Source organism: Cannabis sativa, chromosome 6 (genome assembly GCF_029168945.1).
Source record: "Cannabis sativa cultivar Pink pepper isolate KNU-18-1 chromosome 6, ASM2916894v1, whole genome shotgun sequence".
Lineage (NCBI taxonomy): Eukaryota > Viridiplantae > Streptophyta > Magnoliopsida > Rosales > Cannabaceae > Cannabis > Cannabis sativa.
In genome coordinates, this window is record NC_083606.1 from 13,426,032 (window position 1) to 13,498,120 (window position 72,089).

At 34.8% G+C, this 72,089-nt stretch overlaps 2 protein-coding genes and 1 long non-coding RNA gene across 7 annotated transcripts; 2 read left to right on the forward strand and 1 right to left on the reverse strand.

Moving 5' to 3' along the window:
• Positions 1 to 1,754: 1,754 nt before the first annotated feature.
• On the reverse strand, positions 1,755 to 7,278 carry LOC115694709 (uncharacterized). Of its 5 annotated transcripts, none has more exons than XR_004007446.2 (7): positions 6,739 to 7,278; positions 6,528 to 6,655; positions 6,283 to 6,396; positions 5,273 to 5,389; positions 3,827 to 3,969; positions 3,262 to 3,336; positions 1,755 to 2,217 (listed from the first exon to the last, which is right to left on the reverse strand). It is a non-coding gene; the product is annotated as an uncharacterized LOC115694709 (long non-coding RNA). The 5 variants fall into 5 exon arrangements; XR_009688299.1 differs by adding an exon at positions 3,595 to 3,629 and having other exon boundaries at positions 6,528 to 7,278; XR_009688298.1 differs by adding an exon at positions 3,595 to 3,726 and having other exon boundaries at positions 6,528 to 7,278.
• A 593-nt stretch (positions 7,279 to 7,871) lies between these two features.
• Positions 7,872 to 9,152, forward strand: LOC133039167 (uncharacterized). Its single transcript, XM_061117996.1, has one exon. It carries the CDS (start codon positions 7,872 to 7,874, stop codon positions 9,150 to 9,152), a length of 1,281 nt encoding a protein of 426 aa, XP_060973979.1.
• A 13,504-nt stretch (positions 9,153 to 22,656) lies between these two features.
• LOC115725268 (probable sucrose-phosphate synthase 1) lies at positions 22,657 to 29,342 on the forward strand. Its single transcript, XM_030654724.2, has 13 exons — positions 22,657 to 23,162; positions 23,250 to 23,339; positions 24,005 to 24,246; positions 24,563 to 24,626; positions 24,762 to 25,460; positions 25,705 to 25,821; positions 25,984 to 26,115; positions 26,227 to 26,403; positions 26,998 to 27,051; positions 27,140 to 27,202; positions 27,313 to 28,254; positions 28,386 to 28,513; positions 28,742 to 29,342. Exons 1-13 carry the CDS (start codon positions 22,980 to 22,982, stop codon positions 29,016 to 29,018), a joined length of 3,168 nt encoding a protein of 1,055 aa, XP_030510584.1. The 5' UTR covers positions 22,657 to 22,979; the 3' UTR covers positions 29,019 to 29,342.
• Positions 29,343 to 72,089: the final 42,747 nt, after the last annotated feature.

Here is a 72,089-nt window from a genome sequence, read left to right on the forward strand (position 1 = left end):
ACTACGTCAAATGTTTCCTAGAGACAGCCGCTAAGACCAAACGTCTTAGCGAGGATGCAAGGGTAATTGCACTTGCAGTCGAACATAAGGAGATGAGTCCTATGTGGTCTGATCTTTGTCTTAAGGCCATTTATACCATGAATAACTTCCTCGATAGAGCAGGTGGCTATATCAAGTTAGAAGAAGTCGTCACCCAAGCCAAGGGCTCAAAGGGTGGCAAGAAGAAGTCATAAGACTCCCAAACCCCTGCTACTGAAGCCAGGGCCGGCCCTGGGCATAGGCGGGCTAGGCCTGTGCCTAGGGCCCACCTAGTCCAGGGGCCCAAAAAAAAAATTTTGCCCTTTTAAAATTACACAATTTTTTGGCTGATTTTGAAAAATACTATTTTTTTTCTAAATAAGGGCCCAAAAAATAATTTTTACTCTATAGCCCACTACATTTCAGGGCCGGCCCTGACTGAAGCGCAGGACAATGGGAAGAAAGGAAGAACAAATGGAGGAAAGAGAGCCAACAACAGTAATAAGCCTGGAAACTCTCTTGGTGGAAAGAAGCTCAAAACCGAGGGCAGGTCCTTGTTAGAGTATGAGCCTCACTTTACCACCTATTCTATTCTCTTGGCACCAAGAGAGGAGATCTATACGACCACATAATCAACAGTGTTGTACTGCAAACCCCTTCCCTTCAAAGAGTTAGGGAAGAGGGACATGAACAAATTTTGTCACTACCATAACAATTACAGTGATAACACTAATAAATATAAGTAGTTGCGGGACGAGATAGAGTTTCTCATTAGACAAAAACATGTTGCTATTCAGTGGTATGTATGATCTAAAGCTCTAGTTGGGGGCAATGGACCTCTCTAGCATGTGCTAGTTGTTGGCAGGCTAGAGATTATGATTGGAGGCCCTCGCCTAGCTAGAAATTCAAGGAAGGCCTTAAAAACATATGCAAGATCCTTGTGACATGAACCAAGATCTAAAGTACTGGAGGTTGCAGAAATTCCTCCAAAGTCTCAACGCTACGGGTGGGACCCTATCACATTTGGAGAATTAGACTCCTATATGTCAGCTACCCTCACAATGATCACTTGGTTGTTGAGGTGCAAATAGCAAATATGATGTTGGCAAGGGTGATGGTCGACAACAGAGCATCCTCGAACATCATATTCTAGCAAGCCTTAATCATAATAGGTTTGACCTTAGAAGACCTGGAACCATGCGAACAACTTATGTATGGTTTCATCGGAGCAGACATTGCTCCATGTGGCAAAATCAAACTGCCACTCACTGTCGTTACTGCATCGTGGCCAGGTTCATAGTGGTGGATGTGAAGTCATCGTGCAACGTGATGCTTAGAAGGCCAACCCTATATGACCTTCGAGCCATCTCGTCACACTACAAGAAATATAAGTTTTAGCTACTACAAAGTTGGTAGCAAATAATCTATATTTGGTAGCTAATACTTTTTTTGCTACCAAATTTTTTGGTAGCAAATTGGTAGTTGTATCTCGGTCGCTGAAAGTTTTTTGCTACCAAATGTTTGGTAGTTGATACTATTTTTTTAGCTTCTAATTTTTTGGTAGCAAATAATATTTATTCTAGTAGCAAAATTATTAGCTTTTAATATTCAATATAATTATTTTGCTACCAAAAATTGGTAGCAAAACTAATAAATTATAATGTCCAACTATTTATTACCAGTTTTTGGTAGTAAATTATATAAAATAATTATATAATTAATAATGATATAATTAATAATGGTAATAATTTCTTTTTTCTTTATATAATGAAATATATATTATAGTACAATCTTTAAGTACAACAAACTATTTTTTAAAAAAAACAACAAATGGTTAAAATTATTAAATTTGTACATGCATCTATTCATAAATATTGAGTCACATTTTTAAGTGCACACATGAGCAAATCTAGAAGTATAGCTGCATCTCTTTGGTTGAAGCTCCTGCATTACTGAATGCGCTACAACAGACTCAACATTGCGAGAAATTCTGCTGGTTCTTCATCTTCTTTAACAATCTTAATCTTTATGCCCTTCGGGAGGCCCATTTGAATAAGCACATCGGAACCAACATGATTCCAGTCAAGCTCTTCTAGATCATCTGATCCTTTATCCACTACCTAGCTTAAGTTGACATTTGCTGCGGTCATGATCTTCCTACCCAAACATATAAAACCCTCTCCTCATTTTTGCCTACTCCTGTATTTGGAGACAAAACAGTTAGCTCTGGAATCAGATCATTCACACCAAATGTTGTCATTTTCTCTAAAGTGGGCCAACGACATATTATATAGACACAGTCATGAGTAACATGATATTTTTTTTACTGATTGAAAGATTTACTGATTTTAATATGGGAAGGTTTTAGAAATTTTAATTGTTTTATTTACTAATTTTTATTGACAATAAATTATTATACTTAAACAAACTGATACGTTATTTTCTAACTAACTAACCTATTTTAAAGCTAGATATATGGATGAATTTGAATTTGAATAACAATAAAATTGGCAGATGAAAAAAAAATAAGAATAAAAAAGAGATTATATATCATTAAAATATTTAAGATATTTATATTTAAAAATAATAAAACCCTAAATAAAACCTAAATATCTCCCCATATATAGTTCTGTCGATCTATTTTTCCTTCTGTCAATATATTTCTGCCAAAAAAAATAGAACTCATCTGAAACCTCAATATCTATATCTATATATTATTATGAAAAGTAAAGATTTTTGGATTGAAGAGCTTTGAAAAACAAGGACTGAAAGACAAAAAGGTATAATGTATATTTATATGTTTAGATTAGATATAGTAATGTATGTATGATATGTGTGGATACTGATTGAAATTTATGATGAATAACATAAATTTCTTTATAATAGGTGTGTGAGGCCATTTTTGAAGGAAAATTTCCAAATCAAGGCAATTGGAGGACTTGATCACAATAAGGTATGTTGTTTGTTTATTTAAATGTTTTGATAAATGGATACTGTTTTTTTTTTTTTTTGATACTGTGTAGACTATATACAGATAATTTTTATCATTGACCTGTATCAGATTAGTATATCAGGATAATTTCTAATAAAAGAATAATAACTAATGGAGAGTGAAGTATGAGCCGTAATTTAGAAATCATTTAAAACAGAACAATGGTGAATTATCCTCTATCAGTTGGATGGCAATATAATGATTCAATGAACCAAGCAAAATATCAGGAAAGTTGAAAATAATGAACGTACCAAAGCTGTAACCCGCATATCAAGTCCAATTCTTTCAAGTGCTTTGGTCAGCTCACCCACCACATCTTGTCCAACCTAATTACCGTTAACACCACAAAAAAAAGAAGAAAACTTAAATACATATCTTAGTAACATAATATACAGATACTTGACACAGATTTGTTTTATCAAGTTTTCTTTGTTCTTTTCTAATGTGAAAATTCTTTTGAAGTCTCCCAGTTTGGCAAAATTATTGAACATAACTAGTCTAGGAACTATGATTGATGACCGCAACAAGAAAATGTTAATAACAAAAAAAGACAGTAAGAAAAGAGTCAGGGAAAGTTAGCTCACCGTGTCTTCAATGCTGAAGCCTTTAGTCCACTCTTCTAGAATAATGAGAAAACATTATATTCAACTTATGCAGACTCTCACTCCCCAACCCATCTCTCTTTCTCTCTCTCATCATATTCATTTTATTTTAAACTGAATCCATCCATGTCCATTGTTAAGCAAAGATTAAACATAAAATACTTGAATCATATATCACACCATAATTATTGTAACCACCTAATCAACAGCATACCTTGGTTTAAACGTAGCTTGTAAGAAATGGTTAATAGATTCATCTTCCAATTCTTCAGGTACAGATGGAATAGGTTTACTCACAACCTTCTTTGCCGAGGGCATTGGAACCCAAGGTTTGCTAGGTTTGAAATATTTCAATAACTGATTTAATAAGAAGTAATTGGTAAGAACAGCATGTAACCAATATAAGACCACAAGAAAAACTAGACTAACATTTTTCTTATAATTTAATTTCAGGACAAACACATAATTAAATATATTTATAATCAAACACATATAAACATTTTTTATGGCATTGTCACAGTAATAAAAAACAGATTTGCATTAATGCAGTCATATATATGTAATATCAAAAATAACTAAAAGAGAGGGATATGGTCTATAAATAATATTATAAATTTTAACATATTCTCACCTTGTTTAGGGAAAAGCCTACTTTTGGTGATTACTATCAAGAATCTTAGAAATAAAAAAAGAACTCTCTTGGTAAAATTGGTGTATCCCTAAAAAAAACTAGTCACCAAACCTAAAACATACATTGGCATACTATATATATATGTTTATATGAAATTTTAATATTGCAATATAACAGAAATATATTCCTTTCTAAATATTATTATGAACAAAACCACTGTTCACTCACTCTAGGTTCCATAAAACTCCACTCAATACAGATATTTCCATTAGAAATCCAGCATTGAGAACCAACAAGCAGTAACTAGCAGATACCACTTTCTAATTTTAAGATTCGAAAATGGATAACTCGTTCTCATAATAAATTCACCTCTAAACCAAAACAGTGAAACCAGAAAACCAAATTTCAATATCATTTGCAACAACAACAACGAATTTGGACCAGCATTTAGTGAGCCTACATTTGCAACCGTTCTAGGTTCTTGCACAACTTCATATCAACCAGCAGAACCATTGCTTCAACTCCCCAAATTTTAAATTAAAACCTTACATATCCATTCAGAAACCTCAAAATAAAAGTTCTAACCTTTTTCCTCATTACAATACTTTCTAGAAAACTACACATTACAGATTAACAAATAGAAATGAACGATTTTAGTTCCACATATAACATGGTCATATCTCACAAAGTAAAACCTCAATTTGTACTAAAAGCTGGCTCTGTTACTCTACTGAGAAATGACATAATTATTTACCATTATGCAATATGTTAACTATGTAACCTATACTAAGAATTTTCACCATCATTAACTTCTTAGCTAATCTCTGCAAATTCCAAATGCAACTCAAACTAGCTCACAGAAAACTCAAAGAGTTACCCCAAAAGCACACACTGATGAAAAAAAAAAGAGGAAGAAGCAGTACCTGTAAATAGTTTATAAGCATTAGGCAGTTCCCTCTTTTGTGAAGCATAAAACATTGAAAAAAGTTGAAATAAAATAATAATAATTATCTTTATTCAAAGACAAACCTCTCAGTAATGACATCCAACTGAGTCTGGGTACTGTAAAGCAATCACTTCCTCTACAAATAGCAGCCAGGAGCACAAACTCTCTAATTTCTTTGCAACCCCCTAATATCTAACAGACTGCAAAAAGAGAAAATAATGTCATAAGATAACACTGCTACAAGAGTCCAAACAATTCAATTATTCAAGGCCCAAGTGCAGCCATGAAATGCACTAGAGCAAAACTTCAAAGACAAATGAGTCAATTTATATTGGCAGACATTATCCTATTAATTCATATTGAGAGAAAGTTCCCAAGTAAACCACGTGTGTTTGAACTAGGTCCAAAAAATAATTCTACAGAATATCAAAAAAAAAAAAAAAAACCTTTTCGAATCCAATCATGGGATGCATGCCATAAGACCCATATACAAGCATAATCCAAATTACATAATAGAGAACTACAGATCTCATAACTTCCAGAAAAAATAATAATTATAATAAGTACAGAACAACTGTATAGATAAACTATGAACGATTTAAGTCAACAAAAATTCAGAAGAAAACAGAGTCAAGAAAAGCTTCAATTAACTCACATTCGGAGAAAGTACAGTTGCCACTATGAAAAACCCATATGGAAGATTACTTTAGAAACCAAAATAGATCAATGAAAGCCATTTCAATATACCAAACTATGTAAAACCCATGAAACCTAAACTCAACACTATAAATTTTAAAAATACAACGAAATTCAAATTTTTCTGAATTTCCCACTAAAATGCCTCGCTCAAACATCGAGAAAACAAAAATAGGAAAGTCGCAACACACTTTTAAAGAGACTTTATCTAAAAAGAAGCTCAAAAGCAAGTTATAGTGGACTGAAAAAACAATGCAGATCCATGGATCAAAAGGTGAAAAAGCAAAATTCACCTGAAACTTTATATGTATATACAAAGAAAAAAAAAGGAGTAAAGACAGTGTGGTGGAAGTGAATCAACAGTGAACCAGAAAACAATGGTGAGCTAAAGGCTAACCTCTTGAAACCGTTGATCTACTTATAAAGTCAACATCTCATTCTCCAACTTTCTTTCTTGAACAAAATTCAAACTTTGAGGATCAGAATTTGATTTGATGTGATTCAAAGCTAGCTGAGGAAATAAACTGTCAGGAAGTATATATACCAGCAGAGTTATCTAAGCTAAAAGAGCTAACGATCTTGTCGTTAAGCACTAATAAGTTAAGTGGTGAAATTCCAGAAGGAATCGGTGAGTTCCCAAACCTGGACACTTTGATTATATGGAATAATTCCTTAACTGGGAAAATCCCACAAAAGCTCGGTTTAAGCGCTAAGCTAACGAAGGTCGATTTATCCACCAACTCACTCGAGGGACCAATACCACCAAACATCTGCAATGGTAACAAGCTAGTCAAACTCATCCTCTTTGTCAGCAGCAACAGCAACAGCAGGTGCAAACTATAGTACAATACACCTTTGCAGGAAATTTCTTGTCTTCTCACACCTTTTTTTTTTTTGCTGAATTTACATTATTTTAATGTGTGTCTCGAACAAGAAGCCAACACAGCAAACAAATCAATGTATAGATAGGCTGAAGCAATAGATAAATTATTTAAAGACAAAACAAAAGACATCAAACCCATATATAGATGAGCGGATAGAACTTGAAGGCAGCGTCATTGTCGTTTGCAAGGAAGGAGCTATCGTCGTCGACTGTGAGTAGGGGAGAAGCTGCGCCATCATCGTCTGCGAGTGGGGGAGTTGGAGTCGTCTTCTGCGAGTCGTCTGTTGTCGTCGACTCTTCTCGGCTTGGTCAGAGATGAGCGGATAGATTTCTCACGTAGAGAACTCGATTGACCTCCGGTGGAAGCCTGGTGTTACCTTTGCGGAGACTGATTGTTGTCATTTTGGGGATTTAGGGTTTTGGTGTTTGGAGAACGAGAAAGTAAGAGAGAAAAAGTAAAGTTGCAGAGAAAGCTCTCGTTTGGGGATTTCCCCTGTTAAAATAAATAAATAATATAATTTCTTTTTTTTTTCTATTTGAATTAGAATTAATTTTTTTTTGTCCAAAAATAAATAAATAATGAAATTTTATTGCAAGCAATTAAAATAAGATAATGGATAATTATATAAATTACTATTTTTTTTTTGTAAAAAGTTTAGAGTTTTATATTTTAAAGATTTTTTTTTATAATTTTATGATTTTTTTATAGAAAAAATACGAAAATTACATAAAAGTAGAAAATAATATCCAAATAATATCAAAACAACAACAATATAATTTTTTCAATTTATATTTTTAAAAAGACTTAAGTTTTTTTAATTTTTTTTCCAATTTATATTTTTAAAATATTTATTTATATATTTTTGAAAAATAATTCTAGTGAAAATTCTTTTTTTTTATTAATTAAAAATTAAAAAGTGTTAGTAGTTAATATTTGAATAAAAAAAATATAATTTTTTTTATAATATAATTACTTTTAAAATAATATTCAGTAATATTATTTTTTTATTGTTTTTTTTTTAATTTGGTCATATTGTTTCTTTGGATTTTTTTTTCTAGTGTAACACATCATCCTCACACCTCTGAAAAGGAATAAACAAGCTATGGATAAGAGTTGGATTTCTAATAACAATAGATTGTCTGCCAAGTACAATAAGGGATTGCAAAAATTCATTAGATTATCAAGTAGTCATCTGAATGAGGAGAATAAGATTCGGTGCCCATGTGTTATGTGTATGAATTTATACTTTCATGACTTACAGACAATTGAGCGTCATATCTACATAAAAGGGTTTTATACTCGATATGTTAATTGGGTACATCACGGGGAAGATATTTTAGAAGAAAGTGATCATGATAATGATGATGCTACTGATGTCGAAGATTTCAGTGATATTGGCGATAATAATAATGACATTGACCATGATGACAATGATGATATGATCCCAGCAATTGAAGACTTGGCTCAAGAAGTTCCTACACATAATGCTTCTGAGAATTTTGAGGATTCAAGTCATAAGGAGAAATGGAAAAACTTCCATAACTTATTTGATGAAGTAGAAAAAGAATTGTATCCTGGATGTACAAAGTTTTCAAGTTTGACTTTCATGGTTAAGCTAATGCATATAAAAGTATTGACTAGCTTGAGTATTAAAGGCTTCGACATGATTCTTGAGCTTCTTAAGGATGCATTTCCTGATGATAACAAAATCCCAAATTCTTATTATGAGGTTAAGAAAATATTGAGTGGTCTTGGTTTAGAGTGCGAAACAATAGATGTATGTAAGGATGATTGTTGTTTGTACTGGAAAAACAATAAAGATGCTACAAATTGTCCTATATGTGGTCATGAAAGATATGAGTACCAAGGAACTAAAGGAAAAAAAATACCACATAAAAAGATGCATTATTTTCCAATAACTCCCCGTTTACAACGACTTTTTATGTCAAGACACACCGCAGCAGATATGAGGTGGCACAAAGAAAAACGTGTGGATACTGAAGGTGTACTTAGACATTCGGCAGATGCAGAGGCTTGGAAAGATTTCGATAAGCAATATCCTGATTTTGCCAAAGAGCCTCGAAACATTAGGTTGGGATTTGCAACAGATGGGTTTAATCCGTTTGGTGATTTATCAAACTCATACAGCATGTGGCCAGTAATACTAATGCCATATAATATGCCACCATGGATATGCATGAAACGAGAATCCTTAATGATGGCAAGACTTATTCCTGGACGTCGTGCTCCAGGTAAGGACATAGATGTCTATTTACAACCCTTAATTGAAGAACTAAAAGAATTATGGGAGAAAGGAGTAAGAACTTTTGATGTTGTTGATAAAACATATTTTACAATGCGTGCACGTGTTATGGACAATTAATGATTTCCCCGCATATGGTACCGTGTCCGCTATAGCACTCAAGGGTATAAGGCATGTCCAGTTTGTGAGGATGACACATCTTCATTTCGAGTTAGGGGTAAGATCTCTTACATGGGACATCGTCGATATTTGTGTGCTGAACATCAGTGGCGCAATGATAAGGAATACGATGGTACAATTGAAACACGAAATCCCCCTCAAGAGTTAACAAGTGATGAAATTTTAACTAAATTAGATGGTATGTGGAAATGTAGGCCGGTAAAAATGTTGATATTGTAAAAGATGATCGAATCGATGAAGAATGCGAGCTATCAAAATAAAACAAATTGGAGGCGTAAAAGTATTTTGTGGGAGTTAGCATACTGGCCCAAACTTAAACTAAGGCATAATTTGGATGTGATGCATATTGAGAAAAATATATGTGACAGTGTGGTTGGAACAATGTTTAGCATCGACGGCAAGTGTAAGGATACCGATAAGGCACGACTTGACTTACAAGATTTGAAAATTCGTAAGCAATTGCAAATGAAGAAACGGGGGAACAAGTGGGTGAAACCTACGGCTTGTTATACATTATCGATGAAGGAACGACAAACTATTTGTAAGTTCTTGGAGTCTGTTAAATTTCCAGATGGATATGCAGCAAACTTGTCTCGAAATATAATTATGAAAGATGGGAAGATTACTGGTTTAAAAAGTCACGATTGTCATATATTATTACAGATATTGCTACCTATTTGTGTAAAGCCATACTTGAAAAAAAAAGTGATGAGTGTAATTGCTGAATTATCCTTATTTTTTCAAAAACTATGTGCGAAGACATTGTATGTGAAAGACTTAAATGATTTGGAAGAAGGCATCGTGTTCACACTTTGTAAGATGGAAAGTATTTTCCCCCCTGCCTTTTTCGATGTGATGATTCATCTAGCGGTCCACTTGCCAAAGGAAGCCAAGTTAGGTGGTCCTGTCCAAATGCGATGGATGTATTTAATTGAAAGGTAACAAAATTTTTGTTACCTTAACAAATAATGAATTTTAAAAATATGCACTAATGTATATATTAATTATATAACCTTTTTATAGGGAAATGGGTCATTTGAAAAAATATGTAAAGAACAAAGCTCGGCCTGAAGGTTCCATTGCTAAAGGATATATAATTAGTGAGGCATTAAATTTTTGTTCTATGTATCTTCATGGGATAGAAACTCGTTTCAATCGTCCAGATCGAAATCCAGATGATGTCGGAGTAAGAAGAGAATCAACATTATCCATATTCAACTTACCAACTAGACCATTTGGGAAACAATCATCAATCAGAATAAGTGAAGATGAACGAAATATGGTTCATTGGTACATTCTGAATAATTGTCCTGAATTGGAGCCATATTTGGAGTAAGTTTTCTTTAATTCATCTTAAATATATCCTAAAAAATTTATGTTGTCGTAAATAAAATAATTCTTATCTGAGAGTTACTTACTTTGAATCAGAGAACACAGATTGTTTTTACAATCTAAAGGTGTTTTGGATATTGACGAATCACAGAAAAAAAAATTTCCATCTTGGTTTGAAAATAAAGTAAGTTCGTAAATTTGTATATCTTTCAAATGGAATATGCATATTTATTCTCATTTTAACTATACAAATTATTATCTCAGGTTAAAAGAATGAATGAATGCTCATATTCTACAGCCCAAGATGATTTATATGCCATTGCAATTCAGCCTAATTTTTTAATTTGCAAGTATACTGGTTGTATGGTTAATGGTGTTAGATATCACACAAAAACTCGAGATGAAAAACGAGTCACTCAAAATTATGGAATTCGAGTTGAGGCAGAATATAATGGGAACCTTTGTGATTTTTATGGTGTCATCGATGAAATATGGGAAGTACATTACATCTATTTCAATAAGGTGATATTGTTCAAATGTTCTTGGTATAACACCAGTGAGAGTCCACGTAGAATCTATACGGAATATCATATGACTAGTATAAATATTAGCTCATATTGGTTTGAAGACGACCCGTTTCTTCTTGCAAATCAAGTTAATCCAGTATTCTATTTAGATGACATTAAAAAAGGAGAAAATTGGAAAGTGGTGCAAAAGGTAAACCATCGTCATATTTGGGAAATACCATCAGAGCCTGAAGTTGATGATGGAGAACGAGTTGTCCAGAATCGTGAAGCATATCAAGAAGATTCCTCAAACAACATTAATCTCACATTGGATTCTTCAAACAACATGGATGACGTTCTTATTCGAAAAGATATTGATGAAGTTGAAACTGATGAGTTATTGATTGACTCCCCAAAAGATCAAAATAATCAAGTTCAACACGAATTAAACATTGATGATATTGATGAAGAAGCACTACTTAGTGGTTCGCATTCGAAACCGATCGTGATGAAAGTGATTAATATAAAGGGTGTGTAAATAACTTTATTTTGTTAATGGGATAATTTAATATTAGCTACTAATAATTTATCATTTCAGATTTTATTATGTCAAGTAGTACGAGAAAAGGTAGTTCAAAACGGGGACGCACTGATACTTCAGATCAACCCTTGAGTAGTACGAGAAGATTTAGCTCTAAACGGGCACACAATGATACTCAATCACCATCAGATTCACCGCAATCCTTGACACCTTCTACTGATGACCCTTCAACAGTTCCATTACATGATGAACAACGTCAATCTTCAAAAGGTACAAAATTTTATCATCACTCTTATTTTGGAAAAAAATACATTTATAAATACTTATTAATTATATATTTTTCTTACAAAAAATAGAAATACAAAAGAACGTACGTGGTCCTACTCGTGGGGATCGCTTAAGCCGTGAACTGAAGAATGACAAAATAACTAATTTAACTATTACCTATAATAAGGGCGAGCTTCGAGTTTATGGTGATAACGCTTCTGATTTCACAACTAATGTTGGCGTAAATGTACGCTATCATGCTCCATTGCAATATAGTGGTTGGAGCAAAGTTCCACCTGCAGAAAAAAAAAGCTGTATATGCTCGTATACAGGTACATTTATTAATATATTCATTTTTCAATATTTTTTTTAATTAGGTAATTTTATATTTATTTATTCAAAACTTATGCAGGATGTATTCAAATTGGACTTTGCAAAAGATCCATATCTTGAGGTAATTTGTGATGAATATTGCAAAAATGCATACAGCAATCATCGTCATAATTGTCACCGACATTATAAAAAAATGATCGAGGAAGGAAAAAATCCATTAGAGCATCGACCTACGGGTTTGGTGATAAAAGAAGCTGACTGGAAATGGATGTGCACTGCATGTTTCTCCAGCGAAGAGTGGAAGGTATCATAATGTCTATTTCATCATATAAATTTTTAATTTTCTTAAAAAATTATTAATGTCAATTACTTTTTTTTTGCAGAAAAAGTCTGTGGCTGGCTCAAAAAATAGATCAAAAGTAAAATTTATGCATAGGGGTGGAAGTAAATCATTTACTCAACACTTACATGAGACGGTAAAAATAATTTATTATTACTAATTAATTTTAAATTACTATGTATAAGTTTTAAAATTTTTTCACTTAATTATTTCAGAAGTCTACACCGGTAATGGATGTAGATGAAGGACAATCAAAGTCTATTAAAGCTGGAGAGATTGAAACATTCAAAAAAACTCACTACACAGAAAAAAATGGATGGATCAACCAAATTGCTGAGGAAAAATATGTATGCAACACATTCACTATAGGTTAATAACATTTTCTCCACTATTTACATTTTATATAAATATATTACACAATTTTTTTTATCTTTGTAGAAAGAGATGATTGAGTTACGTGAAGATCAACTTAATCAACTCGAAGCTGGTACATTAATAATGGTAGACGATGCTGCTATTTATAGACAAGTTTTAGGTGATGCTAAGTATGGGTGGCTAAGAGGGACTGGACCTGTAATAGGAAAAAAATTATCAATAGAGTTGTCATCTAAATCCAAGGAGCTTCAAGAACAACGCATTGAAAAATTAGAAAAAATCATCAAAGATTTTACCAGTGAAAAAGATGGTGTTTTTTAAAAATATATTCAAGAAAAAGTGGACAAGCGAGTTGAATCATTGGAAAGAAAATTCTTGGAAGGACATAAATTTCAATCATCATCAAATAAAGAGACAAATCCACCACAACAGTGGCCAACTCCACCAACAATGGTTTTTTCTTTTTTTTTTATTTAAAATAATATTGATTTTACTACTATTATAACTAATTCTTCTATGCTGTTTGTAGGATAAAACTTATAGATTAACTTTAGGAGACGGTGATGTAGTTGCTATTGGTGAAATTTTTCCGGGAAAACAAGTTCATGGGAAAGATTTGAAAAAAGGCAATGTACGAGTATGCATAATTGAATGTTTGAATGAAAATGCTCGTCTTCCTGTCCATGTTCGTGATGATTTAATCTTCGTAAAAGATGCGAGCCAAAGCTTTGTTGCATGGCCTAACACTTAATCATCTTTGGTGATTCTGAGGTAAAAGAAAATAGTTTGATTTGTATTTAGCCTTTCTATTATAATTATTTATTGTTTAATAATATTTTAGGCATTAAAAACTATGGAGAAAAATGAACATTTATCTCCACACATGCCAACTCAGAAAGCTTCAACAAGTTCGATGAATGTGAAAGACTCTCCTGTTCCATTTGTTATGCCCAAAATCATCCCAAGGAGCGTCAAAGCTATATTGTTAAGTGTTCAATATCGCAAAAGTAGAGAAGAGTATCGTATTGAAATGGATCCAAATATTTTTGGGTCTGATCAAGATTTGTATATTGAACCTAAAGATATAGTTCATCTTGGCACAAATGTTGAGATTGGAGCTGAGTGTATCGCATTTTATATAAGGTAAGAGATTTTTTTATCATATTTTTTAATCGCACACTTAATAACATTATTTAATTTGGTATTGTTATAATGTTTAGGATCTTACATGAAAGGTTAAAAAATTCAAAAAGAGAGAAGTATTTTCGTTTTATTCATCCAAGTTGGGCTTCTATAGTGGGATCCTATTTGCAGCAAAATGTAGAATCAATAGCAGATCGATTAGCAAGCGCAGGGGAGATGCAACTTTCATTGATCCCTATTAATTTAGGGTAAGATTAACTTAAATTATTATTTTAGCTATATAGTAATATATTTATATATTAAAATTTTTTCTTCCATCACTAGTTATCATTGGGTGCTAATAATAATTGATCCATCTCGTGAGATGTGTTTCTGGCTCAATCCAACTGGAGAACTACCAAGTGATACCATTAAGAATTTTATCGCAATGTAAGTGAATAATATTTATCATTAGTATAATAAGCATCAAATTAAAATTTATATGTAATAGTGTTGATGTTAATTTGTTTATTATTTAGGATTTTTGACTATTACAATGCTTCAAAAAAGAAAACTCCAAGAGCAGCTGGTATTATATGGAAAATTATAAAAGTGAGTAGTCTTTATCTCTCAAAGTATATAATAAATTTTTGTATTTCACAAATATTTAATGATTTTACAACAAAATATTACTTTTAATTATTTATTTTAAGAGATTCTTACACATCTATATAAATGTGCAGTGTCCTCGACAACCCAAACACTTTGAATGTGGATATTATGTTATGAAATACATGCGGGATTTATGCATGGATTCAAGACCTCTCAATTGGTTAAATACTAATGTATATGAAATATACATCTTTTTCAATATATATATATAAATAATATTTAAGTTCACTAATATTTATTAATATTTTTTTTTTCAGTGCAACAATAGAATGGAGAATTATTACACAAATGAAGAAATTGATGAAATTCGAATAGAGTGGGTCGATGCATTCATAGAATTGATTTAATATTTTATTATGTTTTTATTCATTTTTATTGAACAAATGAATCATACTATATTCATTAATTATTTAATTTATACATTATCATTTTATTTTATTTGTTTATATTAATATTTTAGTTTATCTTTTTTCTCTTCTAAATTATTTTTCAACACTCTTTAGAAGTTTCAATAAAGCAACGATATAAGTTTTTATTTTGTGAGAAAATTATAATTCTACTCTTTAAAATTTTTTATTTTTAAAATAATATTTAGTAATACTGTTTGTATTAGGTGCGAACCTAATTATAATTAATTTTAATTTTTTTAAAAAATACATGCAAATTGTATATATTTACCAAATTAATAATTTAGGTAATAAATGCAATAAAGAATAAAAAAAATAATAATTTCACTAAAATTAATAAAAAAATTACATAAATAATTTACGTTCATTGGAGAAACATTAAAAATAATATTTATATTTTAGTAAAAAAATCAATTATTTACTGTATTTTCTAATATTTAGTATAACAATTTTATAAATAATAATTATATTTTTACTCTAATAAATGAATTAGTAGGTAACAAAATATTATATTTTATTAAATATAAAATACAAAAGTGGTAAATAATATTTTTATACAAGAAAAAATAATTGCTGAGTATTGATTGCGAGAAGAAATATGTTTCTACTAAAAAATGCATATGGTAGCAAAAATTAGTAGCTGAAAATATTATTTTCCTACTAAACACAATTGGTAGTAAAATTGGTAGCAAAAAATACAAAGATCTTTTGCTATTAAGAAATATGGTAGTTAAATTGGTAGCTAAATACAAAAATTTTGCTACCAAAATTTATTGGTAGCTAAAAATCACAATTGCCTACTAAATAATTTGGCAGTAGAAATATTTGGTCTTATTTGTTTGGTATTTGCTACTAAAAAATTTTGCTACTAAAATTTGGTAGCAATAAGCTACATTTTGCTACCAATAAAATTTGGTAGCTAAAAGCATGGTAGCTAAAAGATATTTTTCTTGTAGTGTCAATCTACCAATTTTCCCTCAAGTTCCCAATGGGTGCTGGTAATAATTGTCTCCTTGCCTGTAACACCCTATTTTCTTAGGAACCACCCAAGCCCTAGACTCACATGTTCTCAGCCTTTGCATTTTCTTTACCTACACATGTAAATAATATCTGTGAGTCAACAGACTCAGTGAGAAAAGCATATAACATATAAAATATTATCGCCTTGTATTTAGGCACCCATACACCTATTTACAATGCTTAACAGATGTACAACCTCTGTACTACATGGACTAGATATTCATCCTGTAATAATGTGGGTAGGGGAGACCATTAGACCAAGTGAAGTGAGTTCCAATGCACGCCAAGTCAAACCCACCTGAGACGCTACAAAAGTCTTGCAAGTCTCTGCAATCTGTCAGATAACCACCATATTTATCATCTTGACTAAGCATCATGTTGAGATCACCTAAAAGGACCCATAGGAAATTCAACCCTGAGACCTCCAAAGACAATTATTTTTCCAAAATCAACCCTATCACTCATATCAGCTAGACCATACACAAAGAACCTAGACTAATGCAAACTATTTAGAGTATTATGAACCATCACACAAACAAAGAAGACGAGATTACCTGTACATTCACACCCACCTTCAAAGAAAGATAGATGCCACCTGTAAAGCCAACAACTCCAACCACTAAAGTGACCATAAACCCCAAACTACATTAAACTTCATTCATATGCCTAGAATCCAATTTTATTTTCCTAAGAAATAGGAGATCTAGATAAGTCCACATCAATTCCAAGAAAGAATAATCATGAGGATTTAGGGAGCAAAAGAAGGAAAATTTAAAAGACAGGAGCCACCCGCAAGCCCTAGAAAATTCGACAGTCAAGATGACCAAAGCTGAAAGGGAAATATAGTCGAGCAATAAATGCTTCACCAATGGAAGAAGGGGAAAACACCTAAGACACCAGAATAGGTCTAACGAGAACAAAGATAAAATCACTATAATAAAACTTTGACGGAACAGACAAAGATAACACCATACAAAATACCAGAACCAAGCGGCAACTAAAAACACAGCCACCATCCAAAGGGCTCGATTCCAAACCCTAAAACATCAGTGAAGGTCATTGGAGCGAAGAGGCCAGGAGGGAGAACCCCAAAACTAGATTTAAGAGAATGAAAGATAAAGCAGAGAAAAATTCTTAGGAGAAAAGGACCTGTTGAGGAAGCTCATTAGGAACCACCTTCAAATCGGACAAGGCGATTTTGAAATCGTCTGTACGAGGAGCATTTTATTTCTTTTTATAAAATTCCCAAACAATAATTGAAAATACTTTTTAAAAGTTTTGATATCATAAGAAGTTTATCCCTTTCTGATCTATTATTTTTTTGGATGATATTAACAATTAATGATTTTTGGCCCTAGACCTGTTCATAAAGCATTTTCCTCTGAAAATAGTTGAGATTTTTCCCTTGAATTTTTTTTTACAAAGAAATTGCAATTAGTTTGCTCATTTTTGCATAATTGTTGAGAAGGCTTCACCCCAAACAAGTTATTTGGTCCTTTTTCCTTCTAAGTGATTTGAAAAATACTACAACGTTTGTGCTTTGTTGGTCGGAAGAATTGTGGTTATCATCTCTGGTAGGATTTTGTTGGCGTCTCAATTATAATTCAGGGTTTTCTAATCCCATTTAATGGAGGCTCGAGCTATTCTTATGGCAGTTTAATAGTGTATTACAGTTTGTTGTCTATTAATATAATTGAATTTAATTGTATGATGGTGATTGATAAAGTCCTAAAAAATATCAAGATTTATTTCCTTTATGTGATGTTATTAATGGTATTTAAAGTTCCTTTTTTTCCTATTTTTGTCACTTGTCTGGTTCGTGAGACTAATGTTTTGGCATATTTATTGGTTCTAGATTTTAAGCTTGTGTGACTTATTTGTGGAATAGTCATATCCTAATTGTATTTCTCCTCCAAGTAACTAAATAATTAAATAGAAATTTGAATTTATAATATACATATAAATAGTAATTTGGAAAAGCCTTTAAGTACTAAAATAAATTTATATATTTATAACAAAAACAAATTGACAAATCTAGTAGTATTATACAAATTAATAAATTTTTAAAATTGAAAAATATTAATTAGGAGTCAAATACATGGTTTACTTTTTATTTTATTTTATATATATATATATAAACATTGCACTTATAATTAGAATATAAAAAATACTATAAGTATATATGCTCAAAATAATAATAATAATAATAATAATAATAATAATAATAATAATACAACTCCAATATGTATGAATAAATCTTTTTTTTACTTAAATATTTTTTAGTTTAATTATATTATTAATTAACTTTAACTAAATACTAATTAAGTAAATATACGTGACATGTTTTTTTTTTACTTAATTCTTTTTATTTAAATTAGAATTTATTATTTTAATAAACAGTACCAAATCATTTGGTGTAATATTTTAGTAAATATATTATTATTCATAGTTTATTATTTGGCACAAAACAAATTGTTGCTTATCATTCTAATTAGTAGTTATTTTACGTAATTTTTTCAATGATATTAAAAGTAATTATTTTACATGTATTTTTATCTGTATTTGTAAATGTTATTAATTAGATTCTTTGTTTTATTAAACTATTTTTTAAAATGGTAAAAAAAATGTCTTAATTTTTTTTTTAAAAAAATAAAACTTAATAATATGATCTAACTGTGTTAAAGCATCTCTTCATGCTAAAAATTGACTTCAAGTAAGTTATATGAAAGAAAATATAAAAAATTAAGTTCATGGTGCTATTTTATGTTATTTTGGAAAATATAAAATCCAATTTTTATTTAAATAAACTGAGCATCTGATCGGTAACTTTTTCTAAAATACAAGGTCAAAATGATATTAATTTGAATGATATCTCTATCTTATATTAAATGTGGCTAAATAATAGAAAGTGTTGTTTTATTTTTTTTTTAAAAAAAATTAAACTCACTACACATATTTGTAGAGGATTGGTCCGTATTTCTCTTTTCCTTTGATTGACTCATCTATTTGGACTCTTGTTTCATCTGAAGACTTGCTAGTTGCAACAACCAATCTAAGTCCAAGGCTCAAGAATCAGCTCAACGATTTGTAATAGAATCTGTGAATTCTGTTACAACTTACTTTAGCTCGTCTTCTCTCTTTCTCACCCTATATATATTAGACTTTAAACCTGATCAATTTAGAGTTGAGACATTGATTGTACAGTGAGATTTCTAGAGACAAGTTCAGAGAGGGAACTTGTATCAAAGAGAGAAATCTATAATGGGAGCTTGAGTGAGGAAGATTATTTCTAATATGAGTGTGTAACATATTTCCACATAATGAATTGGACTTAAGGCAGTGCCTTGGAGTAGGATCAGTCACACTGACTTGGATCTGAGCTAAGTAAAATTGGTTGTGTGCTTATCTGTTTTTACTTTTCTTGCATTTATACTTTTTGATCACCAAGTGTTTGAATTGTGCTGTATTTTTCTGGTTTGTATTTTTGGATTAGATTGCTACTTGTTTTGTGTGTATTGCAGGTCATGAATGCTAACAAATTTGTATAAGAGTTGGGATACCTGCTGCATCAAAGTTACTTCCATTGGATTCAAAGATCAAGATCTCCAAGAGTCAAGAAATTTTGAAGTTCTTTCATGATCAAGAACTTGTACTTACTGGCTAGGAACAAGTTCTTATCAAGATGTCGACATCAAAATTTGAGGTGGAGAGGTTTGATAGAAAGTATGATTTCTATTTATGAAAAGCAAAGATGATGACACACGTTGAAAATCTTGACCATGAAGAAGCCTTGAAAGAAGATAACAAGATTTCTAGAAAACTAGAAAAGAAGGAAGAAGTGTTGAAGAAAGCTAAGAACACCATTATTCTTAGTTTGAGTGATCAAGTCCTAAGGAAAGTGATGAATGAGAAGACTACTCATAAAATGTGTGTTAAGCTCGAACAATTGTACATGTCTAAGACCCTTCCTAATCAAATTTATCTGAAGCAAAGGTTCTATGGGTTCAATATGGATGAATCCAAATCCATAGATGAAAACATAGATGAGATTACAAAACTTGTTTCAAATTTGGAATCCATAAGGGTAAAGATTGAGGAAGATGATCAGACAATCTTCCTGTTGAATTCTCTTCCAAGAGCCTTGATGAGAATTTGAGAGAAACATTGTCTCTAGAAGAAGTTATTGGAGTTGCATACTCCAAGGAACTAGATCTGAAAGCCAATCATAAGTTGTTCAAGAAAACTGCAGAAGGACTAAATGTAAGAGGCATATCAAAGAAAATAGATAACTCCAAAGGTGGAAAGGGAAGAGGAAAGTCAAAATCCAACTCAAGGGGTAGAAAACCTTGTTGGACCTGTAATTAAGAAGGACACTTCAGAAGAGATTGTCCTCAGAGGAAAAATAATGGATAAAAACCAAATGCTAGTCCTGATTCAGCAAATGTTTTTGATTATTTTGATAATGTTGATGTTTTAAATGTTAGCTATGACTATGCATGCACTAACTGAATAATGTTAGATTTATTCCCGACCTTAAAACAAATTTGCTTTCTCTTGGTGTATTAGATTCAAAAGGAAATTGCTACAAGGTAGAAGGTGGAGTTCTAAGAATCACCAAGGGTTCTATGGTATTTTTGATGAGATTTTATAAACCAACTTTAATATAATCAGATTTAATAATTAATAAAAGATCATAAATCATTTAATGTTGTATGGTTCACATGATTTCTTTCATTATTATATGTTTAATTTAGGAATTCTATTAACTTCAGAATATATAGTTATTCATGATTATAGTGTTTTCTACATAGTGGAAAAATAATCATGGTTATATGTTTCAAAGTTTAAGTCCCATAATTTATCAGTATACTGGATTTATACTGACATGATAATCAGCGATAAAATTTACTTACACCTTAGATAAGTGATATGTCCTTTCCAGGATATTGGCGCAAAGTATGCTAGTATCGGATGTATGGAGTATACATCGAATTGAATCGATATTGACATTAGATAGGATATCATAAAATTACTGTTATATCTTTCTAAGTCAATACCACTTAGTTGATCTTAGGTCAATAAATCTTAATCTCGAGATAGTTAGGTTCTGGCTTAAATGTATTATTTGTGTTCTTTGACTTATTCGTTAAAGTTGACCAATGGAATTAGCCTAATGCTTATATCTTGGGAGCATGGTAGTATAATTGAGTGGGAGCGCAATATGGAATTTATAACTTCTATAACTATAAGAAGTAAAACGATGATTTCTTTCGAGCTTGGCTTAACACGATAAATGATTGAGGTCTCATTTCAGTAATTATATTAGTTTACTAAATATCATTTACAATTAGCTAAGTGTTTTAAGGATAAAATACATTGAAAGGTAAAATAATAAATTTGTCCCTAGTCGATGTAGATCATCTATAAAGGATCTTTGACTATTTGGATTAAAATAATGGGTAATCAAATCGCATGTATTTTTAGTAATAGAGCGTTCTATGTAATTAAGAGTTCAATTCGAACAATTTATAGAGTTAGAATTAAAATATGACGTTTGTGAAAGAAAAGATAAGTTGTTAAATAAAATAGCAAAATTAAAACTAGTAGGGCTCATAATATGTCCGACCACTTAAGGTTTATTAAAGCCATTTTTTTTTCTTTTTTTAATTATATTTAAATTCTAAACTTAACCATAGAAGGACTCCTATAAATAAAATAAGATATCTTTTATTTTCAAAACGTACATCAGTCTCTTTTGTCAGACAATTAGAAAATAGAAAAGAACCTCTTTCTATTCGAATTCCTTCTTCCTCTTCCTCAAATTTTCGAATCCCATAGTGAATTGAGAGTATGCCTACTCATGTCAAAGCAACACCTAACATAATAAGGAAGACTATGTCTAACCAAATTGAAGGAGAGAAGATTTATATTCAGATCTTCATAATGTTCTGCTACAGACAGGAATCAAGGGCTAGAGATCTGAATGGAATGAGCTATTATTTTCCGTTGCCATCAATGTAAGGATTTCTTAATCTCTTATGTGTTTATTTCATTGTTTTAAAAATTTATATTTAGAATGTTATATTATAAATTATAATCAAATATACATGTTAGTAAATTTAAATCCTAGTAAAATAAATTATAACAGTGTCCACGTGTCACCCTTTTATTATTGGACTAATAAAAGAGTGACACGTGGACACTTAGAAGAAACGAAGAGGTACCTACGAAAATTTTAGGAGTGTGACAGAAGGTATTTTTACCACCAAAAATACGACTTAGGTACTTCTCTGCTACCTGACATAAAATTTAAGTATTTATACCGTAAATTATTATTTTTTTCAATAAAATATTGACATAAAAAAATTGATTGATTTATAAATTCTTAAAGACTACTAACATAAAATAAAGAGCATTGTTATTGAGCCAAAAACTATTATATAAAACTATATGAAATTCAATAATTAATTGCACTGTATTAACAAATAAAAGAATAATAGCCCAATACTTAATTGCACTATATTAACACATAAAAGAATAATAGAGACAACTAGTAGGCAAAGCTGTAAAATATCAGTAGATACTATGACATTATATATATAATCTCTTTCTACTCTCTTCTGTCACAATCTCTTTGTTTCTCTCTCTTAAATCTTCTCAAAACTCGAGAATTCTCAGCGTATCAATATAAAATACCATACAAACCACCTCCACCTCTCTTTCTCTCTCCATCTCTATCTGAAGCTTGCTCTGAAAAGGGAGACTGAAGAGAAAGAAGGAGAGAGAAAGAGAGGTTGCTGATACACACGTAGAGTGTAGACCAGAGCTTGAAGTTTCAGAGGGGAACAAAATATGGCTGGAAATGATTGGATTAACAGCTACCTGGAGGCGATTCTTGACGTAGGTCCAGGATTAGACGACGTGAAATCATCGTTGCTTCTCAGAGAGAGAGGTCACTTCAGTCCTACTCGCTACTTTGTTGAGGAAGTCATCACTGGATTCGATGAGACCGATCTCCATCGTTCTTGGGTTAAAGTAATTAGTTTTCGTTTTTTTTTTTTTTGATCGATAATGTTTTCCGAATTCGGAGTCTCTTTTTTCAAATTTTGATTCTTTTGATAGGCTTCGGCTACAAGGAGTCCCCAGGAAAGGAATACTAGATTGGAGAATATGTGCTGGAGGATTTGGAATTTGGCTCGCCAGAAGAAGCAGGTTTGATAATTGTGTTTTTGATGTTTTTTAATTTGTGCATTGTTCATTGTTAATTATCTTTTAGTTGAGTTTTGCTAGATTTTGATCTGTGTATATTAATTTCATGTGTAGATAGTTGGTAATACTAGATCGGAATCCAGATCCTTCAAATGGATCTTTGCTGTTTTGGAGTTCAAAATTTTGCTGGATAAGTGATTATAGAATCTTCTATGTTTGCCGGGGTTAGAAGGATTGAAACCCAGTCTAGTCTCAAGTTTAGAGTCCACAGTAACAGAAAAGATTATGGACATTTTTATCAATAATTCTTATTGCAATTGAGTTAAATACGGATCGGAGTAATTACTCTAACAAAGTTGATATGCTTCTGATATTTGCAAAACATGCTTTCTAGCCAACACAATCTTCTCTTACGGTAAAATACATTTTAAGATGACTTGAACCTGTACCACTCACGCCACGCAGTCAATCTCTTACACTAGCTTCAAGTGGCAGTGTTAACTAGTCTTTTCATAGTATTACATGTATTTATTCGGTAAAGGAGGAAATTCTGAAATTTGGATTGCTTGAATTAGGCAGCAAAATAAGTGATGATAGCAGCATTCAATTTCTAGTTTATGCTATGCTCTAAATTGATTAATATTACCTTTATGTCACCTTTTATTTAGCTTGAGGGAGAAGAACTACAGAGAAAGGCTAAGCGTCGTATGGAACGAGAGAGAGGCCGCCGGGAAGCTACTGCTGATATGTCTGAAGACTTATCAGAAGGAGAAAAGGGTGATGCGGTCAGTGATGTGTCGGTTCATGGTGAAAGTTCCAGGGGGAGACTGCCAAGAATTAATTCCAGTGATGCTATGGAGATTTGGACAAGTCAGCAAAAGGGGAAAAAAACATATATTGTATTAGTAAGGTAAGAACTAAGCTTCTCTACTCCAGGATCCTAATAAATAGATATAGTCCCAATCTTGGAAAGTATATGAGGTGATTGACAAACTGATGATGCATTTTGCATTTTGATCTAATAACAGTGCTAAAATAGTCGTATTTGTGTATGGCTGAGCATTCTAACCATTCTCTAAACTTTTTTTAATTAAAGGCAGAAAAACTTCATAAGAAAATTAAACGCGTCTTGATGGTAACTAGTATGAATCTATCTCCAAATGTAGAAGTACCTTTGCTGTATGGGGTGTTTTCTAATTGTCTTCTAACAAGAACTATCCTTGCAGCATTCATGGTCTAATAAGGGGAGAAAATATGGAGCTTGGTCGTGACTCTGATACTGGTGGTCAGGTAAGATTTGGTTGTCATGGGTTTTGTTCTGATATTTTAATAATTACGAAACCTTTTTGGTGTTGTTCTTAAGCTCCACTTTTGCATGGTTTACTGATATGGGCATCTCAATATTGTTTGGATGGATTTGTTTAGGTTAAGTATGTTGTGGAACTTGCAAGGGCTTTGGGCTCCATGCCAGGTGTATATCGTGTTGATCTGCTCACTAGGCAAGTTTCATCGCCAGATGTAGATTGGACTTATGCTGAACCCATAGAGATGCTTAGCCCAAGAAATGCAGATGATTTCTCAGATGAGATGGGTGAGAGCAGTGGTGCTTATATCATTCGTATCCCATTTGGTCCAAGAGATAAATATATTCCTAAAGAACTTCTTTGGCCTCATATCCCTGAATTTGTTGATGGTGCCCTGACTCACATTATACAAATGTCCAAAGCTTTGGGTGAACAAATTGGTGGCGGGAAACCTGTTTGGCCTGTTGCTATCCATGGGCATTATGCCGATGCAGGCGATTCTGTTGCTCTTTTATCTGGTGCATTGAATGTACCAATGCTCTTTACTGGGCATTCACTAGGTCGTGACAAGTTGGAACAGCTTTTAAAGCAAAGTCATTCTTCAAGAGATGAAATAAACTCGACATACAAAATAATGCGTCGTATAGAGGCTGAGGAGTTATCACTTGATGCCTCTGAAATAGTAATAACTAGCACTAGGCAGGAGATAGAGGAGCAATGGCGTTTATATGATGGTTTTGATCCTATACTGGAACGTAAAATACGTGCAAGGATCAAGCGTAATGTGAGCTGTTATGGAAGGTTTATGCCCCGCATGGTGGTAAGTCCTAGGATCTTTGTTTAAGTGTTTTTAGGAATGTTATTGGAATGCTTAATGAATTGACTGAGAGTGGGTTGTCAGAACCAAGAAATACCTACTGGAAAAGATTTTGTATTTATCTTTTTAACTTAAACAATTTTATGGTCTGTTTAAAAAGTCTTTTACTTTCTTGGTTTACTGCTCATATTCCTTATGCTGGCTTCTTTGGTATGGTAATTTCACAATTCTAATAGTTTCTTTGCAGATAATTCCTCCTGGAATGGAGTTCCACCATATTGTTCCTCTAGATGGCGATATGGATGGCGAGACAGAATCTAATGAGGATCATCCTACTTCTCCCGATCCACCTATCTGGACTGAGGTTAACTTCTAGTTATTCCTTATGAATTTGTGTTACTACGAGAAAATTAGTTGATAATTGATAACTTATGTTCTCTTTGAATTTCAGTCCAGAGCCAACAGTTTAAAATGTTATGTAATGTATTCACTGAACTGATGACAATTTAAATTTGGTTAAGTACAGATAATGCGCTTCTTTACCAACCCTCGCAAGCCAATGATTCTTGCCCTTGCTAGACCAGATCCCAAAAAGAACATTACCACTTTGGTCAAAGCATTTGGAGAATGTCGTCCATTAAGGGAACTTGCAAACCTTGTAGGTTCATCCACCTGAAGATACTTGTTTGAAGAAGATTTTTTCTTGATTTTATTACATAGTTGAATTAATGTTCTCGCTGTTATGTTTGATACTCTTTTTGCTCTCTAGACGTTGATTATGGGCAACCGCGAAGGCATTGATGAAATGTCAGGCACAAATTCCTCTGTTCTTCTCTCTGTACTGAAGCTTATTGACAAATATGATTTGTACGGACAAGTTGCATACCCTAAACACCACAAGCAGTCTGACGTTCCAGACATATATCGTCTTGCTGCTAAGACAAAGGTACCACTTATGGCTATAGTATACCATGTATAGGATTTAATGTAAAGGTATCTTTTACGGTTATATTACTTCAAGTACAGGATTAAGGTAAGACATATCGTTTGAGCTTCCTTCTTACACAAGTTGAGTGTCATACGCTGTTCTATACATGTAACATGTTTCAAACTCTACATTTTCAGTAGTTGTGATAGTAAAATATTAATTTTGTCTGGGAAAAGTTGCTTATTTAATAACATTATTTTGAGAAGGTTTATTATAAGTTTCTTTCTCTTTCTTTTGAGTGCTATATTAAGATATTAGATGTCTCTGTTTTGAAATAGTCCAAAATGGATCGACACTCTGTCAGATAATCAAACATTATCCTTTGTGGGACAAATTTCTGCAAAGGTGAAAAAATCCTTGCTGTGCATATATATTTGAACTGAGAAATGAAACTTACAATAATATTCATTGCAATCACAAAGGAACTGCTCTGCAGTTTTATCGTTTATGTTAAGCTTGATTTTTATAGAGTTACCTCTTTATCATTTTATGTGTTTGCTGCATAAGCCGTGCAATTTTATTGTTCTTATCTTTCTTGTTTTCTTTTGGCAGGGTGTTTTCATAAATCCAGCTTTCATTGAGCCATTTGGGCTGACATTGATTGAGGTGCTTTTTGTAAAATTAATTAAGCATTATGTGGTTTATGTTTACCATAATTTAGTAATATTTGAGCTTCTATTCTTATGTTGTACAGGCAACAGCTTATGGTCTTCCCATTGTTGCCACGAAAAATGGTGGTCCAGTTGACATACACCGGGTATGTCCGCTTGTTAATAGAATTGGTTGAATGGTTATACTACAAAACCAGATTCTAGTTGGAAGACATTCGAACATAATTTTAGTTACTTAGGAAAGCTGATTTTGCAGGTACTTGATAATGGTCTTCTTATAGATCCCCATGATCAGCAGTCTATTGCGGATGCTCTTCTAAAACTTGTTGCAGATAAGCATCTTTGGTCTAGGTGTCGACAGAATGGCTTAAAAAATATTCACCTATTTTCTTGGCCAGAGCACTGCAAGACATACCTTTCTAAAATAGGCAGTTTCAAACCAAGGCATCCACAATGGCAAAGAAATGACGATGATGGTGGCGAAACTTCAGAATCAGATTCACCTGGTGATTCCTTGAGAGATATTCAGGATATATCATTGAACTTGAGGTTTTCAATGGATGGGGAAAAGAGTGGAACTAGTGGGAACGATAACATTTCAGAATCAGAAGGAGGTTCTGCTGATAGTAGTAAAATAGAGAATGCAGTTTTGGCATGGTCAAAGGGTATTTCAAAGGAGACTCGAAGGTCAGGATCAATGGAGAAACCGGACCAAAACACTTCTGCTAAGTTTCCGGCCTTGAGGAGGAGGAAACATCTGTTTGTCATTGCTGTGGATTGTGATAGCAGTACAGATCTTCTTGAAACAACTAAAAAGATTCTTGAGGCTGCAGGAAAGGAAAGGAGTGACGGCTCTGTGGGGTTCATATTGTCAACATCCTTAACCATTTCCGAGATACGGTCATTCCTGATCGCAGGGGGGTTGAGTCCAAATGATTTTGATGCTTTTATTTGCAATAGTGGTAGTGATCTATACTATTCATCTCTTAATTCAGAGGATCGTCCATTTGTGGTTGACTTTTACTACCACTCACATATTGAATATCGATGGGGTGGAGAGGGATTGAGGAAGACTTTGGTTCGTTGGGCTACTTCACTATCTGATAAGAAGACTGAAAATGAGGAACAAATTGTTTCTGCTTCTGAACAACTTTCAACTGATTACTGTTATGCATTTAAAGTGCAGAAGCCAGGGAAGGTGATCAATCCTCATTTGCTATTGTCAAACTCTTTCTTAAATCTAGGATTTTCTCTATGGATTTTACTTGTATAACAGTTCTGGTTTTGTTCACCTTTAAGTTTCCTTTCAAATATTTCTTGTCTTTACAGGTTCCCCCTGTTAAGGAGCTCCGGAAATTGCTGAGAATCCAGGCTTTACGCTGCCATCCTATTTATTCTCAAAATGGGAGCAGACTCAATGTAATCCCTGTAATGGCTTCTCGCGCCCAAGCACTCAGGTAAAGTGTCTGAATTGACATCATGGGTTCATGATCCTTATCTAATTTATTGTTACAAAGTTTCTTATCTATGGTAATTAAAGTAGCATGGCATACATAAGGTAGTCAGAATCTTGATCATGATTGTCATTATTTGTATTCTTCATTGACTAGTACTTGTTCCCCACCTTTCTTGTATGGGGGGTTTTGGTCAATTCGTTTAAATAATTTCTAATGACCAAACATTAGGTACTTATACGTTCGATGGGGTGTGGACTTATCGAAAATGGTGGTTATTGTGGGAGAATGTGGTGACACGGACTATGAAGAATTGCTTGGTGGGGTGCACAAGAGCGTGATACTGAAAGGAGTTTGTAGTAGTGCAATTAATCAACATGCTAACAGAAGTTACCCTCTAGTCGATGTGATCCCACTTGACAGCCCCAACATTGTTCAGACAGCCGAAAATTGCAGCAGCAATGATATCCGATCTTCCATGGAGAAGTTGGGAGTTTTCAAAAACTAGCAAAATCGGACTTTCAGATAAAGCCTATGTATTAAAAAGAACAAACAAACCAACAAAAATAAACTCTGGACATCAGCCACATCTTGATGCTTTTGCTGATTTCTGAATCTAGTTCCTGGGAACTCCTAGTTGGAAAACGTCAATAAATTCTTTTTTTTCTTTCCTCTTCTCTTTGTTGGTTTTATTGGCCATAATTTAATAAATAAAAATGTTCCAAATATCATGGGAGTTGGTGTATGTCTGCCTGGTGTTAAATCAAGGTTGTACTTGTACATGGTTTCAACTAATTTGCACTATAATTGAAATTTATTTCGTTTTGCTTTCTGTTTCTGTTGATACAACTGTCACAAAAAATCAACTTAGGTGTGAAGTATATTGATTGATTAGCTCTTGTGAAGTAGACATGTGAAAGTATGGTTCTTGCTCTATCCACTAGTTGTTAAAGATTTGATTGAGACCCCAGTGAGTGTCTAAACCACCTTTGTATCTTTGGGCATTGATTCTCTCTCTAGAGACCACTTTCATATCAAAACCACTCACATTAACCTATTTACTCTATTCTTTAAAATACTTCATCAAAATTTAAAATTAATTTTGTTTATTTAAACTCACACTTTTACATTACACTGTATATATAACTTTTAAATAAAAAAGTAAAAAAGTGAAATATTAAACAAATAATTAGTATTGAGATTAAAATAAAAATTTAAATAAAATATTGAGAAAAGTATTTGAAGAAACTCAAAAGTCAAAGTCTAGAAAACTATTTCTAAATATAGTATGAATATTTGAGGTTAAAAAAAGAAGGATTTAGTTCAACTGATGAATTATTATTTTATCACATTTTATCAAAAATTTTCAAAGTTGGACTATATTAGCTACACTAGTGTGAGTGTTTATGGTTGGACTATTAATCTTTGTCAAATATTTAAGAAATCACTTATGGGAAAAAGAAAAGAAAAAATCATGCTTACTAGGCTATATGGCACCATTATAGATTATACTATTACTAGTCAAACTTAAATGTTATAAGTAATATTCGTTTATATCACAAAAGATTTCATTTGGTAATACTTACATATTACAAGATTAGTAAAATATTGTACAGTTTGTGATAGCATCACAAGTGGTAATAAATAACATAATTTATATATTGATAAATAGATATAGATATTAAAAGACTCAATCCTTTGATGGAAAATTAACGTGGTGGCAAAAATTTACTTTGTAAACAATTTATCAAATGTTGGCAAATTTTTCACAAAACTCCTTTAAAGACAAAGAAAAGGTGATGTGAAGAATTTCGGTACAAACTACCATCTTTGTCTACAAATAAATAATCACTTTTTAAAGAAAAGAAGGAAAACAAGTTTGAAAACAATATAAACAGAAAAAAAAATGACAGAAGAATGAAAAGCTCAGCACACTTCCAATGAGGCTGGCCTCTTTATATTTATATTCAATAAATAAGTATTATAAGAATCATCTAAAAAGTTATACTAAACATATACACGTTTATAAGAAAAGAATATACTAGTAAAAGAGTAAAAGTTGGCAGCCTAAAATTTTTCACAAAATCTGTTATGTCATCTCAGCAATAGTGGTAGTGGGTGGATTTTATTTCTTGACAACCCATCTCAAACTTGGTGGTGTTTCGACTACACCTAGTTTGTCCACCAAGAAATGAAATATGTAATTGGTGAGGCTCTTTGTTAAACTATCTGCAACTTGATCACACTTGATCATTGGATGGTACATATTTGACTTCCAAGGACTTGCTAAGGACTTTGTCTTGGACAAATTAAACATCTAGCTCTATTTGTTTTGTGCGTGCATGGTACACTGAATTGGCAGCCAATGCACTTGCTCCCATGTTATCACACCATGTTATTGGTGTGTAATGCAATGGAAAATCAAACTCTTTGAGTAAGGCTTGAATCCAAGCGATCTCTGCCGAAACTTGAGTGAGAGCACAATATTCTCTCTATACTAGACCTTGATACCACAACCTATTTCTTGGACGACCACGAAACCACAGTGTCCCCTAGATACACACAATAACCGGCTACACTTCTTCGATTTTCAGGACAACATGCCCAATCGGCTTTCGGATACCCTATAATGGCAAGTCTGTCAGAGGTTTTGATGTGTAAACTGTGGTATACATAACCCTTTAAATACCTAAGTATTCTCTTTGCAGCACTCCAACAGGTTGTAGTAGGAGCCTGTAGAATCTGACTTAGCTTATTGACTGCAAAAGAGAGATTAGGTCTGGTGTGTGTAAGATATTAGAGACCTCTAATAATTCTCCTATTCGATAGGATTGTGGAGTGGCTCCCCATCTGTTTTTGAGAACGATTTCCAACTGTCATTGTGGGTGGAACATGGTTTCAAATGCATCATCCTAGTTCTGATCAAGAGTTTCTTGACATACTTACCTTGGTTATAGGTAAAAACCAGTCTCATCTCCATGAACCTGTTGGAATTATTTTACCAGGATCTTAGATCTACTCACAAGTATGTTATTTAACACCCTAAATATGAACTTCTAAAACGATATGAAATAAACACATACAAAGTATAAGAAACCTTACAGTAGTTGCAATGGAATATAATGTCTCATTCCACTCAGATCTCTAACCCTTGTATCCTTTCTGTCGTAGAGTATTATCAAGATCTGAGCCCGAATGTCCTTCTTGTTGAATCTGGATTCTTCACGATCTTCCACACTATGATTGAAGTACCACTTGATGTGTGTGGGCACTACTCTATCACTCAAGGGTTTCGAATTTTGATTGTGAAGAAGAAGGCTTAAAGTGGCGGCTAGGTTTAGGGAGAGAAGGCACTCAGTTTTTCTGAAGAAAAGATGTGTTATATTTTCTGAAGCCATCACTACCTATTTATAGCAAACCACTAGGGTAGGGTTAGAATTATTTGGCATTAAAATAATGAAAAAATAAATGATAAAATCCTGTAATAGTGGCTGGCCATGTATGTGGATAATGGGCCCCACTTTTGCAATTTTGCTGTTTTATCATTTCTGCATCTGATTTTCTCAAAAATGCCAAATTTCTAATTTAACCATTTAAATGCCAATTCCAATTATTTAATAACTAAAAATTAATTATTAAATAATAATGTCATTTAATATATTTATTAATTAGACTAATCAAAGTCTCTTAATTAACAAATGTACCCTAGAAACTTTTTCTTCACAATTTTGCCCTTGCTTAGTGAAAATTCATAAACTAGACATAGTCTAATTTTAGAATTATAATTGATTAGGTTTAGGGAGAGAAGGCACTCAGTTTTTCTGAAGAAAAGATGTGTTATATTTTCTGAAGCCATCACTACCTATTTATAGCAAACCACTAGGGTAGGGTTAGAATTATTTGGCATTAAAATAATGAAAAAATAAATGATAAAATCCTGTAATAGTGGCTGGCCATGTATGTGGATAATGGGCCCCACTTTTGCAATTTTGCTGTTTTATCATTTCTGCATCTGATTTTCTCAAAAATGCCCAATTTCTAATTTAACCATTTAAATGCCAATTCCAATTATTTAATAACTAAAAATTAATTATTAAATAATAATGTCATTTAATATATTTATTAATTAGACTAATCAAAGTCTCTTAATTAACAAATGTACCCTAGAAACTTTTTCTTCACAATTTTGCCCTTGCTTAGTGAAAATTCATAAACTAGACATAGTCTAATTTTAGAATTATAATTGATTAATCGTAATCAATTAACTGAGTCTTACAAGCAGTATTGTCTCAACTAGTATGAGGACCATGGGCCTACATATTCGAGCTTCCAATAAGCTGATCAAGAATTTACCAAGTAAATTCACTAGCTTATTAATTCCTTGTTGCATCCACTCTTGGAACTCAGAATTGCACTCTCAGTTATATAGAACGCTCTATATATTCCACCATATAGATACGCTATTAATTATCCATTGTTATAATCCTAATTTGATCAATGACCCTCTATAGATGATTTACATTGAATAGGGATCCAAATTACCGTAACACCTTTCAATGTATTTTATCCTTAAAACACTTAGCTCCATATAAATGATATTTCAGCTAAGTGAAATGAGTACTCAACCATTTATCTCTGTTTAGCTAAGCTCGAAGGAAATCATCATTTCACTTTCTATTTGCCAGATAGAAGCTATAGACTCCATCTCTATGTTTAGCGCTCCCACTCAATTGCACTACCATGTTCCCAAAAAGTACGTATTACCCTGACCCGAAAGTAGGCTTAACTAACAAATTAAGGAACATGTGTAATACTTTTGAGATTGAACCTAAACATGTCAGGATTAAGATCATTTGATCTAGGATCAACTAGGTGATATTGAATTGAACAGATATTACGGTAAGTTTAATATATCTGAAACAAAGTTCAATATCGGTCCCTTCCGATGCATAGTTCATGCATCCAACCCAAGCTTTACTTTAACCAATGCTCTGGAAAGAACATAGCACTTATCCACGGTGCAAGTAAACTATGTTGTAGATTTTCATATCAGTTAAACCCTGTGTTCTGATAAATCTAGGAATATACATTCAATCACATAATCTTGATTACTTTCCACTATGCTGACGACACAATAAACAAGAATATAAATGTGAAAAGGGTTTGGATGAATTTATAAATCAATTAGACAAGTAAATGATAACATGAACCAAACGACACACAAATGAGTAATAAATACTTCTGTTTCTTTATTGATATTTAAAAGAATAGAGATTACATTGAAAAAGAGTTTTATTTAGGGCATAAAACCCAACAGAATCTCGATCCTAAGGAAGTAATGCAAGGGACCTAAGTCTTTCAAAGCAAACACAGCATGAAGCTTATTGATAAATTGATTCAGCTTAGCAGTGTTGTTGTCTATCACAATAATGTCATCCACATAGATTAATACCATAAAAACCAGACTAGGAACTTTGTAAAAGAATAAAGATGAAACTGCCTTGGAGCTCTTAAGCTTCCAAGTTATAAAGGTAGCTTTTAACATGCGATACCAACCCTTGGTGCCTGTTTCAAACCATAAAGAGACCTGGTAACTTTACACACATAATCTGGTTTTGAGGCATCTACAAACCCTTGAGGTTGTTCCATATAAACATCTTCTTGAAGCTCTCTATTTAGGAAAGTATTATTGATGTGAAGCTACCTTGTCTCCCAGAACTTAGCAACAACAATAGTTAGGATGATCCAAAACTATGGAAGTCTTCACAACAGGGCTATATGTCTCCCCAAAATCAATTCCTGGCCTCTGATTAATCCCCTTTGCAACCAATCTAGCTTTGTATTTTTGAAACATACTATCAGCATTCAACTTAATCTTGTATACCCACTTTATTGATCGTGGATTTAGTCAACCGACACAGATTTGACTAGGATTGGATTTTGCTTATGACTTTCACGTGTAGAATGATAATAAATATAAAAACATAAGGATTTATAGAGGTTTAGCTACTTTGTTCAAGTAATGACCTACTTTCCTTTTAGTTGTATTCACTCTTTGAGATAATACCAAGCAGAGGTTGAAACCTCATAATTTATAGCTATGGCTCTCTTCAATATTATAATGAGAATGTGTTTTGCAGATGAGAAGTATGAGAAAAGAGAGAGAGGACTCTAGGCTTTTGTGCTTCTGAGCGTACTTGAGACTTAGGATTCAAGTTGAGGCCCCTTTTCACGTAGGGTTAAGACCCTTTATATAGTGTTAGGGTTTACATGGTTGGTTATTTGAAAATACATAAAATATGGAGAATATTCCTAAAGAATAGGGTTATTATTTGTTGATGAAAAATCCCTATTTTTGTGGGCAGTTTGACTGTTCTGAAGTCATACGAATGCTGGAGACAATTTGGATGGCCTGTGAGAAAAATACAAGTGTTGAAGCATATCTGTACACTTGGGCGACCAACCATGTTGATGGGCTGCCCAGTATAGGGGGCTGTCTCCCTTGGCCGGCCAGCTATTGGTCTGGCTAGGACCTTGCAGGTTTGTGCACAGTTTTGTCTTTTCTTGTGTCTACCGTGCAACCATAAGATCTTGCAGGTTAGAAGGCTGCACGACACTAACCTGGCTAGTTAATGCTGACCTGTCTTCAATGTATTTTTTTTCTTTTTTTCCATGTGGAGGTGCCAGGTCAGGTGGACAAAACTTGGGATAATATTTTTTCCCTAAGTCCTATCCGAACGTCTAGTTACGTAGGGACTTTACACTCTGGCTGGTATTGTAATGACCTTTACTGTGTAGATATCCATGGCCAGATAGTAGACTCCTTAGCTGATGTGATTTTATGGTAGTTATTAATTTTACGTCGATCAATGTGGGAAGTTGTGTGACGGCTGCACATTTTTCCATGTTGAAACTCTTGGCCTTCTCTTTCCCATACATGCCTATTTTTGTGACATTAACTCCCCATAAGTTTTTTTTTTTGGGGAATATTTTTTTTTCCACAAACTATATAAACGCCTCATTCTTCTTTTTTCATTCTTTACTTCACTTTTACATTTCGTGAGTGAAAATTCTCTCCAAGACTCCATAGAGCCAAAGCCTTGTGAGCCTAAGTTCTTTCTGGATTCTTAAGTTTTTAACACCCACACTCGTTGTGTGGACTAGCTCGAGCCTCCTTGCATCTTCTCAGTGGGTAAGTTCAAATCTTTCTCTCTCTCTTTTTTGTCCTTTAAATTTCTACCATTGATGAGTTTTTGAGCTTTTATGAACTTCTTGATTCTCATGTCTTAGGATAGTTTTTATGCATAATAATCCGTTCAATAGCTTTAGGATGCATAATGTGTGACTCTTTGATGAAAAAGATTTAAATCTTGCACTTTGTTTTGAGATTTTGATCTTTGGGGTTCAAAGTACATGAAGAATATAGGTTTGAATTTAGAAATATAAGATTTTCAATCTGTATAAGACTCTATCAGATGCTTTGGGTCTATTAGAGACACTGCCTGGTGCTTCATCCTATCCAAAAAGCCCCTGCCTGGTACTTGAATCCTTTTGAAGAACTCCGTCTGGTTCTTTTCGGGCTAGATCCATCTTGGTCGGTTCTTAGTGAACCAGCTATAGGCTGGCCGACTCTTGGTGAGCCTTCCAGAAAATGGCCGGTTCGTGGCTTTACATTAAGGGCTATTTGGCTAGTATGTAAAAGTCTTGGCCGACTGACCCACGTTTTTATCTGTATCTTATTTATGATCTCTGGTTGTTGACCTCCCTTTGTCTTTCTACACAGATGAACCCATGCGACTATTGGGGAGGTGACAACCAGATTAATGAGAATTTACTCTGTCTTTTGTACGAAGACTATCACTCATCTAGTTCTTCCTTTGAGAGCTCCTCGGGCAGCTCTTTGAGTGACTTTGAAGTGAGAAGTGGTTCTCCAGAACTTGAGGGTCAACATCACCATTATTTTGAGCAAATAGGTGGTGAAATCTAAGGAAGATTCGTCTAGGAACGTAACCAGAGGTGGAGATAGTTCTTACCCAAGTCTTGGACTTACATTCTCCGTCAGGGTGTGCCTAAAACATTTCCTGTTGGACAAACGTCTTCTGTGTCTAGAGATCTTCCTGCAGCAGCGGCTGCTGTGACTGTTGCCTAGTACTCTGAGCAACATCTAAATTTGTAGAGAGCTAAGAAAACGTAACGAAGGGCACCTCCAACGAATCTCCATATTGCCGAGCTCATGGCAAGAGGAAGGGTTTACCAAGTTGAGCAGATTGGATAGCCTGAGGCTGGCTTGGCAGAGGAGCCTATGGCTGACCATGAGGAGAAGCCAGAAGTTAATCAGGCTGAGTCTCAAATTGAGCCTAGAGCTGCTTAGAGGCGCCCTAAGGAGTGTAGTGTGGTCCAAGGTAATCCCTTGGGCTCTTATAACGAGGATAAAGAGCCTCTGAACAAAAGGGATCAACCCTCAAAGGTCGGGATTAATCATCTTGAGGAGGAGCCCACTATGTCATGGATTTTACAAATGGGGGAAGGAGATATATTGGTATCTCCTCGCTCCACACTATCGGATGCCAAGCTTGTCAACATTTTTGATAGCGGACTTGTTAGCTATGTCTGATGCATTAGGCCAGCTCGAGACCACCTGGCTCACTACCCCAGCCCAATTGATAACATATTATTCCCATGCTGAGTGTCACGGGCTCACCGTTTTAGGCAGCGGAACACCCGTGCGGCACCTTGACTTCTGTAAGCCAAGGTCAGCCTTCCAACCATCCGAGTAACAATGAGCTCATTTTTGCGCGACCGTGTGCCTCGTGCACAATTCCATCTCTTGAACAACTCCCGACGAGTCATGCTCGCAAGCATCCATGAGTGCATCCATGCATCGAGGATCTCTAGCCAAGATACTCACACTGTCCATAGGTTCCCACTATGATAAGGCGAATCCCAGCACCGACGCTCACCTTGTCACTCGTGACCAAGGTAGCATGTGTGGCAAGATGCCAACACCAAGCCAACATGCCAAGGCTTCTATCATCCCCCACTCGATACTGTTCGAACAGTCTCCCTCGTTGCCCAAGGACTCTCATACATCCATGAACCAATCCTCAAGGCGCCATGCCTCCACGCATGTTGGCAGGCCCTTGAGATAAGCCACCAAGCTAGTTGCATACATTAGACCTCTATCGCTTTCCAACATGGTGCATCCGTCCCATGCGCGTATGCAAACTAGCCCATGAATGACTACCCGGGTCATCTCGTGTTGAGACTCATGGCCAAGGCCCACCACAACGTCTCTTGGAGGATCTAGGACATGTCCTGTGCAAGCAGCAGACCGGCAAGCCAAGGGAAACGTACTAGTGAACCTCTGGCGGCATTCTTCGACGTACTACCGGGTCGGTTCGATAATGTCCATAAGCACTCGAACTCATGGAGACATATGAGTCCCCTCGTGGTCCTCATATGCCCGCCCTACTAGCCCCGCTGACTAGTAGTAGCTCACTTAGCACCAAGGTGCAAGGGGTGGTGGAGAGCTGACACCAGGGTACCCCCTTAAAGAGCATTCTGAGCTTTTAGCCTTCTACCAGGAACATACATGATTTTAGCTCTGTTGACATACGGCCAAGCCGCATACCAAATCACATAGTTTCACCAAATCGATTGCACCATTTTATTTGTAGACCCAAATAAATGGCGAATACCAAGTCCCGTCCCGTTCTGGACAATATTGAAGATATTTATGAAAATGCCACTGCATACAAACTAAGCATCAGCATGCCACCAGCATGCACCACAACATGCGCCACCACTTGACCACCACTTGGCCAACTTGTGGGTATCACTTAGCTTATAACGTGCCATCTTAGCACGCACGTTACACTCTCCCCCACTTCAACATGTCGATGCCCTCATTGACGGACCGCAGGCAAATCTTCCTGATCTCGACTCCTAAGCTTACTCCAAGCTTATCCTGAATCCTAAGTCTGCAGTTGTCCCTCTGCCTCTGTAGAACCACCCTCTTGGTGACGATCTCCCTCGCCCACTCTTGGACTTGATCAAAGACCCTGTGCCACTGTCGCTATTTAGAACCACCCATGGAGTAGTGCCTCCGCACTAGAATATCTCTTCCCCCAACATGAACTCCTCCGAGTCCCTCACAACGTCCCTCCAGTCAACCAAGTTGCCCTTGTAACACTGACCATGAAGCTACCACATCCTCTAATTGTAGCTCACTCGCCAATCGTCCAATGCATACTCCTTTTGACAAGGACTAAGTATGGTGCACCCCTCGGGGTGAGGTTCGCAAACCAACCATTCACAACGGCACCTACAGAACACGCTTCCACTGAAGCCAAGTCCCTCTGGACAAGTCGATCCAGAAACTTCACACGTCAACTCTATGGCGCACCATCCTCCTGATGGCAATCGAGCAAGACACCTATCGTAGGATAAAATTCAGTGCGTCCCACCTAGACGAGGCTCGCAAGCCAACTGCACCCAATGCAGCACCAAGTGCACTCTTGCACAAAATCTCTTCGCGAAGTTCTCAACATTGGCCCTCCGGCCCTACCGCACACCCACGACTTCATGCAAAAGGCCCCACTGACCCACTGCATACTTGCTCCTCTGAGTTCCTACTTGTGTCGGCTCCCAAAACTGTGTCACAAGTCTATCTCCTAAAATCAACCCTGCATCCTCTGATGACTCGCTAATTTTCGACAATTTTGATGACACCCAATCTTACTCTTAAGACTTGAAGTCATCCCAATCTGCTATCTCCCATCGGCATATGTTCTTTGAACCATTTCGCTTACAGTGTCCCATACAACACCAGTGTCCCCATAAACACCAAACATGCCCATAACATGCCGCAAACTAGCTCAGTCTTGATCTCAGTCTACGCCCCTGCATATTGTCTATCTGCAGCTTGCAGCAATCATGCAAGTCTTCACACTGAACAACCCATCTGTTGTAGTGTTTCCTCTGGATTCACACACCAAAACTGAACAAGTACCCTGATTCTTCAAACACATCAATTAGTTGGCTCCCCCACTTCAACTTGGGAAGAACTTCTCTCTGAGAGGAATACCCCTCAAGGTACAGCTCGCAAGCTAACCACATACTCGCATACGGTTCCTCCACTCCACATGTCACTTTGATGAAGATGTTGAACTAATGCCTCGATCATTCTGACTCTTCGCCCCTTGACATTTCAATGTTGCCTTAGTACCATAGTTCTGCCGACTTTCACCTTAGGCCAACATTGCCACGGTGTTATCTTAGTACCTGAGTCCTACAGACTTTCACCCTAGATAATTGGCTCTGCCTGTGTCCCTAGTTTTCTTGACTTTACAGCCTGAACAACAATTAATCTCCATGATACTCATCTCGATGCTTGTAATGAATAACTAGTCTGTTGAGTGAACCGTGAAGGTCTCTCCCCCACTTCCTCTGTTGGTGTCCTCGACAACATGCCCACACGCGAATGCCTGACCGCCCCAACTCTTCATGCACACCATGCCATCTAAAAGTGCATCCCGCAGGATGTGACTCTCGAGTCAACTATCTCATATAGCACCCCCGTCAATTTCCATATGCATGCAGTGTCCACTCAACCATCCAACTAATTCACACTTGCATCACGCCCTTTTGGCTCCCTCGATGTACTAAGTTCCAATGATGCGGCCTTCTGGCCATCATGCAAACTCTAACACCCTTCTTGAACTTTGCAGGCTCACATGACTACTAAGTCTCACTAGCACGACCCTCTGGCCTCCACATAAACTCTAGTGCCATCTCAGCACTTGCGCTCGGTCTTCTCAGCCCTGCTGGCTTCTTTAATTCATTCATTCCACAACTCTGCACCTCTATCGATGCCTTTGTGTGACTTACGCTCACCGACACTTTTACAAGCCCACACATCCCACTCAACTGCCTTGGCGCTTCTATATGGATTAAATAAAACTCGCATGTGAACACTTCCAAGTACAACCATCCTCTGAAGATTGCGGCCTCTGCCCCCTTGGTCTCCATGTGCATCCCTCTTGAGACACAACGTAGCAACTAAAGCATTCCATGTCTGTCCCAATTTGAACCATCTCGGTTATCAACTCTCGACCTCTGTCGTGACTAACAAGAATTTGATGGTCCCTGCACTACATCCACACTCCTGCCACTAAGCTTTCTTTTCAACAAAAGCGCCTCTTGCGGCTTACGATGTCACTCAGGATAACTTAGCCTAGTATACCAAGCATACAGTATGGAGTATCCCCTCAATCTTGTACTATGCCAACGAGTTTCAAACATTCTGTTGCGCCTCTCCACAATTGCACATGGTAGTTGTCTTTCTAGCATCTTTCCTCACGCCTACATCCTCTCTAGGATAGGCCAACCAGGTTCACCTCCCACTTAGATGAACTTGGCTCTGATACCAACTTTCATAGGCTCACCTTTTTAGGCAGCGGAACAATCGTGCGGCACCTTGACTTCTCTAAGCCAAGGTCAGCCTTCCAACCATCCAAGTAACAATGGGTTCATTTTTTGCGCGACCGTGTGCCTCGTACACACTTCCATCTCTTGAACAACTCCCGCTGAGTCATGCTCGCAAGCATCCATGAGTGCATCCATGCATCGAGGCTCTCTAGCTAAGATACTCACACTGTCCATAGGTTCCCATTATGACAAGGCAAATCCCAACACCGACGCTCACCTTGTCACTCGTGACCAAGGTAGCATTTGTGGCAAGATGCCAACACCAAGCCAACGTGCCAACGCTTCTATCATGCCCCACTCGATACTGTCCGAACAGTCTCCCTTGTTGCCCAAGGACTCTCATACGTCCATGAACCAATCCTCAAGGAGCCATGCCTCCACGCATGTTGGCAGGCCCTTGAGACAAGCCACCAAACTAGTTGCATACATTAGACCTCTGTCCCTTTCCAACATGGTGCATCCGTCCCATGCGCGCATGCAAACTAGCCCACGAATGACTACCCGGGTCATCTCGTGTTGAGACTCATGGCCAAGGTGCACCACAACATCTCTTGGAGGATCTAGGACATGTCCCGTGCATGCGGCATACCGGCAAGCCAAGGGAAACGTACCAGTGAACCTCTGGCGGCATTCTTCGACGCACTACCGGGTCGGCCTAATAATGTCCATGAGCACTCGAACTCATGGAGACATATGAGTCCCCTCGTGGTCCTCATATGCCTGCCCTACTAGCCCTGCTGACTAGTAGTAGCTCACTTAGCACCAAGGTGCAAGGGGTGGTGGAGAGCTGACACTAGGGTACCCCCTTAAAGAGCATTCTGAGCTTTTAGCCTTCTACCAGGAACATACATGATTTTGGCTCTGCAGACATACGGCCAAGCCGCATACCAAATCACATAGTTTTGCCAAAGAAATTGCACCATTCTATTTGTAGACCCAAATAAATGGCGAATACCAAGTCCCGTCCCGTTCTGGACAATATTGAAGATATTTACGAAAATGCCACTGCATACAAACTAAGCATCAGCATGCCACCATCATGCACCACAACATGCGCCACCACTTAACCACCACTTGGCCAACTTGTGGGCATCACTTAGCTTGTAACGTGCCATCTTAGCACGCACGTTACATTGAGCAAGGAGCGGTACTTCCCTTGCACCCATACTTTAGGGACATAACAAACTTCTTGAAGTTGTGCCTGACTCATATTACACTGAAAGGGATAAAGTACCTTCCAGTGCTCTTCATCCTATATGCTGAGCTAGGTTGGCCGCAATCTTTACCTTTCGAGGTGAAGTATTACTTTGAGCTGAAATCCAATCTAGGCCAGAACATGACTGGATACTTTTACTTTAGCCAGCAGGGCTATCAGTGGTTGGGCGGAACTAATGACACACCCATGTTGAAGAATGGAGGCTACACCAATAGTTACTTTATGACATATCACGTAAATAGTGTTCACCAATTCTTCCATTGGGTCTCAACCTATAGTCCGCCAATCCCTACATTGAAACTAAGGTATAGGGCCAATAATATCTTATCTCTCCTAACTTATTGGCACAACATCTACACATTGGCCTGTGAGGAGAACTTTAGGAAATATGGCATGTACCCTTTGGGTGATGGTGTTGCTATTCTAGCCAATCCCCCTGAGGACCTAGGTAATACTCCTGTTGGAAATGAGAAGAGTAGAGGAAAAAGGCCTACAGCTGAGAAGGAGAGGAGAAAGTATGATGAAGAGGCCTCCTTGGCCGAGGTGGCTCGGACAGTGAGTCTTCGTTTGAGGACGAAGGGCCTTCGGGTGATACTCCTTGGTTAGATTATCTTGAGGATACTGATGGTAGTAATTCTTTTACCTTCACTTGCATTTTGTATTTATTACTTGCATTTTGACCTTGCTATTTTTCTTTTGCAGACATGACTTCCAGGATCAAGGACTTGATGAAGCGAACATGGAGCAGCCGCTCTGGCAGGCGTGCTCAAAATAAGGTTGCTAGGATAGAGGCTACCCTAAACGTGACTCGGACCCCTCTGCCTCCACCTCTTTCAGGCTCACCTCTGGCCAATCAGCCTATCCGTTTCTGAGATCAAATTCTCCTCGAAAGGCGCCCAACAAAGGCTACCAAAGGCAAGGTCTGGAAACTTCTTCTGGTACAATGAACAAAGAAAAAGAAGTTACCCACAACTACATTGACAGGTGTAATCTTGTTGCCGGTGACCATCTTCCCGAATCGGAGGGTGATTCCTTGGACTGCCTGACATCCAATGTTTTGAGAGATTTTGCCTTGGTAAGATCTTTTAGACTTGCCTAGTGCATAATATTACCCATGTGTTGTGCAACTACTTTGTGCAGCTACTTTGTGCAGGTTTTACTAACCTTAGTTCTTTCTTTGTCTCGGAGATTCATAAAACTTGGCCATGTCTGTGCCTGAGTTAGAGGCACAACTGTAGCCTTCAGGTAAAAGACTTGAGGACAAGGATGCCTAACTTGCTACGAAGGACAAAGAGCTTGACGAGGTGGATACAAATTTAGAGGAGGCGGATAAGAAGGTGAGGGAGCTACAGGACCAGCATGACAGTGTGGGTTAGCTGCTTGGTGTTTGCAATCAGGAGGTGACTGTTATGACCGCAGAGGTTTCCAAGCTGAGGAACGAGGTGAATGCAACAGAAGCTACTTCCAAGGAAAAGCAGAAGACATTGGATTCTGCCTTACACAGTCAGGTTGACTTCATGGTCGAGTGTCGTGACTTGGCCATGTAGACATTTTATGAGTTTTACATCCATAATACTGAGGGCAACTTCTCTTATGTGGAGTCTCTTGATCGTGTGGGCATGATTGCTCGGGGCAAAGAGCTGTATACAGCCAGTGTAGCCAAGAAGAGTGCTCCAAAAGTGTCTACCAGCTAGCCTAGCTAGGCTTCTGCTGAGGTACATGCCAACCATGTTGGGCAGGCTGGCCAACTTTCTGTGGAGGCACATGCTGGCCAGGGTTCAGTGAGGTACCTGCAGTGCAGGTCATTGGCCAGACTGATCCTATCTTGGAGACTTCTGACATTAAGGCTGCCGCCTAGGACCTATCTACTCTAGACTCATCTGCATTTGACAACATTTAATGGCTTTAGTTTTAGTATTTTTTTCGTGCTTTTATTTTGCACTTTTTTGGCTTTGTTCTTGTATGGACTTAAGGCCTTTCACTTTCAAACTAGTGACTGACCAGGTAGTCTTTAATCGTGGCTTTATCTTCTTTCAATTTTTCTAACATGTAGCTGGCTGGGTAGCCTTTAATCCTAGACTTATGCATTTTATGTTCACCTTGAAGAATGCCATTCGCACATACTTAGCTATCGATTTCTTACTTTCAAAGCTTTAAATTTTTTAGCTATCTATTTCTTGCTTTCAAAGCTTTTGATTTTTGTTTTAAGTATATTTGTCCTTGTTCAATGTTGTGCATGGGTGCTCCCCAAGTGATCGAGTAGACTTATGCTCTCTTGGTCACTTGCAATTAACCAAGTATATGGATCCTTTGCCTATGTATTTTTTTAAGAGGATCATTTTACACGCATGTTGAACTAAAATAAAAATTAACTTTAAAAAGCTAATTTTTTAGCAAATTATTTGACACAATTTGAACGGAAAAAACATTTTTTATTCATTAATATGCCTTACATATGCGTTGTTGCTTTGCAACGTACATTTTTTTTTTTTTATTTTGTAATAAAAGCTTACAAACATAAAGTATTCTTTTAAAACCTAATTTTTTTCCTACCCCTACGCGGCATACCATGCAAGGGCCATCATTGAAGAGTGATGGTCATATAGCTCCTTTCTGAATTCCTGCACGGTGAGTGTGCATGAACCACTACTGAAGAGTAGTGTTTTTTACAAGCGGGCTATTGGTAGTACTTTATGAGATTTTCTCCACTCTAATATCTTGGTAGGAGAACCAATTCCATTTTTTCAATGTACCGGCCAAGTTTGTATGCACCTTTACTTGTAAATTTTGTCACTTGGTACGGTCTTTTCCAGTTTGGTCCAAACACTCCTGCCGTAGGATCTTTGGCGTTCAGGAATACTTTTCGTAGCACTAAGTGTCCTACAAATAATTTCCTCTCATTGAATTCTTCATTGAAGTACTAGGAAACTTTTTACTGGTAGGCATGTAGTTTTAAGTTGGCATGGTCTCTTCTTTCTTCTATTTCATCAAGGGATTCTACCAACAAGATATGGCTTGTTCCTTGGTCATAGGTTATCCTCCTGTGGGACAATGGTTCCAATTTAATGATCATCATTACTTCATAGCCAAAGGCTAATGCAAAGGGTGATTTTTTGGTGGTCATCTTCTCAGTGGTCTTGCGTGAGACATCATTGTTGTCAGGAAGATCCTACAATGGGTATCAACCTTAACATTTTGAAAATCCATTTGGATTTCAAAATATGTGATGTGAGCCAAGGGATCTTCTTTCTCTCTGTACATCCTCCAAGTAGGCCTCATGAACTTGGTAGAAAAGGGCAACAATTGATGCCTGTAGAGAAAAGTGACCCTTGCGTCCTATCCAACTCTAAGTTGAACAACTTAGGGCCAGACATGCCTTGTATCATATTCTTGAGCTGATTTAATTTTTTATGCACTAAAGGATCAACATCAACTTGCATTTGCCAGGCAAATTATTGTACTGCCCTGTCTGCCCAGGCTGGCTTGTGGGTGGGTAGTAGGTACTCTATCAGAGTTGGACAGATTTGGCTTGTTCTGCCCTAGTGGTGGAGTGTTCAGGGGTGGGAGGTACCTGTCCTGAGCATTCCTTCTTCAGTTCAAGCTAGCTCAAATATCTACTCTTACATGAGGGCCTATTCTAGCAAACATAGAATCTCTGAGTCTTAGGTCAGAATGTGTCTGACCGTTCTGGGGCAGAACATCATTATTGCCCATAGTATTCTAAGTTCTACGATTAGTGCACTGACCACTTGGCTGACTAGTGGCACTATCATCATTATGACTGGGGTAAGACTCCTTACTGTGACACCTGCTCTGGCCTTGCATTGGCAGGACTTCTCCTTCTCCCCTCTTCATCTCTAAGTCAACCTTGAAATTGGTCAATCCAACCATACAATCTTTTCAATAAAGATCTAGCCATCATTGAGTTGATAGGATGGCCTTGTTTAGGACGCATTTAGTCCCCTGGCCTTGAGGTTTGCCCATGGTCCCTTGGGCATTAAATTCCCTCTAGGACATAGGGACCTTTTCCTCGACGAGGATCCCTTATTAGGGATGGCTCTTCAACCTGAGATTCAACCATTTCGTTGAACAATCTGATCAGGTCGTTAGCCTCTCCAGTAGTTCAGCTCTGCCTATTGGGCTTAGAGGATCATGACTTGTTGATCCATCCGCTCTTGGAATTTGGGTCTCTACTGGGTAAAAGCATTGCCCATAGTAGCATGCGTTTCTTATTTGTCATGATGTAGGAGATTTGCATGACCCTAAACTTATCTTACAACTTTTCTCAGCTTGGCAAGTTCAGTATCATCCCATAGGTCCATGTGGGGTTCATCAATGCTAGGGTTGCCGACCCTAGGTCCAGTCTCTGCAGCATAAACACAAGGTCCAACCCCTATGCTAGGAACTTCATTAGTTGGCTAGACAGTGGGTCCAACAAGAATTTGTTCACCTAGTTGGACCTTCGTAGGTTTTGGGCAGTTGGCCAAAATGTGTTAGCCGACCAGCCATATTTAGGTTAGCCACAACTAGTGACACTTGGACATTAGGATCCGTAGCCATAGGGTCTCACGGTTTAGTTGAATTTTCACATCTTGTCACAACCATGCAGAATGGAGATCAAGAAGATGAGAGCTTTCAGAACTAGCATTCTAAGCTCTCAATGAAAGCACTAAAATGTTGAATGTGGATTTAGCCAATCGACATAGAGTCTGACTAGGATCAAATTTGGCTTATGACTGTCACGGGTGGAATGATAATAAATGTGAAGGCACAATGATTTATAGAGGTTCAACCCCTTTGTTAGGGTAATGACCTACTCCCTCTTTTAGTTATATTCACTCTTGAGATGATACCAAGTAGATTATAGGCTGAAACCTTGTAATTTCTAGCTATGCCTCTCTTTAGTATTATTATGAGAATGTGTTTTGTAGGTGAGAAGTATGAGAAAATAGAGAGAGGACTCTAGGATTTTGTGCTTCTGAGCGTACTTGAGACATAGAATTCAGGTTAAGGTCCCTTTTAACGTAGGGTTAAGACCCTTTATATAGTGTTAGGGTTTACAAGGTTTGTTATTTAAAAATATGTAGAATACGGAGAATATTCCTAAAGAATAGGGTTGTTATTTGTTGATGAAGAATCCCTAATTTTTGTGGGTAGTTTGAACTGTTCTGAAGTCATAGGAATGCTGAAGACACTTTAGATGGCTTGTGAGGAAAAAAAAGTGTTGAAGCATATCTGTGCACTTGGCCGGCCAGCCTTGTTGATGGGATGCCCGGAATAGGGGCTGTCTACCCTGGTCGGCCAGGACCTTACAGGTTTGTGCACATTTTTGTCATTGCTTGTGTCTATTGTGCAACCATAAGTCTTGCAAGTTGAAAGCCTGCACGACACTAACCTGGCTAGTTAGTACTGACCTGTCTTCAATGTATTTTTCGCTTTTTACCATGTGGAGGAGCCAGGTTAGGTGAACAAAAATTAGGATAACACACTTATCACCAATGATGTTCATTTCTACAGTTTTTTGGAACCTAGATCCAGGTTCCATTTCTCTTGAGAGCTATCATTTTAGTTGACATGGTCCCATTCCAGCCACTGTGTCTAAATGCTTCTTCTACTGTAATACCCGGGATTAAGAAAAGGATTAGCAAAACCCTAACTAGATAATTATGAGTTAATTGAGGAATTATATTATTATATAGTTCAACATATGTGAAATTATATGAATTTAACATGTTAAGACCCCGTTGGTGAGCCAGGGGCATTTTGGTAATTATGACCCGAGAAGGGTAAATTGTTGAGATTAATTTAATTACGTGCTTAATAGAACTATATTATTATATAGTATGCATGTATTGTCTTTTCAGGTGTGTTCTGACAGGTTAGCACGGTATAGTCACACTGAATTTCTAGGCAGGGTTCGGGCCCGAAATGTAAATTGAATTGATTATTTGGCATTTTATTTGACATGTGATAATCTGGAATTTATTTGGCAATATTTGAGTGTGATTTGGCATTTATGCCCTTGAAAATGAATATGTTGGTTTTATAGCCTTAGGGGCAAAATGGTCATTTGACCATAAATGATTTACATTGGATTAATTGGATTTTTTTTTGGGAAAATGAATTTATTTCTGGTTTCTCTTTTCTCTCACCCTCTCCCTTTCCCTCTCTTACTATATTGAATTTTTGCAACTTGGAAATTGAGGAAAAGCTTGGGATTTTGGGCTTGAAACTTGGAATTTCTTGAATTGGCTTGGAATTAGAAGTGAGGTAGATTCTTTACTGAGTTTTAACTGATTTGCTTGCTGAAAATTCTTTTGAGATGAGCATGAATTAATTTGATAAGCTTGTTATGCATGTATGAGGATTTATAGCTAATTTTGATGAATTTGAGTATGTCTATGCTTGAAACTTTGATGTGGTGATTACTTGAGCTATAGATGGGATTTTAGGGTTCCTCTTTACCTTAAATTCAAAATATGTGTGATTAGTTGTTGCTGAAATTGTTTGGGTAGGCTGAAGTTAAGCTCAAGCTTGAAAGCTTGAATGTTGTGGATTTGAACATGATTTTTAGGTCAAGTTTGGAGCTTGAAAGTTGTATATGGTTAAATCTGATTTTGGTTGTGGATTTATGCATGAATTTTGTGTTTTTATCCTCTGTTTTGGTTGAGGTTCGAAGTTATGGAAAATTAGCATGTTTAAGACCTTAAAAATGGAGTTTTGGGGTGTTCTAAACCCAGTCGTCGCGACGGGATTTTCGGCCGTCATGACCGGATCCGGGCAAAGTGAGAAATTCTGTTTTTCTCAATTTTGTTTTGGCCATAACTTTTGACTCGGGACTCCGTTTGGGACGTTCTTTATACCGTTGGAAAGATCTTTTCGAGCTCTATGTGATTATCTGTATTTGAAATGCCATGAATTTATTTTATGAATGTGAAATCAGGGGTTAACCCTATTTGTGAAAATCCCGGATTGTGTGTGACTAGGATTACCGGCACCTGGTCAGGAGCACCCGGGGATTTAGAATCTCTACTATTGCGGGACAACAGGTAAGACAGTGATTAGCACATAGAGTATGCGCAGTGGCGCTTATGTTGAGAATGATATGCATGAATGTTTAAGTAACCGGGATTAGGGTTATTACCCTAATGGGAACGGTCTAATAGCCTAGGGTTATTACCCTAGTGATATATGTGTATAAACGCCATGCCATGTTAATTGAAATGAGATTTAAGGATTATGTGCTCAAGGCATAATCAGGTTGGACTCGGTACTCATAACCGAGATGAACCGCTTCTAAGGCCTTAATGTATTTAGACGTGTGAGAGTAACACGTGGGTCTACGTCATGTAGATTTAATTAGATGTGTGAGCGCAACCACATAGGTCTACGCCACGTAGACATAAATGGGCATGATGAAATAATGATCAGGTCTGTGCTATACAGACATATGTGAACGAGCATAATATATTTGTTATGATTTATACTGTCTTGCTGGGCTTGGCTCACGGGTGCTCTACTGTGCAGGAAAGGGTAAGGCATTAGCTGATCAGCCATGAGTTTCAGGAGCAGGGCGAAGAATGTACATGTTCATGCCACTTCAGACCAAGCGGGTTATGGGTCTAACAGTGTTGACTTTTGTATTCTGTTTTGCCGCTTAGGTCGGCTAGTAAGAATGAACTTGTAATAATTTTTGTAAATATTTTTGGGATCCCAACTATGTTTGTAAAAAGTTTAAATATATTACAAGTTTATTTTCAGTCTGTTTAATATAAAAGTTTAAATTCTGCGCTGTTTTTAATTAGTAATCCCAGTTAGGGGATTAGGGTTTCATAATCATTTTGGGTAGCGTGCCTAATTATTTAGGGCGTTACATCTACACTGGTAGGTTCTTGATTATCATAGCTCCATTGAGATTAACCTACATAGACATTAGGCTTGAATATCCCTGCCTTAGCTCTAGTAACCATGGGGTGAGATAGAGCTAAAATGACTATTTCGCGTGCTGAAGCATCTATGGTAGCATCAGTTTGAGTACCTGATTGTCTAGAGTTGTTATAGTTGATTAAATCATTGACTGGACTGTGTTGTGAACTGACAGGTAAACTATCAATTGAGCCAGGTGAAGTAGTAGAGAAATCAGTTTGTATTACCTGGTTTTGATCATGAGAATCCGACTGAGGTGTTGTGTCTTCTCTAGGGACTTGAGATGCAACCACTTGGGGCTTAGATGACTAAGAATTTTGTGAGGTAGGAGATTTGTGAGATTGAAATAAGGCTGACCAAGAAGGGACACTAACACACACTGATTGCTCATGCTGTTAGTTATTGAGAATTTTAGTCTTAAAGGGGAAATTATCCTCATTAAATATGGCATTTCTGGATATATAAAGTCTCCCTCTGGAACTAAGACATTTCTAGCCTTTGTGAGAATCACTATACCATAAATTTACACACTTAACAAAATGAAATTGAAACTTGTGTGTCTAATAAGGTCGGGTAACAAGCAACTCCAAAGACCTTAAGGAATTCAGGCTTCTTTCCATGAATAATTTCATAGGGAGATTGATTTTTCAACACTGGCGTGGGTAATCTATTTATTAAGTAAAAAGTAGTTTAGAAGGAATCCCACCAAAATTTTAAAGGCATATGTGCTTGAGCAAGTAAGGTCAAGCCCATCTCAATAATATGCATATGTTTTCTCTCAACTCGACCATTTTGAGCTGAGGTGTGAGGACATGAATACTGAAAATCTATACCATTTTGAATAACACAATCTGCAAGGATTAAAAATCACCTCCCTAATTAGTTTTGAGATCTTTAATCTTTCTCCCAAACTGATTTTCAACCAAGGTTTTAAATCGAACAAAGGCTGAAAGAGCCTCATTTTTGGTTTTGAGGGGTTAGATACAGGTATACCGAGTATAGACATTAACAAAATGAAAATAGAATTTTTAATTTGTATTTGATGTAATTGGTGCTGGACCCCAAAGGATTCTGTATCAATTCTAACAGGTTTTTAGCACGATCACAATTAGCATTAAAGGGTAAGGCATGTAATTTTCCATATTGATAGGCTTCACAGAATTTCACTTTTCCATTGATAATTGACTTTACATTAAATGTACTCAACACTTAACTCAATACATGACTGGAAGGGTGGCCAATCTCTTGTGCCACTTGTCCTTTAGGAAAATAAACTAGATACATCAACTCGCTGATCATTTGATTTAGACACTACACCAATGAATGATTTAATAGACATCAAATTTAAAAAAAATGTGAGTTGGTGGTGGGATTTCCTTGTTGGCCAACAACTTGATACAAACCATCTCTAAGAGTCCCTATGAGAAGGACCTTCTTGGTGTCTAGATCCTTCACAAAATATTATTTGACAAAAAATTCAACCAACACTTTATTTTTGGATGTCAATTGAGAGATTCTTAAAAAATTCTTAGTAATGTTTGGCACATGTAACACATTTTTTAAAAATAAGCATTTATTATCACGAGAGATCAAGAGCTAGTACAAACATGAGAAAATTTGAAATGACTACCATTGCCCATTATAAGAGTTTCCTCACCAGTGTAGTCTGTTCTCTGGGTCATATTGTTGGTGTCCGATGTGATGTGACTACTGGCTCCAAAAATCCACATACCAAGCTCCATCTCCAATCATTTTAGGTGTAGCAATGAAAACAAATGCTCCATTGATGTTTCTATTTTGAGATCCTTTACTGCCAGAGGTAGCTCCAGATGCAGATGGGTATGAACTCATGTAAGTTTCATCATAACGATTATAACAATAGGTAACAAAGTGGCCATATCGATCACACATCTGACAAGTTGGTTTGGAGTTGTTATTCCTGCCATCTCCTCTACCTCTAAACCTACTAGGATCTCTGAATCCTCTCTGATGAGTTGAGTTGCCACAATTTTCTTGTGCCAAATTGACCTGTATTGTTGCCTCTATTTCTAGAGAAGTTGGGATATTTGGTTGCAGCAACATTAATAGTTGGAAAGGAGAGATTGAGATTTTCAGTTGCTCCTAGCAGTGTTGTTAACCTATCAAGTTTGTCATTAAAGCTCAAAAGAATATCCTATAGTTCTTTCCAGTTTGTAGACAGTTTAGCTTCAACTTGAAGCATAATGGGTAGATACTCAATATCAAGCCCATAGAGAATATTTGACACTAGTAGTTTTTTCAGATAGGGGTCACCTGCTAGGGCCAAAATATCAGCCCATTGACATTTTTGTTGAAGTTAGTCATCCATGGACATCTACTTTCATGCGAGAATGAGCCCCAAATAACGTCTCCAAAGCCTGTCGTAAGCTTGAAGATGAGTTAGGATCCATCGCTTCAGTGGCGATACTTTCTGTTATTGATCCAGAGAGCCATCCTAGTAGCAGCTGGTCATTGACGATCCAGATCTGAAACTCTGGATTTGCTGTTGCGCCCTCTTCTCTTGTCGACAGATTTGTAGGGAGGAACTCGATTGGTTTCACTTCGGTACCTTTCAAGTATCCATCCAATCAGTGACCACGAATAATAGTTGAAACCATTGTCTTCCACAATGTGTAGTTATTCCCGTCAAGCTTAAGTACAAAAGGTTGATTCAATGTAGTAACAATTTGAGATCCAACAACACATGTTGAAGACATACAGGATTGAGCTACTGCACTCGAGGTGATCAATTCACCTGAACGAGCTGGAGTTTGGTCTGCCATGGAGCTAGAGCAAGAGAAGCACTATTGGTGCAGAAAGTGGCTCTGATACCAAGTTTTAAACATGGTAAACAGAGAAAAAATGACAGAAGAATGAAAAACTCAACTCACTTCTAATGAGGCTGGCCCCTTTATATTTATATTCAATAAATGAGTATTATAGAATCATTTAGAAAATTGTACCAATTATATACACGTTTGATAAGACAAAAGAATATGCTAGCAAAAGTATAAAAATTGTTAGCCTAGGGATTTACACAAAATCTGTTATGCCACCTCAGCAATAGTAGTAGTGGGAGAATTTTATTTCTTGACAAAATAAATCTTAAAAAATACTCCAAAATACAATATTACACTCAATATAATATATTATATATATAAATATATACCAGGTTAATATTACATGTAATGTATGTATACTTAATTTTTTATTTTGGTTAAGTATTTTTTTAGCTGTATAATTAATTTTTTTTGGATGTTATTCAATAAACAAATCATTTTTTATTAAAAAAAATTTAATTTAAGTGCTATTTATAAAAATAAATTATAATAATATTCAAAATTTATTGTTAATTATAATTTTAGTTTAATCAAAATACTTTTTACTTTTTTTTTTTAGAAATATCATACAAGTTTTCTATTATTTTTTTTAAAAAATAATAATAAGAAGATATCTTTTTCGTAAAAAAGAAGATAATAAAAAAAAATATTTTTAAGATATCTGTAATGAATTTAAATTTGAATTGCAATATTAAAAAAATACTTTATATAGACTCATTTAATATAAGATAAAAGATAAGAGAAACATGTGTAGTTATTTTAAATTTGAATATTAATATTTTTTTAATAAAAAGAACAATACATTTTGTTATATAGCCTCATTTAATAGTATAGATATATATAAATAATATGAATAGTATGATATTTATAAATTTAACGATCTTTCTGATAACATATTGTTATTGTTGGGTGTGCAACTAAAGTTCTACATTGGCTAGAAAGGGAATGGTACTCTCTATTTTTTAGCTCAAAAGTTAAAATAGAGATTTATTTTTATTGTTGCTCTAATCATGTTCTCTGCTATAGTTAATAATATGTTATAATTTATATTTTTCAAATATAAAATAATGGAAAAATAATAGTATTTTTGATTAAAATATTATTAAAAAGTTTAACAAAAAAGTAGAGAGCTCCTTATTCATTCTCTATTATAGAGAGCCATTTTTGTGAACATTATCTCCAGGGACAGAACTACTTTAGCTCCAAAGGGGGCCATGACCCCTCCTAAAATTTTGGACAAAAAAAATTATAAAGCAATTTAATGTTAAAAATTTTATTTTTTCAAAAAATTATGTATTGGACCCCCTTAATTATCTCTATTGGTATGATGTCTTTTGGAAATGTGCACAAAAACAAAACTTTGAGGGCTTAGGTCCAAAGTGGAAATATCATACAAAAAATGCAGATGGAAGGTGGAGAATGCACGGATGGAAAATTATTTGAAGAGAGACAAAATGGTCTTTTGTTTGAGAGGAGGATTGTTACTAATTCACATTGCTAGAAACGAAATAAGATCATGATATATAAAGATGTATAATCAGACCATTTTGGAAATACATGGTGTCTTCCTAATACATATCTTTGACCATTTGATAAATTTACAGTGAAAGAATTGTTAAATATTGATCATTTATTTTTAAATAATATTTTGTTGAACTCCAACTAGGATATTACTTGTCAACTTTAATGAACAAGGCCAAAATTTAGCAAACAATACCTTAAATAACACATTAAAGAAAAAGAAAGACAACTCCATAGTCCTTGGTATAAAGTTAAGGTGTGAACTGTCTTGAATCATAACTATTAATATGCAAGTTGTAGACTTGTAGTTAATTAATTGTTATTAGTAGCACTAATTTAATTAGCTATATTATATGGTTGGCCACCTGTATTTTTAGTTAAAATTTGAATTTTCAATTGGATTTTTAGTTACTTATTTAAATAAAAATAGCTTAACAAACCAAGCAAATAGATGCCCTCATTAAAGGACAGCTGAGCTTCCAAAACCTAAATATTTGGGTTTTAATTTACAACAACTATTTTTTGTCGGCACCAATATTGACATTGTTTGTTTAAGTCATAGCTATTATACACTTTATTACATTATTGTTTTCTTAAGAAGAAATAGTCCTTCGGTAAATTATTCAGAATGATTGTGCTGCACAAAAATTAAAACAATTTTATTTATTTATTTAAGGAAACATGACAAAATTCTCGCCTAAATATTGCACTTCTAGTTTTACATGCATATTTTTATTTTCAGTAAAAATTACATTAAATATGAAATTTTATAAAAAAAAATTATAAAAATATGGTATTTGTAGATTTGCCATTCTTTTATGATATTTTTTCATATTTAAATTCTTTATGGTATTTGATATGCTGTATTTTTATAAATCTAATATCTAAACCCATATTTTAAATTTTTGTTTCTAGCTTAATTAGTTTTATTTTTTTTTAGTTTATTTTACATTTACATTTTAAAATTTCTTTCTATTTGGAAAATTTACATCAAATACTAACTTTTCTTAATTTTTTTTTTCTTTTTTACTGTTTTTTACTTATTAAAGCTTCAAAAAAAAGTTTTTTTTTTTGTCTTTTTTATATATATTTTAGTCAATTTTGGCTCTTTCTCTCTCTCTCTCTCTCTCTTTATATATTTTTTTAATTTATCTTTGTGTCTTTTTTTTTTTTTTTCTCAAACTAATCTTTTTTTATCTTTGTATATATATATATAAATATAGAATAATTCTATGGTGGTGACTATGTTTTTATTTTTATACTACACATACACTTTTTTAATCATTCATCTATATGACTTTTAAAAGTCAACATTGTGTAACATGTATTTGTTTGTAGCTTATTAAATTTTTCATTTTTTTTTTAAAAATAGATACCAAATTAAAAAAAATTAACAACCAATCAAAATTGACCAAATAATAATTTTCCATGTGTTTAAAAGTATTATTTCATGTAAATTTTTTTTTATTTATTTTTATTTTTTGGATTTTATTACAATTCTTCTTCTAAACATATATTTCTCCCATTTAAATTATTTTCTTTGACCAAAACAATTAAGATAATAATTATTTATTCTGCTGAAATAATTAATTACTGGAAACACATCTTATCCCAAAACAAGAAAATAAAAAAAAGGAGATTAATTATAAGTGGGAGTGAGAGTTACAAGTAATAAATTTTGACTTATATCATTAGTATTTTTTTTTATCAAACCTCACTAATTACATCTATATTAATGATATATCTGTAGAGAATACTAAAAAAATGTAAAAATGTAGATGAACAATTTTGAATAGGACAATTGTCTATTTTTTTGGACAATTTAATTTTGTAAGTAGATTTTTTATGGATTAAGTGAACAAATAAAGTGAAAGTAGTAGCAATTAAGTATGCTTAGCTTGTTCTTACACATTAAATTTTTAAGCAATTTGTAATAAATTTCCAAAAAAAGAAAAATTACAATAATTAGAGAGAGAGAAGAGGGGGGGGGAGAATACCTGAATGGAAATAGTACTGTGATATTGAACCAAACTTTAAGAAGAAGATAGAGAAAAGAAAAAATGGGAAATAAATATGGTGTTTCTAAAAGTGGGTTTTTGAATGAAAGAAAGAGAGAGAAAGAAAAAAATAATAATTGGTGAAGGTAAGAATAAATTAGTAATCTATTTAAATAATTTATATTTAATTTAAGAATATTTTTAAAAAATAATTTTATGAATAATCTAGTACATTTTATACATTAACCATTTATATACATTCATTAATTTATTACTATTAGATTAAAGAGGAGTGCTACCGTTAACCTCCTGTTACAACCTCTTAGTCAACCTCCACGCCTGAAAACACATGTCGACATATTTTTTTTTTTCAAATTTGTTTTCACAGGGGGTGTTCGTTATGCTTACAACATCTTCCCTGTAAATTTTTGAAAATTTTCGAATAGTTTACAGTGCCGAAAATACGTTTGAAGTTTTTTGAATGCGCATGGTAAACTGGAATACCAGGAACTCTATTTTCGGTACCATAAATTATTCAAAAATTTACAGTGATGATACTGTAACTATAACGAATACCATTATGAAAAAAAAATTAAAAAAAAAATATGTGATTTCGAACAAGGAGGTTGACTGAGAGGTTGTAATAGGAGGTTGTAATTAGCATTTCTCTAGATTAAATATCTATGGCTATAAAAATAGGCCTACCATAGGGACAAAACTAAGGTGCTTATCATAGACATATCCTATAAATAATAAGTGTACATTTTTATATCTTATTTTTTTAACACTCCTTTTCTCTCTTATAAAAAATTAAGAGCACTCCTCCTATATTTTTCCATCTTTTGCATGATTAATAAAAGTAATATATTTTTATTGGATATTTTGTAGTTTATTTAGAGTTAATTATGAATGATTTGTATATTTTAACAAGATTGATGTCTTGATATTTTTCTTTTAATTTATAGTTGCCTTATAACAAGATTTTCTATAATATGAGATTGAATATTATAATTACAATATTTAGTTTGATTTTCAAGAAAATTTCTTTGATTAACAAAGATAGCACTGTAATTAAAAAATCACTATAGCGCGCCTAAGTATTACAGCGTTACAACTTTGGTATCATAGCCGCTAAGTTTGTTTACCAAAGATCTCCAAGACATATACAATCATCATCAGAGAAAAGCTCGGCTCACAGTTCAGTAAGCCTTTACTTGTTTAGTATTGTATTTGATTATTAAAGTATATTAGGAAGCATAGTAGTTTATAATTGCTCATTTTAATGTGTTGCCTTAAAATTCATAAGATCGGCATTAAGTTTTGTGATCGCTGTTTGACTTTTCTAACTTATGGTTTGCAGACTAAGTCCTATTAAATAGATGCTCAGTGAAATACAAGGAGTCAGGGTAATAGGGTCGAGACAGGAGGCAATCAAGGAAATCAAATTCCCTAGAATCCCCGTGGATGCGGCAGAGGCCGTGGAAGGTTCCAGGGTGGTCGACATAAAAATCCACCTCAAGCTCCTCTAGATTGGGAGTAGAGATTTGTGGAAATGCAAGATCATATCCGCTAGCAAGATGAAGAAATTTTGAGATTAAGGCAGCAGGGTCCTCCTGCAGTGCCTCCACCGCGAGCTCATCCCGCTTTGGTTCCTGTGTTGCCAGCAGAACAACCTGTTGCTGACAACCGTATGGAGCCACTGTACGAGAGGTTTTGCAAGCAGGCACCTCCAGTTTTTCTGGAAGGTCCGGATGTAATGAAGGTTGAGCAGTGGCTCACGGTGGTAGAGAGAATTTTTAATTTCATGGGGGTCATTGGAAATGATAGGGTGACCTGTGCTACTTTTCAGTTCCAGGAAGACGCGCTTGTGTGATAGGAATTAGTGTCCCTCACCCGAGACATCACTATCATGACCTGGAAAGAGTTCCGAGATTTATTCAACTCCAAGTGTTACAACGAGGCAGTGTGTAGTGCTAAGCGGAAACAATTTACCGAGCTGGTGCAGAGTGAGGGTATGTCAGTAACATAGTACACAACAAAATTTGATGGTCTGGCCAAGTTGGCTTTGGGTATTGTGCCTACGGACTTTAGCAAGAAGGAGAAATATCTGGCAGGTTTAAATGCAAAAATTAGACACGACCTAGTGATTACTACGACTGAAGCGACATCATATGCAGAGATGGTTGATAAAGCTCAACGAGCTGAGGGTGCGCTAAAATTTCTTTAGGAGCCTCAAGTGGTTCCAAGTGTTGGTGGAACCCCCACTCTTCCTACTCCTGTATATGGTAGGGATAGTGGTGATTCCACTACTGATAAAAAATGAAAGGCTACCCCGACATCTGGTGGTTCGGGACAGAGCAAGCGGTTCTGAGGGAACCAAGGCAGAGGTGGACGCCAGGGTTATTCTTACCTTGAGTGTCCACGTTGTAAGAAACATCATTCGGGAGAGTGCAGCCGAAAGACATGCTTTCAATGTGGCATGGTGGGGCACTTCAAGAAAGATTGCCATCAGAAAAAAAAAAAAAAGAGCAGAAGCCAGAGGAAAAACCCGTACATGCTCAGGTTTTTGGTATCACTCAAGCTGATGCTGTAGCCAGTCCTTCAGTGGTGACAAGTTAGCTTATTGTCAACAACTCCTATCTTACTGTGTTATTTGACCTTGGGGCTACACATTCATATGTGGAAACTCGGGTAATTAGTCAATTGGGTAGGCCTTGTGACTTTATTGAAAAAGGGTTTGGAACCTTACTGCCTAGCGGGGAATTGATTATCTCCAAAAGGCGAATTAGGTCTATGCCAGTTAGGGTCGAAGATAGGGAGTTGAGTGCTGACCTAGTAGAGCTGGAATTAGCAGAATTTGATATCATACTATGGATGGATTTCTTGTTCAAGTATTCGACCAGCATTGATTGTAAGCAAATAATGGTAACTTTTCAGCCGGAGGGCGAAGATCTATTTTTCTATGTTGGATCTGTTGAGGGGTCTCAGATCCCGATTATTTCAGTCCTAAGAGCTAGAGATTTACTACACAATGGATGTGTAGGATTTTTAGCGGTTGTCATTGACTCTAGCAAACCCGAAACATTTGGGCTTGAAGTAGTCAGGGTTGTTAAAGAATTTCTTGATGTATTTCTCGAGGAGTTACCGGGATCACCGCCACAACGAGAAATATATTTTGTGATTGATTTGGCACCTAAAGTAGAACCTGTTTCGAAAGCACCTTATAGAATGGCTCTAGTGGAACTGAAGGAGCTAGAAATACAACTTCAGGGGATGCTTAATTTGGGGTTTATCCGACCTAGTGTATTGCCCTGGGGAGCTCTGATTCTGTTTGTGAAAAAGAAAGATGGTTCCCTCATAATGTGTATTGATTATCGGGAACTAAACAAGCTGATGATCAAGAACAAGTATCCGTTATCCATAATTGATGATTTGTCTGAACAACTTCAGGGAAAGACTGTGTTTTTAAAGATTGACCTACGATCTAGTTATCATCAGCTAAGAATTCGAGAAGAAGATATACCAAAGACTGCATTTTAGAACCAGATATGGGCACTATGAGTTTTTGGTAATGTCATTCGGATTGACAAATGCTCTAGTGGCCTTTATGGATCTCATGAACAGAGTATTCAAGGATTTCCTCGATAATTGTGTTATAGTGTTCATCGATGACATCCTTGTGTACTCTCAGACATAAGAGGAGCATGAGCAACATCTCCTAATGGTATTACAGCGACTCAGAGATCATAAGTTGTATGAAAAATTCAAAAAGTGTGAATTTCGGTTGTCAGGTGTGTCATTTTTAAGGAACATTGTTGGAAAAGACGGAAACATGGTTGACCCGGGAAAGATTGAATCAGTGAAAAATTGGTCGAGGCCAAAATCTGTGACGGAAGTACAAAATTTTCTTGGTTTAGCAGGGTATTATCAACGTTTTTTTCAAAGGATTCGCTAAGATTTCTATGCCACTAACCGAGTTAACTAAGAAGAATCAACTGCTCACATGGTCAGACAAGTGTGAGGCAAGTTTGCAGGAGTTGAAACAATGATTGATAACAGCACCCGTGCTAGCCTTGCCATCAGACCACGAAAAGTTTGTTGGTTACTGTGATGCATCCAGAAAGGGTCTGGGATGTGTTCTAATGCAAGCTGATAGAGTTATAGCCTATGTCTTTCGTCAACTGAAGGATTATGAACAACGCTATCCAACGCATGATTTAGAGCTTCCTGGAGTAGTATTTGCTCTAAAAATATGGCGACACTACCTTTATGGTAAAAAATGCGAGACTTATACAGATCATAAGAGTCTCAAGTACTTCTTCACCCAAAAAGATTTAAATATGAGGCAGAGACGGTGGCTGGAATTGGTCAAAGATTATGACTGCGAGATTTTCTATCACCCCAGGAAAGCCAATGTTGTGGTAGATGCTTTAAGTAGAAGAGGTCTCGGGCAGGTTTTCACCATTGTGATGATAGCTCCTCAACTTGCCTCAGAAATGGTTAATGCTAAAATTAAGTTTGTAGTTAGAAAGTTACACAATCTGACACTTCAATCAAATTTATTAGAAAGAATCGAAATGGCACAGTTGGAAGATCCTGAGCTAGTCAAAATTCAAGATGAGGTATTGGTCGGTCTGCCTAGCTAAGAACTTTTCAATCTCGAATAATAGAATGTTACTATATTAAGCTCGAGTTTGTGTTCCTAATAATGATGAGCTTAAGAAAGAAATTCTCGATGAAGCCTACACTACACCTCATTCGTTGCACCTGGGAACCACCAAGATGTATCAGGATCTAAAACCTTATTTTTGGTGGTATGAGATGAAAAGAGATGTGGTAGAGAATGTATTCAAGTGTTTAACGTGCCATCAAATCAAAGCTGAACATCAGAGGGCGATAGGGTTATTGCAACCATTAGTCCTTCCTGAATGGAAGTGGGAGGACATTGCAATGGACTTTGAGATTAGTTTGCCTAGAACCACGGGAATGTATGATTCAGTATGGGTCATAGTGGACCGTTTCACAAAGTCAGCTCATTTTCTGCCAGTAAAGATTACCTATACAGTGGATTAGTACGTTGAATTATATGTGAAGGAGATAGTTCGTCTCCATGGAGCTCGTAAATCTATTATTTCAGACAGAGATCCAAAGTTCACATCAAAATTATGGGTAAGTCTTCAGAGAGCGCTATGGGTACAAAGCTAAAGTTCAGTACAGCTTTCACCCTCAGATTGATGGGCAGTCGGAGAGAACCATTAAGATCCTAGAAGATTTATTACGAGCCTGTGTCATGGACTTTGAGGGTTCATGGAGTAAGTACTTGCCTTTGATTGAATTCTCCTACAATAACAGCTACGAGAGTACAATAAGGATGGCTCCTTATGAGATGTTGTATGGTAGGAAATGTCGTTCCCCAATTCACTGGGATGAAACTGGAGAAAGGAAGTAATTGGGTCCAAAATTAGTTCGACAGACCAATGAAGCTATAGACAAGATCAAGGCTCGTATGCTTGCTTCGCAAAGCAGGCAGAAAAGTTATGCTGATCCGAAGCACAGAGATATTACATTTTATGGGGGAACACGTTTTTCTGTGAGTTTCTCTGGTGAAGGGTATTAGACACTTTGGAAAGAGGGGCAACTCTTAACCCTAGGTTCATTGGGCCATTTCAAATACTCGAGAAGGTCTGACAGGTAGCGTATCGGCTAGCCTTACCACCAGCAATATTGGCTGTCCATAATGTATTTCATATTTCAATGTTGAGAAAATATGTTTCAGACTCGACTCATGTCTTGAGTTACGAAGCCCTTTAACTACAGTCACACTTTTCCTACGAAGAACAACTAGTTTAGATCCTTGATAGAAAGGAAAAAGTTCTTCAAAACAAGACCATAACCTTGATCAAAGTGCTCTGGAGGAATAGCAAGGTCGAGGAAGCCACTTGGGAATTATATTTAACATGAGGACTCAATATCCAGAGCTATTTAGGTTAGATTTTGAGGACGAAATCCTTTTAACGGGGAGATAATTGTAATGACTGCATTTTTAGAATATGGATTAGTAAAGAAAATTAGCATTAATTATTGATATTTTTATAATTATTCATGAATTTATTTAATTTTGGGTCCCATTATTAAAAGTTGACACTAGAGTTATAATTTCTCAATTACGGAGATTTTATTAAACTCTAGAGGTATTATTTGTGTTATATATAAATTATGCTATTTTTATAATTTTTGCTCGACGACGATGGAATTGAAATGGATGGCCATTTGAGTCACAAGAGTAAGTCTAGAACCTTTTTCTTAGTGGGATGAATATTGGAGATAAATAGAATAACGAGTTTGAGCGGGGTTGTGGTTTTTGATAATTTTACCCCTAGGCTTGAATTAGATTAAGTTTAAGCACCAATGTCATTTCGGTCTTTTAGCAAGGGGGGATTAGGTGACTTTTTGCAAGTGTGGCAGCTGGCCACAATGTTTTATTCAGTTGAAATGATAATATTAGAAATTATTTACTTGGAATTAATTAAAGAAAATTAAGAAAATAGAAAATTCAATCCTCCTCTCTCTTTCTTTGTTCGGCCATTCCAAACTAGAAGGAACCAGCTCCAATTCTTGTGTTTTCTGTGTTTTGAGCTAAGATTCAAGTGGTTTAAAGCAAAGGTACCCCTAGAACTCTTAATTTTGTGTTATTGAAGCTTTGATTTTGGTTTGAATATGCAAAATTGTGAATCTAGGGCGTTAGGGTTAGATTTGTTTATAATTCAGTATCTAAGTTTAATTTTAGTTAGAATGGAGTTCTTGCTACTGGTTTAGGGTTGTGGGGTGATGAATGTACAAGTTTGAGTTTAAAAATTCAAGCTTGGTTCATCCATGGCACTTTTTGATTTTATGTGTATTTTTGGATTCTATTGATTGGAATATGTTGTGGGAGGTCAATATAGCTGTTCTAGAAATTTTGGTGAGGTTTGGACACGATTTGAGCAGGTTTTGGATTGTTTAGGAAACTTGGTGCAAACCGGTTAACCGGTTTGCCAGGTCCTGTAATACTGGTTAACCGGTTCTGGGATTGGTTTCCCGAACAATCAATTTCGTCGATTCGTGTCCATTTCAGAGCCTTGGTTGGGTGATTCCCTGTTACTTAGGGTATTGTAGTTTCAGTTGTCTGTGGTAGAACCTTTGGTTGAAGATTGAGTTTCCCAGATTAGGCCTTTAGGCGTGTTATTTACCCGATTATGTTATGTGATTATGGCATCCATCGAGCGCGAGATTTTTCATTCAAGTCAGCCAACTCACTTCAATTCAGAAACGAGGTAAGAATAGTATAGAGCATATGATATATATGCAAATGTATGTATGTGTGATATATATGCATGCTTGTTGTTATTCGTATACTACCAATACTAGTACGGTATCAGTACAGAATGCATTGGTATAGTGTACAACGTCTAAAGGATACATTATGGTGTTACCAACACTAGTACGGGTAGGTACAGAGTGCATGTGGTACAACACTTAGTGGTACTCGGGGTACGGTTCATACCCTACCAACACTAGTACAGTGGCAGTACTGAGTGCATGTGGAACAGTGGTACATAGTTGTATCTTAGGTAAGAGCGTTCTTTCTCATTTGTTAAGCCTTGTAAATAGGTGTATGGGTGCCTAGATACAAGTCGATATTATATTATTTGTTGTATGTTTTTCTTACTGAGTCTGTCGACTCACAGTTCTACTTTCATGTGTAGGTAAAGGAAAGGCAAATGCTGAACAGAAGTGAGCTTTGAGCTAGGATGATATTGTACATGTCATGGCGGCACGACCTGGAGGACATCTATGGTTTTATTTTGTAGTCACTGTGCGACCTAACTAAATGTATTTTGAATATTTTGTAAAAGTTAAATACGAGATCCCGACTTTTGTAAATAAATGTGTGAAAGTTTATAAAATTTAGTAATTAAATCTAAAATTTTAATTCAACACGATTTTTAAGAAAATTTCTTTGATTAGCAAAGATAGCACTGTAATTGAAAAATCACTGTAGCGCGCCTAAGTATCAGGACGTTACAGAGGGGATCCTAGACTTGACGAATCTGCTAGCACTACTGATTCTTTCAATGAACCCCCATCAATGACAACAAAAAGTTTGGTGACTTGTTTAAGGAGATGGAGTCTGAGTTGTATCCTAGTTGCAAAAAATCGACCCTCAATGCGCTGGTAAAGCTTATGTTGTGCAAGATTTTGAATAGGTGGAGTAACCACTCTTTTGTTATGTTGTTGTCTATCTTGATTGAACTATTTCTAGAGGGGACAAAATTACCGAAGTCGCACTATGAGTCGAAGATGCGATTGAGCAATCTAGGTTTGAGTTATGACTCAATAGATGTGTGCAAGTATAATTGTGCTATTTTTGGAAGGAGAATGAGAAGAAAGAGTTTTGCCCTGTATGTGGCGAATCACGTTGGGTGAAAAAAAAAAGGTAAGGGAAAAAAGTTCCTCACAAAGTTATACGGTACTTCCCACTCACTTGGAGACTAAAATGATTATATTGCTCATGACACACTGTTGGGGACATGCGATGGCATTACTCATAGAGACCAAAAGAAGACGATATACTTAGGCATCCTGCAGATGCTGAAGAATGGAAGCAGTTTGACCGGCTTCATCCGTCTTTCACCATCGAACCTAGAAATATCAGGCCTGGATTGGCTACTGACGGTTTTATTCCATTTGGGAACATGAGCAACTCTTAGAGCCTGTGGGTAGTTATTTATGTTCCATATAATTTTCCACCCTGGAAGTACATGAATTCTGAATCCTTATTATTTACTTTATTGATTCCAAGTCCATCATCTCCTAGAGAAGACATGGATGTGTTCATGAGACCGTTAGTTGATGAACTGAAACAGATGTGGGAGACGGGTGTTGAAGCCTGCGATGTTTACAATGGAACTGTATTTTCAATGCGTGCGGCTGTGTTGTGGATAATAAATGATTTTCCCGCTTATGCTCTAATGTCTGTTGGAGCACGTAAAAGTACATGGCGTGTCCTACTTATAATGAACACACTCCTTCTATTAGCCTAAACAGTGTGATCGGATACGTTGGCCACAGACGTTTTCTTGAAATGAATGATTTAAGGAGAAAAAGGAAAAATATGATGGAAAGCTTGAGAAGAGAGCACCACCTCTTGTGTTGACGGGGGATGATATTTTGTCTCAATTGGATTGAATTCAATTTTGTTTTCCTGGAAAACACAACCAATTCGGGGGTATCAAATGGAAGCGTTCTGCTCAAGAGCTAAATTGGACAAAGAAGAGTATATTTTTTGAACTTGAGTACTCAAAGAATTTTCCCTTACAACATAATCTTGATGTAATGCACATTGAGAAAAATGTGTGCGATAGCTTACTAGGTACCATTCTATGTATCGATGGGAAGTCAAAGGATACCGGAAGGCGAGAATCGATTGGCAAGACTTACAAATACGACCTGAATTGTGGTCGTATGAAGACCGAATGGGAAGTGAAAAAAGCTGTTGGGTTTTATGCCCTAAATAAAACTCATTACAATATAATCAGATTTACTTATTAATATAGATCAGAAATAACATTTAATGTTGCATGGTTCACATGATTTATTTCATGATTATATGTACATAATGTATAAATTCATCTGAAACCCTTTTCACATACTTGATCCTGTTTATTGTGCCGTCAACACATTGGAAAGTAAACATGACTATTTGAATAAAGTTTCCTAGATTTATCAGATACAGGGTTTTACTGATATGATAATCTACAACAAGAGTTTACTTGCATTTGGAGAAGTGCTATGTTCTTTCCAGAACATTGGTTAAAGTAAAGCTCAGGTTGGATGCATGGAGTATGCATCGGAAGGGACCGATATTGAACTTTGACTTAGATTTAATTAAACTTACCGTAAAATCTATTCAAGTCAATATCGCCTAGTTGATCCTAGATCAAATGATCTTAATCCTGTTATGATTAGGCTCAATCTTGAAAGGCTATTCGTGTTCCTTGAATTGTTAGTTAAGCCTACCTTTTGGTCAGGGTGATACGTACTTTTTGGGAACACGGTAGTGCAATTGAGTGGGAGCGCTATCATAAACATGGAATCTATAGCTTCTATCTGGCGAATAGTAAGCAAAGGATGATCTCCTTCGAGCTTGACCAAACGAACATAAATGGTGGAGTACTCATTTCACATAAGCTGAAATATCATTTATACGGGGTTAAGTGTTTTAAGGATAAAATACATAGTAGGGTGTTACGGTAATTTAATCCCTTTACTGTGTAGATCATTCATATAGAGGATAATTGATCACATTAGGATTATAACAATGGATAACTAATGATGTGTCTATATGGTGGAACATATAGAGCATTCTATATACTGAGAGTGCAATTCTAAGTTCTATGCGTGGATTCAACGAAGAATTAATAAGTTAGTGAATTTTAGTGCTAAATTCTTGATCTACTTATTGGAAGCTCGGTTATATAGACCCATGGTCCCCCCACTAGTTGAGATCATATTGCTTGTAAGACTCATGTAATTGGTTTTGATTAATCAATTATAATTCTCAAACTAGACTATGTCTATTTGTGAAATTTTCACTAAGTAAGGGCAAAATTGTAAAGAAAGAGTTTTAGGGGCATATTTGTTAATTATGATACTTTGTATGGTTCAATTATAAATATGATAAATGACAATATTATTTAATAATTATTTATAGTTATTAAATAGTTAGAATTGGCATTTAAATGGTTGAATTAGAAAATTGGCGTTTTTGAGAAAATCAGATGCAGAAAAGATAAAACTGCAAAATTGCAAAAAGTGAGGCCCAAATCCACTAGTATAGGGCCTGCCACTTTTGTAGGAAATTTAAACTGATATTTTCATTATTTTAATGCCAAATAATTCAAACCTAACCCTAGTGGAATGCTATAAATAGATAGTGAAGGCTTCAGGAAAATTACACTTTTCTTCTGACACTTTCTGAATCAGAAAAACTGAGCCTTCTCTCTCCCTATCTTTAGCTACCACTTCTTCTTTCTTCTTCCTTTGAATTTCGAAAATCTTAGTGATTAGAGTAGTGCCCACACACATCAAGTGATACCTCAATCATAGTGAGGAAGATCGTGAAGAAAGATCATCAACAAAGGAGATTCAGCATCAAAGATTCAGAGAAAGAGATCCAGGTTCAGATATTGATAATGCTCGCTACGTAAAGGAATCAAGGGCTAGATATCTGAACGGAAGGAGTCATTATATTCCGCTGCACCCAATGTAAGGTTTCTTAAACTTTATATGTGTTTATTTCATCGTTTTAGAAAGTTCATATTTAGGATGTTAATAAACATACTTGTGAGTAGATCTAAGATCCTGGTAAAATAAATTTCTAACAACTGGTATCAGAGCCATGGTAATTGATTTACTTGCAAGAAATTTGGACTTTAAAACGATTGTTTGTATGTTCTTTGGATGGTATCATGTTGTATTGAGTGTTATTTGATGATTGATTGATGTTTGTGAAATTTTCGTGAAAAATAATTGTGATTTCGTTTCTGGAATTATTTTTATTGGATAGTATGGAAAAAATTAAGCAAGTTAGCCTTTTACAGAACTCAATTTGGATTTTATTTGAATTAGTTATGATTTTTTGAAGATTTGACAAAATCGGGGCATCTTTGATATTTTCCTCATGATCGCGTAACTGTCCGTACAGTTTCGAATTTTTTCTTTTTTCTTCAATTTTTCATACTTTTTCATGGAATTAACTTCCAATTTTTTGTATGGTTTTGTATATATACTATTACTATTCCTAATTCAATTCTAATTATCATTTTGAATTAATTTAATTTTTTTTTAATTTAATTCAAGATATTAGTGTAATTTGAATTTGAATAGAATTAGTATTTATCTTTTTGCTTAAAAATCTATCTTATTTTTAAATTTGATTATTTTTTTTTTTAAATTTAAGGTCAGATTTTATAAGATATTTATAATATCTTTTAAGATATTTATAATATCTTTTAAGATATTTTAAAAATATCTTATCTTTTAAGATATTTTTTTTAATAATATCTTATATTTTAAGATTTTTTTTTTAAAATCTTTTTAGATATTTTGACCTTATTTAAATTTAAAATAAGATACTTATAATCATGTAATTTTAAATAGATGTAAGATATTTTGCTAATTTTTTAAATTTTGTTATTTTATTTATTTAAATTACATTTAAAATTTGAAAAAGATATTTATTTATCTTTTCTAATTTTTTATTTAATTTTTATTTATAAAATAACATTTAAAATTTAAAAGTAGTTAGCAAATTTTTGAAATGATATTTAGGTTGGTTGAAACCTAATTTTTCAAAAATTGTAGGTTTAATTTTAAATTAATTTTTTTTTAAAATTTCGAATTTTTCAATTTTTTTAAATTTTTCGAATTTTTTTTTATTATTATTATTTAATTAAATATTTTCGAAATTAAATATTTAATTTAAAATTAAATAAATCCTACATCCAACTATCCAGCTAACCTTGTTGCAGGAGTATGTGTTTTAGCTTATGTATAAGTTTTCAAAACCTATTATTACTTGATTGCAAATAGCCATGGTTACTTTTTGCCAGATCTAATGATCTGATGGCTCCCTTGGTCAAGATAATAATTTGTAACAGGTATATTTACAATCTTCTTTCATCTGTGTATGACCTAGCAACATGATAGGACCCATCCAAAGTGTGCCTGTGTGAGCCTATGTGTTTAATTTTATTATAGATGCATATAGGTTAATGTTGCTAAAATAAATTATCATAGTTATTGATAGAATTTATTTAGGCCCATTTAGTTTTTGGGCCTATTCAATTAATAACAGTTGTTCTTATTAAGGTTAAATTCCTCTCTTTTGGGCCTTGTGTGAGAGTTGGGAGCCATAGAAGTGGGTACGATATACTGAACTCAAAGACCCCCTCACACAAACCACCCCAATTGTGAAGGCCCATTTGCCTGATTTGAATGACTGTACTAGGTTAATTACACTAGTTTAACCTAATAAAAATTGATTAGCAACATAATTAATTTCATTTATTTTGAAATTAATTTAAGAAAATTATAGTTTAAAGAATTTTTTATTCTAAGCTAAACTATATGTATTTTCTTGTATTTAATTAAATATAGAATTATAACCATCTAGATTCTTTCTGGAACTTAACTTAAATTTTTCATTAAATATTCTTATTTAAGTTGATATTTAGTTATCTACAACTAACCAACTTAAATCTGAATATCTTTTGAATTTCAAATTTCAAAATTAAGTTGAGGAATTTTAGGCATTGGTTATTAAGATTCTTTAGATATTTTTTAAGTTAATATCTTTTCGAATATTAACTTAAAATGGAATATTTTTGAATTAAGTGGTTACAACTTAATTTTTGATATTTAATTAAATTTAAATTTAAAAATATTTAAGTTCTAGATTTTTTCTAGTACAACTTAAATTAAATATTTTTTCAAATTTTGTGGAAAAGATACTTAGTCAAATAAGATATTTTCTAGATAGTTATTTCTAGACTACTTATTATTTCTAATATTAAATAGGAAAATATTATACATTGTGAAATTAATTATTTAAATAATTAATTTTGGTACAATTTATTTTAAGTATATTTTTCCTAGTATTAAACTAGAAATTAATAATTAAGCCTTCTCTACACTTAATTATTTATTTCTTGAATTTAATACATTTAATTAATTTAAAAAATTAAATATCTAAGTTGATTTTTATCATGATACTTAAATATTTCTTTTTCATGACATTTAATTAAATAGAAAATTATTTTTAGTTGAAATTTATTTTTTCAACTAAATTTAAATAATTTTCAAAATATATTTTTTTTTCTTTATTTTATTAATCAAATTTCGAAATTGCATTTCTTAAATGCTAGAATTTCGAATTTTATCTTGAAAAATAGATTAAGTTGTAAATTAATTATTTATTTTAATTAATTCTTGGATCAACTTAAATCAATGATTTTTTCATTTATTGATTAATTTAAAATAAATTGAATTAAAGTATATTATTAGAAATTGAATTAATTAGTCAAAGGAAAATCTAGATAGATGATATTTTTGCTTGAAGTATTTTTCTAGTGTATTTAATTAAATAGAAAATTAATATTTAAGTTGATTTTCATCATCATACTTAAATATTTGAAATTTTTCTTATATATTTAATTAAATAGGAAAATTATATTTTTTGTTGTAAATTAATTTTATTAATTAATTTTGGGCCAACATCAAATTAGAATAATTTTTCCAGGATTTATTTTTTATTTTAACATGCATTTTTGAAAATTGTATCCTTGAATACTTTAATTTTTCGAAATGCAATATATATTTATAGAAAATTAAATTTGAGTTGTAAATTAATTTAAATTAATTTTGTAACAACTTAAATATTTTTTCTAAATATTTATTAGAAATTATTACTAAGATGGAAATAATTCATGTTATTTTCATATCCATCTAAGTAAAATTTATAAATATTAAATTAAAATTTATATTTAGAATTTTTCATTCTAAATTAGAAATTTTAATTAAATAAATATATATTTAAAATAAATAGAATAAATAAAGAGAATCAAAGAAAATACAACTCACTTTAAATAATGAGCTTGATTATTATTAAGATATTCGATCTCCATTGTGGGTTTTACACCGCGTTTGTTTTAGTGAGTAATCCTCCCTAATGGAGGAACGTTCATTAGCAATTTCGCACCGTTTAACCTCGCATGATAAGTAGTTTCTAAGTGTTTTGTATGGTATGGATCACCCTAATGGTGGCGACCATACTTGACTTGCAAATTATGAAACAATGGTGGAAGCTCATAAGATAGAATTGCCTTGACTCTCGCCTAAACGGGACAACGCTGAATTCCAATCTTGATCGAATAAAAGGTTGCTAGAATGGTTATCATTTTAGATGAGCTGACAACTCTATTCAATGGATGATGCTTTGACTCTCGCCTAAACGGGACACTGTATCAGTTTGTTGAAAAACCTTGGAAATTATTTAGGATTGTATGTTTTAGTATTTTCACTTGTCATTCCTACTTGCTATATGCTTATAATTTCTGAACTGTGTATGCATTTATATTGAACCATGTTATTTTCTGTTATTAAGTTGTAGTTTAATTTCGAATCTTCATTGTTGGTCTAACATGTTTGTTTTTCTAATGAGATAAATCCCTAATGGATTTTCACCATTAGACATACATAATAGTGTAAGATCTCGAAAGATAAATATTGTATATGCAACATCTAGCTGTTCATCAATTGATGACACCTTAGACTAGTATTTTTACAATATGAAACAAGAAGATTACATAAATAAGATTACTTTGTCTTTCGCTAATCGAAGCATCGTTGGATTCTTATTTATAAACGAAATTATCCTAATTCCTCTTAGCTTATTCATTTCGAATTAGCTCCATAATATATCATTGGATGAATGGTCTATAAATCATTTCATGTCATTATATTTTCTCTTA

What these genes read in the sequence shown, in the direction of transcription:
- LOC133039167 (XM_061117996.1), top strand. Translation starts at nt 7,872, where the DNA reads ATGGATAAGAGTTGGATTTCTAATAACAATAGATTGTCTGCCAAGTAC.
- LOC115725268 (XM_030654724.2), top strand. Translation starts at nt 22,980, where the DNA reads ATGGCTGGAAATGATTGGATTAACAGCTACCTGGAGGCGATTCTTGAC. An exon ending in ACTCTGATACTGGTGGTCAG is followed by an intron (nt 24,627 to 24,761) that starts GTAAGATTTGGT and finishes GGATTTGTTTAG; the next exon opens with GTTAAGTATGTTGTGGAACT. An exon ending in GTCTTGCTGCTAAGACAAAG is followed by an intron (nt 26,404 to 26,997) that starts GTACCACTTATG and finishes TTCTTTTGGCAG; the next exon opens with GGTGTTTTCATAAATCCAGC.